This window comes from Oryzias latipes, chromosome 23, assembly GCF_002234675.1.
Source record: "Oryzias latipes chromosome 23, ASM223467v1".
NCBI lineage: Eukaryota > Metazoa > Chordata > Actinopteri > Beloniformes > Adrianichthyidae > Oryzias > Oryzias latipes.
In genome coordinates this window covers 7,308,530-7,379,098 of record NC_019881.2, presented here as the reverse complement: position 1 = coordinate 7,379,098, position 70,569 = coordinate 7,308,530, and the positions used below count along the sequence as shown (strand labels likewise).

Below are 70,569 nucleotides of genomic sequence, written 5' to 3'. Positions count from 1 at the left end.
CTTTGAACAAAAAAATTAACCTTTTCAGAGACACTTAGAATAATGATCAAATAATCAACCTGTAAAGTTTATTGAAATTTCATCTTAAATTCCACTTGCTTGTCAAAAAATAGGATCTTTTCCAAACAACTTTTTTGTCTGCTCCTGATTCACAACAGTTTGAATGTAGAAATATTCAGAAATGCAATTTTGAGCTTAATTTTATACTACATGTCCTCCGTTATGAGAAAAACGCCACAAGAGCATGGTAAAAACACCGAAAAGACCATTTTCATTCATGTGGGTCTTTAACTGAGAGTTTATATGTCAGTTTATAGAAACCCAAGGCCGACAGCAATCACCTCCTTCTCGGCTAAAGTCTGTTTTGGGCTGCGTTTGCTTCATCACAGATAGAGATAAGAGGGGGGAGGGGGGGGGGGGACACTGTTGCAGTAATGTCAGACTTGTGCCAAATGGATAAACCTTGATGACAGGCTTTTCAGCGGCGATAAGGATGTTAACCGCCACCGATCTATTGGAGACAAGGAGGCTAGATAGCAACCCTGCGATCATCCAAGAGGAAAACCGATACGGCGACAGATGGAGATTTGAACTGTTGAGACGGGCGCAGCAAATCTCTGGCTTCTGGATGGATATTTTGGTGACAAAAGTTCACTAAAGACGGAGTTTGACTTTGATTCTTTGGTGGGCAGATTAATTACTTGACAGAGGGAAACTTCTCATCTAGGAGTGACTGAACCAGCTTATCCCTTTTTTCAAAAAGCGTACGGTCATGTGACCCCATGGTTCCAAATAAACTGATCACTCGTCTATTGCGGGAGTAACATCCTAAATATGACCCACGACAAGTGAAATCAACAAAGTTCAATTACAGACGATTGAAGACTGTAAAACCCTTCACTAAACACTCCAGACACTTATCTCAGACAGACATGACCATTTTCACTTTTGTAAAGAAATAAGTCCACAATTATACAATCTTTGATCTTTTAGCGATTGAAGTTGTATGTAAATTTGGGCAGCTAGTCTGTACAGGAGGCACAGCTCAGAATGATTGACAAGGCCTACAGCCAATCAGGACGCAGAACACACTGCTCGGTTAAAAAAAATGTAAGAAAAAAGCTAAATTGCAATGAAAAAAAAACAAGGGGCCATTGTAATTCATCTTGTAACCAGGTATTAAGATCAACTGATGTTTCTACTTTGCCTGTTCTGATGTCCGGTGTTTCTAAAAAAAAAAAAAAAACAAATAGGAGGGGCAAACAAGCTTGACGTTCGTCAGAATTGATGGATTTCAACAATTCAAAGACCGCCCCCAAATGTCTGAAGTTTGATTTCCAAATTTTTAATAAATAAAAGGTTAAAACAAATCAACCTCCAGCAAAGGTGTCATTATCATACACCTGAGCGTAGAAGTGAAAAAAAATGATATTAAAAATATTTGATATAAAATTCCCCACTGGTAGAAACAGGGACAGACTTGATATTAAAACAAGCCACCTAGTGGGTATTTTTGAGAATTGCATCTGACCAATTTCTTCTTTAATGTGCTTCAATCTGGAAATTGTGGGATGTCCCCGTCTTTTCTTAGAAACTTGATGAATAAAAGTGGTGTTTTATTACATAAAGGCTTTAAGGGGTGCACAATATTCAACCAGACATAAAACTCAAAATATACATGAAACATTGCTTAAAAAATTATTACCAGTTTATAAAATAAAAGACACTTTTTTTTTTTACTTTCAGAAGCACAACCCCCCACACACACACCACCACCACTATTCTTGCACCAACAGGAAAAAACAAAAACAGAGCAAAACCAGCAGCTGAATCACTCTGTGACATTGATCCACACATGATCTCGCCTCAACACAAGCGATGGTGTAATTCTTTTTCTGTTTGTTTGACACAGACAAAGGGACGGGAAAATAGAAGCGCAGATGAGGAGGGGGTGAGTGTGAAACATAAGGGGCCCCGAAGCAGAGCCCCCAGGATCAAAGTCAATTCTGGTAAGATATACATTAAGCCCTGTCAATCACAAGGGTGTCCTTGGAATGTGGCCGAATGGTGACGAGAGGAGTCTCTCCTACCGTAAAACTGAACCAGTTACATCTGCACATGAGGAAACCTGCTTTATCCTGCTGGGAGGGGGTGACACCCCCATCAGGACATCCATATGTACCTGTAGCACATTGTCAAATAACGTCAGCCTCTTTTACATTCCACAGAAAGAGGTTATTCTTCCCCCGAGCTAAGAGAAAATTGATTTTCAGCATCATTTAACCACAAAGAAATAAAATAAAACACAAAAAATGATAAAATAATAATGTGAGGCTGTGACTCGGGTCGTTGAACTGCTTGTTTTCACTGCAGCTCCTCTAATAGCACTTTTAGTCTTTATATTGTATGTGAGACAATAAAAGAAAAATCAATTTGATTGTTTAGGATCATATGCAAAAAAAGCCTTTTTTCCAGTTAAATGGTGGAATATATCCTATAAAGTAGTGTCAGCCAGTGCTCAACTTCTCCACCAAACATTTTGTAGTCATGAACTTTAGTTATTTAATTTTATCTTTAAATTATCTATCTTGTTAGTTTGTCGAACCCTTGTAAAAAAAAAAAAAACACACATTCTGGATTAAACAGCAATTTCACAAATGCTCTGCACAGAAGAATCGTGTCTCTCTGGAAAAATTAGTTTCCGAGCAGAGGAGCGGCTTTGGGACAATGTGTGTGAGCAGGCGGAGGCGGCCTTTGAATGCAGACACGCCGCTCCGCACAGTCCTGAGAAACCATGTAAACAATCACGTGGATTTCTACTTCCAGCCGTGTCCAGACATGAGAAAGGCTGATGTTATTCCCACATATTTACATGTAGCCAAGATGCACAATGAGTTTTTAAGTTCATCCACGGCTAAATCTTGTATTAATCTAATCCTAACTCTCCTTTTTCCGGGTCCGTTCGTCCAAGAATAAAGCACATATTTAGAAAATGATGAGCGAACAGGCACTTAATAATAATCAAAACATCAATAAAAGCACATTTAGAAGATCATCTTGCTGTATGACACTGCTCTATTTGTTTACAACAGTTTACAACATTTCTTTTACGGACGTTTCCGGTATTTTAGAGAGTTCTGCGCATGTCCAAATGATTTGTTCCAATCAAAAAAGTGAGGCGTATGTAAACATTTGTTAGAATCGGATTAAGTTTTTCTGGGGCCATGTACACTGTTCGATTCTAATCCAATCTTTGATCCGCTCAAAGATATTTAACACATGTGACCGCAGATAGTGACCAGCGAATTAGCGAGGGACGACTGAAGTCGGTTAAAAAAAAAAGATAAAATCTGTTTATGTCAACGGCTTTAACCTCAGTGTTGACAGGCTTTCAACTGTCGTGTATGCAAACAATGTAATTCCACCAGGTTCTGAAGTGAAAAAAAGGCAGCCTTCCGCTGATATACAACACTTTACAGAGGTGAAGTGTTTACACAATCAATCTTACTCAGCTGGTTCTGACTCATTCTGATCATGAAAGCTGAGATGAAAAGCCGCTTCTATCCGCGACAGAATAAGCTGATTAATGTTAGTGTGTCAAAGAGCGTGTGTTCTTTAGGTGTCGCCTGTGTCATCTCCAATGGTAAAGGGAAGTAGATCACTACGGTGGTGGTACAATCATCATGTCACCAGTTTTGCTTCAGGACACGATTAACCTTTTTAACCCTTGTGCTATCGTATGGGGTCAAAATGACCCCACCCTTACATTGACATGTTATTCCTACCATGACAAAGGTGGATAAAGGTGGAAAGATTTCATGTAATCCATGGACACCAGTGAGGATCACAAATCATTGAAGAAAAAAAGGTTCAGAGCACTGTCTAGTGGGTCTAGATGACCCAACTCCCAACGTTAAAGTGCCTAGGACGGCACAAGGGTTAAACAAAAAATCTTGAAAAGCTTAATATGGTTCCACACATCCCAGTCCACCAAAATGACTCCAAAAAGCAGACTCTAAATCCAATTTCACTTTCAGCAGACAGGAAAATTGCATGCAGTTTGACTCCCAGCTTGAGTTCATTCAGCCAGCAGCGGAAGTGACAGTTAGCCTATTTACTTTTATTCTGGACTTGTGCTAATTATCTTAACTACACAAGTAATTATCTTTCACATCAAAGGGCCCTGCCACAAGCCCCGCCGGAACCCCCCCACAACCAAGCAGCCAGCCTCTGACACGCCACCCCCATCCCGTTTCCGGAGCCAGCGGAATCGTGACATTAGCGGATAATTAGGCGATCGGCTGAATGGATTTGATGGGGGCAACATTTGACGAGGAGGTGTCTGCTGGATGAGCTGCTGGAGGAGAATCCAGAGATATCAGAGCCAGATTAACAGTATCTATTCGATCTCGGATGTTAAGCTGCTGCCTGCGTAGCATTTCACAGATTAGCAGTAAATAAATGACATTCCCGCGGGATTATTGATTTTCCTTTCTTTCTCGCCTTGGGCTTTATCTTTCATCTCAGCCTTTCTCCCAACCGAGTCCACTTTGATCACTAGTGTCGCTCAAAAGGCCGTGACTTGATGGCCACTTTACGGTTTTTTGGGACAAAAGGCTTTTTGCTGGCTTCCTGCGCCGCGCCACCAAACCCCCACACCGCCGCAGCTTCTTTGCGAAAAATATATCAACCGGGTCGTCTTTTATCCGGCCTTCATTAACGCCGGAAAAAAGATCATCTCTGCAGAAAACATGTGACTGCAGAGGGGAAATTTACATCCGCTGCATTTAAATCCCTTTGAAGTTGTTTGTTTTGCTCACCTTGGAAACACTATTTCCACTTTCTCCTCTGTGTGTGCTAAGAAAGAAACGTGCCTTCATAAATATTTATGCGCCTTGAGCCCCGCGCCATCCCGGCCCGGTGTTTTCAACGCGGCCACTGGAGATCTGGCCTATCGGGGACCCGGCTGAGAGGAGGAACAGAGGGAGAATTAAAAAGGAGAAAGACGAGGAGGAGCAGCTCATATTCATGCGTGTGAGGTGCTTAATGCAGGAGGATGAGGTGCGGTTTACTTTGTTTAGTCGCCTTTAAAGTGGCATCTTTGTCTGCTAACAAATGGATCATCATTGGAGTATTTGAGGTCATTGGACTCCCAAAGGACTCTGGACCTTAACCCTGGTGCTATCCTATGACCCCACCCTTACATTGACGTGTTCTTCGGCTGTGTCATCTCCAATGGTAACCCTTGCCCTATCTTAGATGACCCCACCCTTACATTGACGTGTTCTCCCTACCATGATAAAGGTGGAAAAAGGTGGAAAGATTTCATGTAATCCATGGACACCAGTGAAGATCACAAATCATTGAAGAAAAAAGGTTCAGAGCACTGTCTAGTGGGTCTAAATGACCCAACTCCCAATGTTAAAGTGCCTCGGATAGCACAAGGGTTACGGACTTGATACCAGACGATTTATTATTTTTAATATTATGTTCAACCTGCATTGTTTCAAAGGGACATTATCACAACAAAGAAATTTTACAATTATTTGAAAATGTTTTAGGTAAATATTTATTAGCATGGTTGTGCAACTGTGTAACTTTATCAAATTAAGCCAGCAGCTTTTCAGTTTAATTTTGAGACATTTGTCCTTCTTTTTTCCAATTGAATGCTGTATTTTGGTTCCGTTGTGTCTACACTTTGCTTAAAAAAAACACTAAAATGTCTTTAAAACTGGCTGTTAGTGAAGGAAGATTAAATGGAACAATGACGGATTTTGTAATATTTAAAGTTACTTTTTTATTTAAATATCTTTTGAATGTATGGTAACACCATTGACTTCACAACAGAAAAATGACAAACGATTCCACTTTCTGTGTTATCGTCTCCTGTGACCCACTTAGCTGAGTGAGTGAGAGAGTTTTAGTTATGTATTTATTTATTTTTTTAACCTGTCTGTCTGTTTATTCATCTCTGTTCTTTCTTTCATTTTTCAACATCTTATTTATTCATTTATTACATACTTAGTCACTGTTATTGATTGGCTTTTAAGTTTAGTTTTGTGCATAAGTCCTGACAAATGAGTCCATATCCAGACTTTTTGTTCTGACCTAAAATAACTACATTTTGTTTTCTTTCATGTAGCACGGTGCAGCGGTGCAGTACTGGAGAAAAGTAGGGAAAGAGCTCTCATGTGATGCAGATGATCCACCAATCACAATGGAGGTCACAAACATACCATGGAGCTGAGTAAAAGCCTTCTTATACCTGCGTAGATATTTGCAAGCACTGGCGAGGTCTACAGACTCTCCATTGCCGTCAGCATCAGTCTTTTTGAACTCTTTTTTTTTCCAACATTATGTTTGCGAGAACAATCTCGTTGGACAGTTCGTTCTGTCACTTCCTGCCGTTTCCTGCTGAGGACTTAACATGGTAACATCCAGAAAAGAGGAAGACTGACGTTGAAGACAATGAACTGCTTTCATGAGGTCCAGATTGCGTTTGGAAAATCTTGTCTCCATCTCTGCAATGGCTATGTCCAAAATGTTAAGAAGAGGAGTCAAATGAGTCTTCCGCCCAGCCCACAGTGGACGTAACAGTGAGCACTGAGCTCATCGTTCTCCTTCTTTTAGCAGCTGGTGAAGGCGTGCTGGCTAATATAATAATAATAATAAAGCAGAACAAAGAGCGGCAGATAGACAAGAATGAGTTGAAATAACGAGTGATCAAATCATTTGATGAAAACTCCAAACAGCGGCTTTATCTGCTGGGCTGACCGAGTGAGACGAGCGGGGATGAAGCGAGAGGCCACGCCCTCCCTTCCATCTACCAATCAGCACAAGCAGCTAATTTGAATTGCAGGCAGAGAGTGCAGAGAAGCACTCAGTTTTTCTGTAGATATTTTTACAATTTGGAATGTTTGCATGGCGTCACGTTTGGAGTGGCAGTCCTGGCATTTGGGGGGGGGGGGCATTACCCCCCCCTTGCCCATGCCCAGATCCGGGTCCAATCGGAATCAGATCTTTGTGTAAAAAGGTTATTGTCCGTCTGAGAAAACTGTATAAAGTGTTTAGTGAGGAGTTTTACAGCCTTCAAGCATCTGTAATGCAACTTCACGAATGTCAGCTTTCACAGGTTATTTTTGGAACATAACCCCCTACAACAAACGAGGGAACCCTGTCTAGAATGTTCTGTCTTCAATTTTATTCATTTACTTTTTACTGGACGACATTTTGGAAGCAAAAGTAAAGCATAAATGTGCTTTTTGGTGTGTAACTAAACTTAAAAGTTACAAATTCTTAATAAAAAGTGCATATTTAACAATTTAAATCATTTCTCCATGAATAAAGCACAGTTGGGTAATGTAGGATTTGCTTAACTAGGTGGATTTTTAATATAATTTTAAACTTTTTTATGCCTTGAACAGGGCTCTGCAACCTTTAACGCAACAAGAGCAGATTTGGACCAATTTCTTAAAGACCAAAACCCAGTGAGAGCTGCAAAATCCCACATCACTGTTTAGGAGAATATACTTTATTTATGTTTTTGTGGCCATTAAACCCTTCCAAATATAATATGTAGATAGTTAAAAACTACAATAATTAAATTATAACAGTGTTACATTTTATTACCTTTTAGAGCAACATACAAGTTCCTTTCAAAATAAAATACATCCTGTGTAAGTTAATATGCTTCTGCTGTAGATGGACTTGCAAACGCATTCTATTAATAAATCACTCTGACATTAGATCAGATTTTTCACCATAATTTAGGCTCGTTATTTGACGTGTGCATTTCAGAGGAATGGTCAAACTCTCAATGGCTCTTGATTTAGTGAAATGATGGCAGTGGTAAAAAAAAAAAAAAGAAGACAGGCAATTTTTTACTCATGTAGGATCACCTCAGTTTAAAAACCTAAAATATATATGACCAAACTTTACTAACAACCCTATTATTTATTTAGATTATCACTTTTATGTAAAGCCTAGAAAGTGGAGGAATGTGTTTGTATTTTGATAATGATATTTGTGACGCTTATTTCAGCAACAGAACTTTAAATGTGAAGAAAAAAGGTTTAGCGCACTGTCTAGTGGGTCTAGATGATCCCACTCCCAAAGTTAAAGTGCCTTGGATGGCACAAAGGTTAAACATGTCCTCTGTCAAAAGGAAAATGCATCAAGAATATTTAAAACATCATCATCTTCAGAGTGGATCTTTAAATCTATGCCAGGTGGGGTTGGGGCTATAGGCTCCACCCAGCATCCTGTGGCTCCAACCTGTTCAGCTTCCCAAACCTCAGGGCCCTCCACCTCCAGGTTACCTCAACACCCAGCTCTTCCACCCTAATGAGCCCAACTCAACTCAGCCAAAGTCATCTGATGACACTGATGGGGGGAGATTGATATTCACGCTTGACTCACCGTCCTCTCCACTTGACTGCCGTGTTTACCTCCCCACACAATTAGTATCTGCCGGAGACAGGCAGACGAGCGGGCGGAGAGAGGGATGGAGTCTGATTTCTGCCGAGTGTTTGCGAGACTCCATTAGCAGCAATTGTTTATGAAGATGGGAGATGTCTTTCAAAGTGGCTTGAAGGTGGCGGTCTATATCACAACGCCATTACGAGCTCATTTAATCCCCATAAAATGTTTCTACCTCTCTGAATGTCAGGGGCTCGGGATAACCGAGCCTCTATTGGCTTAAGCAGGGCGCATATTTAAACAGATATGAGGCAAATTTACATCCCAGAATCGCTTCGCTTTAGACAGTTAGCTCATCAGCGGAGCAACAGATAGGCTGTTGGCTAAGTTTTGTATCGAAAGTTATGCATGGAAGCAAATCAAACGCCTTCACTTCCTGCCTGGACTCCGAATGAGAGGAAGTGGAAGCAGAGGCGGCAGCAGATTCTCAGAGGAGAAAGCCACCAAACCTGAAGACTTCCATCTGAGTTAGATTTAATTGACGTTCCCTCTAACTTGTGCAGCTGAACGCAGCAGTATAAAAAAAAAAAAAAAATCTGGTCAGTGCAGGTGTTAAGGTCCTAGCTGAAGCAGAAGGAAGGCTTTTCTTTGTTTTTTTGTGGTGCAACAGCGCCCCTCTGTGGGCACTGGGGAGAATGACACTTCTCACAATTTAAGGGCCTACAGTGTATGATGTGAGGCTTTTGACCCTTGTGCTATCCAAGGCACTTTAACATTGGGAGTTGGGTCATCTAGACCCACTAGACAGTGCGCTGAACCTTTTTTCTTCAATGATTTGTGATCTTCACTGGTGTCCATGGATAACATGAAATCCTCTCCACCTTTATCCTGGTAGGGATAACACGTCAAAGTAAGGATCGGGTCATCTGGACCCCATAGGATAGCACAAGGGTTAAGTGCATTTTTACATGCACTTACATTGTAATGTCACAAAGTGAGGACCTGCTCATTCCAGGAAGGAAGGAGCCCTGCTCCCCAGGCTAACACACACATCCACTTTCTCCACGGAGCTCTCAGCAAAACGCCTTTACCTCATCCAATGTGCCATTTTGTGGGGTCCAGATGACCCCACTCCCAACGTTAACAGACCCCACAAGATATCACAAAGGTTATATGCACCTCCATCTTTGGAAAAGTTTGGACGTTGTTTGTTGTGGGCGAAACGTTAACAGGGTTGCAGGGGACGGCTGTATGATGACATCATGACATGGGCGGCACCCACAAGGGGCGACAGGCGGAGCCTCAGTGTGCCAAAGAATATATACCTATGGATATAAGTTTACTCTTAACCCTTGTGCTATCCTAGGCACTTTAACATTGGGAGTTGGGTCATCTAGACCCACTAGACAGTGCTCTGAATCTTTTTTCTTCAATGATTTGTGATCTTCACTGGTGTCCATGGATTACATGAAATCTTTCCACCTTTATCCACCTTTGTCATGGTAGGGATAACACGTCAATGTAAGGGTGGAGTTATCTAAGATGGCACAAGGGTTAAATAATCAAAGTTAACAAAAAAATTTACCCAAAACAACCAAATCTAAATCAAGTTTCATTTTAAAACTATCCGTGCCTCTGAGCTGCATGGAAATGCTCTAATGTAAATAAAATGTACTAAAATTTCACTCCTAAAAACATTAATACAAGAAATAAGTCCTTAATATTTTCATATCTGTAATGTGGTAATGTAAAAAAGCAAAAAAAAAAACATTTTTGAAATATGTTTAATTCTGTCTTTAAAAGAAAAACACAAAAATATTTTATATTTGTATTTTTATTTAGATTTTGGTAGAAAAAAAACAGTCCTGGTGTTTTTTTTGTTTGTTTTTTTTGTAGTCCCATTTAAAAACCCTTCCCACTCACTAAAGTACAAAAGGAAATATACAAAAACCTACCCCATGCTACCCAGAGAATATGGACAACCGTATGGAAAAGAAAGAAGAACGAAATGTTTCAATGTCTAAATCTACAAGAGAAAAAAAATGTTATATTAAAAAAAAGGCAAGCATCCAGCACAAAATGTGACACTTTGTCACATGAATTTCTTTTGTGGTATATAAAGTACTGTGAATACTTTACAATAAGTTAACGCAGGCACATTTCTTTACCACGACAGAAAAATCAGGTAACAGTCAAATGTTTGACATAAAAACAAACTAATGCTTAGTTTTTTGTTTTTTTTTGTTTGTTCTTTTTTAGCTTTTCTTTCAATTTTTTTTAGATCAGCTTCACATTAAACAGACAGACAGAAAAAAAACAAAACACTTCTGGGTAGCACTATTTTTGGTTTTGTCAGAACAAGCTCCGCCTCCTCGTTGTTCGGCTGCATGCGTCCGAGATGCACACGTTGAATATTCAAATGATATAAATATATTTCGACAAAAATATACTAAGACTATTCTCAATACAAATGATTAATGCCAAAAAGGAAGGGTTATCATATAAACTTCAATAACTTAAACAGTATATATATATATTTATAAAAAAAAGAAAAAAGAAAAAAAGCAGCACTTTCTTACTCTGCAAAAACAAAGACAGCGAATTTCCTTTCCGCCAAGGAAGTCAAATGTTGTTTCCCTCTTTATTCTTGGTCACACGGCACACCTTTGTGCCAAGAGGTATAAATACTACCGAAGGACCTGTACAGTACCCATGAATGTCCACACTACAAAATAAGTTAGTGTCACATCGCTATACAGATTCATTACAGCTTAAATACAAAAAGAAAACAAAAGGAAATGAAGCCGCCTTGAAAGTACAATTCTTGTAATAATTGAAATGAATGAAAATACTTCATAGTTGGCTTCTTGAAACTTCTAACTGATTTCGTGAGAATAAAAAGTACTTTTTGTGTTGAAATGATGAAAAGTCACAGGAGTGAGGACTTTTCTCGACACAGTGACCACCCGGAGCTGTGGGGGGAGGGGGCTCAGACACATTCGTTCCATGTTGGAGGGGGTTGAGTTGTTTGTGTGTGGGACACCAGAGGGCGCCAGAGGACGGCTGTCAGTCCACGTCGCTGAGATCGCTGACGGGCTCGTCCTGGACGATGCTCAGGTGGTTCATGGCGCGGCTGAAGGCGATCTGCACGGCCTTTCGGATGCTGGACGTGCGTCCCTCCATCATTTTGATTTTGTCGATGGTTTTGTCCATCCCCAGAGGAACCATCTTGGATCTAGGAAGCCATTGCCTGAAGAGAAAGACCACCAACAAGCAGAATCTGGTCTGAATGAACTGTTGATGGAAAGAACAGCTGCAGGATTTGGCTTAGAGGAACAGAATTAGCCTTCTAAGCTGCCACAACTGCACCAACACTACAACGGAGTAATAACACGAGATTTAACGCAGCAAACTTACAAGATTAAAGTAAAAGTTAGCATGCAGTGCTGCAAGTGAACGCTGTGCAGCAGCAGAGCAGACCGCCTAGACTTACTTGAATGTTTGGAAGCTCATTTGTTTGATTTACGATTCATTAATATTTTATTTATTGACTTACAGGATCTCTGCAACCCGTTGATGAAGCCATCTGTGTCCCTGCAGCTCTCCACTTCAACGCTTTCTTCCTCCACTAAAGACAAGATCTCCAAGTCTGTGTGACGCTTCCGTCTGAGCAGCCGCACTTTTTGGCATTTTTAAAAATGTTTTTATGCTAATCTAACAGACAATTTTCATTCCTCTGTACTGTTTTATGTTGAAACGAGACGTTTCATCTGGAGGAGGGGGCGTATATTACGCTGTTTACTTGCGCTTTAGTGTTTAGTGTGCGCCTGACACTCATGATGTAACAAGACAAATGGACTTCTGGGTATGTGAATGAAAAGGGAGAATAAAGTAGCGGTCCTTTAAACCCAAGCGTGTCTCTGAGCTCCTTCATTTACATATGAAACTCCGCTTTACCGACACCGAACCCGGAAACCCGGTTATACTAACAATAACTTGATTTTGAGTCGCCAAAAGGTTAAGAATTTCTTTGTTTTTGAAACCTATTTGGAAATAAAGCTTCACAAAATGCTTCAGATCTTCGCCTTCAAGCTAGGCTCTGATAAACAGACGATTTTGTTGTTTTTTCTCGTCAATTTATTACGAGAATAAAGTCATAAATTAACAAGATTTCAAGTCGTGAAACTATGCCTTTTTTCTCGTTTATTAAACATAAATAAATAAAGTCGTAAATTTAGGACTTTATTTTCGTAATTTAACAGTTATGACTTTTTCCTCGTAAACTTACGACTTTAAAGTCATAGCTAAAGAAAATGTTTTGTTTGTAAACTGGCGCTGAAGCTCCCTCGTACCAACACGGTCCTTTCGGGGCGCCATGATATCCGGTGCAGGAAGTGACGACAAAATGAGGTAAATGAGGAGCCAATCCAAGCCTGTAAGGGGCGACGCTCATAAGACTACGTTCATGGCGAATGCATGGCTAATTTGTGGTCGCCGCCTCTGTTTTGACGCGCATCAAATCCGTGTTCATTAAACTGATGCTCCTGCCCCGGGTGGGAGGAGTTATTGTCAAAACCTCCTTTCCCATGTTTTTATTTTGGTGAGCTCTGCAAAGACGCCGTGTCAGCGGCACATGAGATCAGTGCGGTGCAGTGAGCTTCACCGTCTGCTGCAGAAGCGGCGTCTGGATTACGGAGCTTCCACCTCTCTGTGACCCGGTTTGATGACTTCCTGTCCCGCATTAGTCCGAGGAAGAAAAGTAGAAGAATGTATCTTTAGGACTGTTCAGGTGTCCTGTTGGTTATTGGGATGACTACAGCCCAAATTTGACTAGTGGATGAACTTTTTCTAAACTTAAACAGAAGAGTTTTCGTGCAGACGTGGGGGAGTAACGAGCATCCCAACTGTAGGGTCGTTTTCATCGAATATATTTTTGCAACAGTGATGTCAGCGAGCTCGGAGTAGAACGGCTTGTCCTCCACATCGAGAAGAGGCAGTTTAGTCCGGATGCCTTGGGGAGGGGTTCCGGGTGTGTCCCGGGGAAGAACCAGGACACGGCGGAGAGACTACGCCTCTTGGCTGGCCTGGGAACGCCTCGGGGTCCCCCCCAGAGGAGCTGAAGGGAAGTCTGGGCAACATTGCTTAGAATGCTGCCTCTGCGACCCGGTCCCGGATGAGCGGAGGAAGAGGAGGAAGAAGATGGATGGATGGATGGATGGATGGATGGATGATGTCAGAGCATTGACTGACGTCACCCAAAGAAAAAAATTTTTCTCCAACTCTCTTGCTCCAACCAAATAAAATGTATTTGCTTTATGGGCGCCAGACCTTTCTCACTAAGCGGGGATTCAAGTCAAGGTTTCTATGGGAGCCGCTTTCGCCAATCCGGTGTTAGCTTCTCGAACGGACACGCATCTTCTACTTGAAAGCGGTCGATCAGTTAATCAAACGTCGTAAACGTGAGACCGCATCCTTTTCTTGAACCACCGGTCATTTTATGACTTAAACAAAATATCCCAAAAGACAAGAACCTGTTAAAAATGTTTTAGATCAAGAATGGGTATTCTGACTGAGCTAAAGCTGTTTGTTTCTCTACAGAAATCTATTTCTGCTTTTTGGGACCAGCGGGCACTTCCTATTCGGAATCCAGGGGGGGTTGAGGTGGGGAGGCAGAACTCACCAGCTGCGCTTGTTGTCGAAGAACAGGACGAGGTGCAGCTTCTCTTCGGCCTTGTACTGCATCTGCTCTCCGATGCGCAGCACGTCCATGGGGGGGGTGGGGATGGAAACCCCGTTGTGCTGACAGCCGACACGAGGCATGTGGGGGTCGATAATCTACTCGCACCGGGGGAGGCCGGGAGAAACGGGTTAGACGCACACGACACAACAAGACGGCAGCTGGGAGGATTACAGTGAAATGCTGCCCCCTGGAGGAGAGTCTAGACTTCAGGAGTAAAGGCAAAAACACATCAACAGCTCGGCAGCACACACTCACCAGGGCGGGGTAGGAGGGGTATCCACTACATTTGGCCCAAACTAGCTTTAGGGGTTCCAATGCAACGGTTGCAGCACTAGCAGGCATCCAAATGTTGCTGTTGCCAACCTCTATGGAAGCGGGGAAACAACACCAAACAAGTCAGACGGGAGCAGAAAAACACCTGGCTTGGAATCGGGACAGTAAAAAAAAGGTGGACATGGCGCTTTCTCCGACAATTTTCGGGTTTTAAACAGGGAACGTGGAGGGCCTCTCCAGCTGCTGACTGGTTCTGAGAGCCAGAGCGCTCGTGGACCTCGCCTGCAGCTGCTGTCGTGTCCAGCGATGCCGCTCGTGTTTATGTGAGGAGCAGCGGCGTGAAAGCTGCTTAGCCCTTCAACAACGGGCAGAAAGGCATTGCCGAACCGCCATTAGCAGCATTAGAAATAAGGGGGGGGGGAATGGTTGTCTGAATATTTGGCTGTCCTCCCCAATTTTTGGTTGTCCTTCGATACCAATATTCAACAGCAACGAAACCTACTCAGATGTCAGTACTTACATCTTTATTTGTTCTATACATCTAATATCAACTGCCTCTTATGATGGACATTTAAAAAACTCTTTAAATATTAAAAACAAACATTTTACTAAATATTGAAGCATCTGGTTACACAAAGTATTGCCAAAAACTTGAAACTAATATCTTAATAACTAGTATCTTTACACAGATTTAAATATATTGGTTCTTTTTTTCCTTTGGTTTTGATAATTGTTGCTTAAAGAATATAAAATACAAAGACTGTTGTAAAAATGTAGAATTTCATATCAATCTCATGGAAAAAGGTTTTTTTCAGCTCATGTCAGTCTGTTCTGTTATGAGTGAAAATTAAAAGTGTTTTATGAATGTGTTTTAAATCTTCTCTTAAATCTTCTCTTTGAAATCATCTTTTAAATCTTATTAAATCTTTTGTTAATAGGCTGATTATTTTGAACGTGTTTTTGGAGACCTCTAGCGGTCGCGCCAGGTACTGTTGTTCAACACATTAATTTGAATAATCTTTATTGAAAAGTGCACATGTACAGTAGACACAGAAAGGATTCACTAGCATGCACGCACTTCGTTTGTCAGTGGAAAGAATTTGCTGCATACGTCTCAATTCAGAGGTTGCCAAAAACTAACCCTTGAAACTTGAAAAATAGTCGGAAAATACCAAAATGTTGAATAAAAGACCAGGTTGTCACACGGACAACCATCAGATTCATTTTTGGTTGTCCTCCGTGAAATCTGGTTGTCTCGGACAACAGGATAACCGCTTATTTTGAACGCTGATTAGAATACTTTTCATTCGCAATCTAACGGGAAGGCATAAAAAAGGTTTTACGCCTCAAGATTCTCGCTTTAAAATGAAAATAACCTTCAAATTTGAATGTCCAAAAATGTGCAACTTTCTACTTTCACCTTTCAAGCTACTAAACACGCCACTGTCCTCCTTTGTGGTGCTGAATGAGACGATAATGTGCCAATAGGAACACTTGTGAGGTCATCACTGCTTTGTAATATTAGCGAGCGAGAGCGATTTCATTTTTCAGAAGGTTTTTTTACATTTGTGTTCCCTGTGGGCGTGATGGGCGTACTGAAGTATTTTGACGAATTTGATTATTTAGAAAACATTCTTATCAGGCCTGCACAAAAAAATCGCAAATTTAGCGTTATCGCGATATCAGGCTGTGCAATACGCATATCGCAAAAAGCCACGGAAAATCACGATAAATGTAACCTTAAATGTGCTAAAACAATCTTATGACGACTTGAAGTATTTATTGAAACTAACCAATCCATTTATGTATTTGACCAATCAGATGGAGCCTTTTATGTTAGATGCTCGACTCTTATGTAGACGAGAGTCATTTGGACTGTAATTTAAGTTATGTTGTCTCTTATTTCAATAAAACCATTGCGGTGAAATGTTTTTGGTTGTTTTGCTATTTGTTCACATATCGCAAGTTATATCGTCATCGCAATATTGATCACTAATATCGTAAATTGCGACATTTCCACATTTTGTGCAGCCCTATTTCCTATTTGACATCTTGAAATGAACGATCGTTCTTACTAGATTAAAGAGGAAACACTGGTGGAGACGACAGAGGAGGAACGTCGGCCCTCAATACAGAACATTAGAGGTCGCGTAGAGATAGGTATCCACCGTATTTTCCACACTGTAGGTCGCACAGGACTATGAGGCACACGATGGGTTCTTTTTGAACCTATGCTAGACTCAGCAAACTATAAGGCGCATAAACGAGAAAAAGGATCCCAGAGGCAAGTCAGTGAGACTTTATGAACTGCGTTCACAGAAACTCGGTTAGGGTTAGGGTTAGGGTTAGGGTTAGCGTATTCACAATACCTGTAAACCTACGTTGAAATGGCCACTTCCAATAAAAGGTCTATGAAAACGCTTATTTCAACAAACGCAAATCGTTACTCCACAAATAAAATCAGCTACCATTAAAAACTGTGTTGAATGTTAAGTAAGGGTTAAGGGCCGATGAAGTGTGCATTATCAGAAATTAACACACGCCGTGAATGCCGGAACCATCCGACGCAAAGCGGGGGATGGTTGCTTCAACAAAGTGCGTTTAATTTTGATTATGCACACTTCAAAGGGCATATCATGGTCATTTACAAAAGAAATAAATATTCAATCAGTTTTTAGTACTATAGTCTTGTCATTTTTTCGGTTTGGATGACTTTTTTCACAAAAAGTGGACTCTGTTACGTGGTGCGGCGGGTTGTCACGTTACCGCTTAGCCAGCTGTGCCAGCACGGACCTCGACTGCAGCGGTAAAGGAAAGCAATATTCTTCGTGATCGTCACGATGGGTTAAATAAAGCATCAGATCAGAGAGAAAGTTCACCTCTTACTGCTTGTTTTTGTCCAGATGATAAAGCTAAAGCTTGTTTTAAAGAAGCCGGCGCAGTGATACAGAACATTTGAGCTATATGACCAGAACTTCTTTTTCAGGCGTGCATTATCACTTTTTAACGCACACCCAGCAGCCAATCAGAATCGAGTATTCACCCAGACCATGGTATTAACCACCTTAAACTTTGACCTGTCGGGGAATCGGATTTGGTAGTGGAAATTCAACGTTGTGGTAAAACTCTGTTGTGTTTCTGTAGCATATGAAATATTGATAAAGTAGGTTTCAGAATAAAGCAAAATAGTTGTGTATCTGTCCGTGTGGGTGCACACATTTGTTTTCAATTTGAGGGGGTTTTATGCAGTAAAGAGTGACTCAATTTACTACACGGATTTCATGCTTTTTGCACAGTTTTAGGTTAATTGAGAAATGATTGCATAACATATTGAAAAACTATCTGTAAAAAATTTAAGCTGGGGTTGAACTAGAAGCACTGCCACAAAAACTGCTTTCAAAGTCAATTTCTAATTGTAATGTAGTCAAATATGTTCAAAGACCCAAAGCCTTTTAAGGGTTAGACTGAAAGCAGAAGTGCACTTTATAAACCTTGAAAGGAAAATCCTTTCTTCCAAACAACAGTTTGTTAGTTCTTATTACGAACCCCAAACATCCCGTTTGTTTTGTTTTTTTACTGAGGAAATGTTACCTGCTGCAATCCGGGCGGCTTTCGCAAAGTTTCCCGTTTCGATGCAGGCGATGAGCTCGCTCTTATCGTCCACCGTGTGCCTTCGGACCAGAGCGGGTTTGCCCTTCCCGCATTTCGGGAGACTGGGAAGGGTGCTGGAAGCCAAAAAAGGAATGAACAAGTCAGAACATCTGCTGCCCTCTTGTGGAGCAGAAGGGGTTGGTTGGACGCATCACCTTCCCAGCAGGCTGTTGCATGAAGATATAGAGGACTCGGAGGCGCAGCGTCTGCGCGGCTCCACGGCCCGGCTGTTCTGCTCCAGCCTTTTCTCCTTCTCCACAAGCGGTCTGGACAGACCTGGAACGGAACAGGAACGAAGCATCTTTAACACTCTTGTTTGAAAAGAAAAGACTGAATGATGCCATCATTTCTTGAGGACATCCATTTGATGGATAGAGTGCAGTATCAAGTATCAAGGGGAATACTTGTTTTACTACTCATTCATACGTCTTTATTGTTAGCAAGGATTCTAAGTTAAACAGCTACAGGAAGTGAAAACCGAGAAGAAAATAAGTCTTGGTTTTATAAAGGAAAGTGGGGTCAAAAAAAAATCTATTATTAAACAATCAATATTAATATTCCCTTAAAAAAGTTAATACTGATACATCGAATCAAGAATTACATCTTCTATTAAAAAAATTCTAGTTTTTTTTTAGGGTTTTTTGATGCAATAATTCCTGATTTTTTTCCACTTCAGTCCACTTATCAATATTTATGTATAACTGTTTTCAAAAATAAAATAATAATTGTATATTAAATGGATTCAGTGTTAAAATAAATAATATAAGAAAAATGTATTGACTATTTTTAAATGTGGTTTTTTTTTGTTATGTTTATCGGCTAAGCAAACAGGTGAGAGCTTAGGGCCCTTATGGTGGAGGGATTTTTACTGTTATGTAAATGAAAACACACATGGTGTGTATTTTTATAAAACCCTTTTGGATTTATGTACGGGACAGAAGAGGGAAAAGAGGGATACAAAAGATGGGCAAAAAGGAAACAAAAAAGAAAAACAGCTAAGAAATAGGAGAATTAAAGAATAGAAGGGGATTCATTTTTTGATTTCAAGCCCAAAAACGTCTCAAACACAGAAAAATAAGGTAAAAAAAGACATTAGAATGAACAAAAGTTATGTTTTTTTAAGCAATATTCCTCCTTCTCTTTCAATTTGTAGTATTTTTGTTTTTAAGGAAAATTTGTTTATGAATGCTTTCGTAATAAAATAATTATTGTAAAATGAATTGAATCCGTGAAAAAGGACATCAGATGTTCCTCAGTCAAAATATATATTTAAAAAAAAGAACATTTTTGTCCCGACCATCAGCTGAGAAAACCTAAGAGCTGATGGTCTCTTGTGTTGGACAGATTTTGCAGTCACTATACGGGTTTTCATGTAAATTCAAACACATGAGGAGTATATTTGTATAAACTCCCTGTTATTTATTTGGGGCTCACCTTTGATTGGATGTAATTTTGGTGCATTTCTTATTGGATTGCAAAAAAGAGAAAAGAGAGAGGGATGTAGGAAGTAAAAAGGTTAAAGGATGATTAGGGAATGGGGGGGGGGGGTACTTTATTATTTTTTTAAAACACCCCAAACACAGAAAAATTTAGAAAAAAGAAGAAAAAAAGACATCCAAACAAACAAAAGTTGTTTGGTTTTTTTAAACCATGTTCCTCATTCGGAGAGAGTGAAACCACAGACTGTTCATTTGTGAAACACAGTCATGACATGAATGATCTCCAGCTTTACAAACCTGACGTTTAGCAGGAAATAAGCACAAACAAACTAAAAACAGCTTTGAGGGGTTTTGTGTTGATGCGCCTCATTAAGGTTGTACTCAGCCGCAGAACAACAGGAGAAAAGCCGGCTGGGTGGAGGATGTTGCGGCTTTTCACAGGTTTGCGTGACAGAGCAAAAAGCAGAAAATCGATGATAGTACCTCACTGCTCATCTATGACTGGTGAGGAGGAAGCTTGTAGACATGAAATCACCGTGTCTCTGATATAAAAGCACGTCCGTTTTCTTCCGCTTCCTCTCTGCTGATTTCAGCATGAGCTTTTAAGTTAAAACACTATTTTTATATAATCATTTTTAAAAATTCTTTTCACAGATGGAAGGCCATTATAAAGCGGGTCTGTGTGAAGATTGGACAACACATAAGAGCTTTTGCAAAGACAAAGCCTGACAAACTTCGTCAAATGGGCAGGAAATTGGGAAAATGCAACACCACGCTTGGTTTTCTTCTATGCTGCAGTGGAGGAAAGTGGACTGAACCACCTACAAAGGTTCCACTCTTGCAGGAGGTATTTGTTGGAGGTGGTATGGCCCAACGCAGCACCTTCACCTGCGTTTCTGCGGTTTCTTGACTCAAGCGTAACAAATGAACCTGTTAGGTCTGTTGCTCTCCTAACATCACTTCCAGCTCCATCATCTAATGAAGAGTTTTCCAAACTATAGGTTCAGTTTGATTCAGTGGTTCAGTTTGATTCAGTGGTTCAGTGGTTCAGTTTGATTCAGTGGTTCAGTTTGATTCAGTGGTTAAATTGATATCTGATTTACTTTTCCAATTTGAATCAGATTCACTGTTTTAGGTTTGATTCTTATTTACTAGTTGTTCAATTTGATTAAGACTCATCAGAAATTTTAAATCCTAAATTAGTTTAGATTTGTTACGAAAACCAGTTTTCACAAGTGAATTAAATTGAACAAAAGTGGAACTTTTACAAATTTATTTATGAATATCTTTTTGAACTCCTCCATCAAAACTAAGTTTAGAAAGTCAGAAATGTCTTTCAATGAATTATAGATTTAATTTAACAACTTTCTATTTAAAAAAAAAAAGTACTTTTCAATACATATTTTTAAAATTTAGTCTGGAAAGTCTCTGTGCTTTCAGACTGCAGTGAACCACATCAGGGCTCACTTGTTTGGTTCTCACATAGTCCAGTTAACAAACCTGTTTAAAAAGATTTTTCAAATTTTATTTAATTTTTTGGGGAGACTCACTGACTAAGAATAAACTGTCCGGGATCAAAACGTTCACTGACTGAGGTAAAAAAAAGGTTTAAAACCCTTGTGAAACTCTGAAAAGGGGTCTGGGTTCTTATGGAATAAAATGTATATAAAATCAAATTGAAGGTCATATTACTGAAAAGGTTCTTTCTAAAGTCAAGTAGAGGATTTTGTTACAGCAGTGGCCGTAATATTGCTTTTTTGTACTTTTGGGGTATTTTTCTTTCTCTGTTTCCGTTATTTCTTTATTTTTGCTGCAGAGAAAGGTTCTGTCTTTCTTTTTTTTTGTCCGGAGCACCTGATTGGTTGAGGACGTCCAGCTCAGGGTTCAAATACTGCCACATCACCCCACCCTACCCACAGCTGCCAGCAGCAGAGCTTTACTTTGTTTTGCTCTTGTTAGAGGCTTTGGTCCATGTATTTTGTTGTTTTTGTATAGTTTTGAATTTTTTTGTAAATTAATTCGCAGCTTAGTTTCAGTCAGGGTTTGTTTGTGAGAGTCGTTGGTGTATTTAATTTGTTCCTTTGACCTTTAAGTTACGTCCTTTTCCAAGCCTCTGTAGGTTTCCAGGTTTCCACGCATCCATGCAAGCACAGCTGCTGATGTGAGAAACACCAAATTGCTTCACTTATTCGACAACCCTGATGTTGTGACATTGACCACATAAAAAAAGAAAAAGCTGCTGCGACTTCAGGGGTGTGAAAAAAAACAGATCTTGTCTCACCACTGTCGAGCTTCTTCATGGGAGCCTTCGTCTCGTCTTCGTCGTCGGCCTGCCCTTCCTCGTCTTCTCTGCTGTCGCTGCGTTTCCTCTTCTTGCTGTGAAGCAGTGTCTCCAGCCGCGGTATGACCACAGACAGGATGGATTTGGAGCTCAGAGGCTCGCTGTCTCCCTCCTCTTCGCCGTCGTTGTCTTTCCCGGCCGCTCTGTCCGAATCCTCCCCTCCGCTATTGGAGGAAGCCTGGGGGCTGGCGGTTTTGGACTTTTGGAAGAGAACAGAAGTCCGACGGTTGACCGTGCCTGTGGGCTGGGCCAGTGTGGACGTGGCGATCACGCTCACATCTGCGTCCAGCACTGCCAGCCCGCCGTGGGAGTGGCCGTTGAGGCGCGGGGGAAAGGACAGCAGGTCCGGTAACTCTGCGTCCAGCTTTGCCCGCTTGCTGTGGGCCTTGTCCTCCCGGTTTGGGGCTGCGTCGACTGGTTTGAGGGTGGGGGGTCCGGGATCTGAGTCAGAGTGGATGGGGGGGGGCGTGGCATCTGACGGCTCTAGTTTAGGAGGAAGAGACTTGTCCGCTGTGGGGAAGAAACAAGCAGACCCTTTAAAGCCCCACTCAGATCATCTTTTGATCTATTCTAGTGGTCTTTCAATTATGATTATGCCTTTTTTTGGCCAAAATCTAGAACACTTCAGCCTGTAACACCGAAACTTTAGCTTCGGTGTGGACATCATTTTGACGACAGTAACTCGTCAAACTTTTACGCTATTGCACAGTACCAGCACTGTAAAAAGCAATCATCATAAAATATTTACAGGGTGAAAGTTCATATGGTGCCTCAATAAAGACAATTAAAATGAAAATACAACATTGTGCAAATAAAAAGTGTGTTTTTTATCTTAACTTTTTTAAAGACGCAGTCAGTAAACCCCCGACCCCTGACTGCTTGCAGAAAAGGCGGTTAGGCTGAAAAACTGTTGTGAATTTTCATTTCCACTGTTATTATTCGTTGAGGTGATTTAATATACTATGTTAATTGGAGCTTTGTTTATTTGCGTTGTTACCTTAAAATGTTAATTATGTTAGTATTTATAGATCATTTCAGTTTACTCTTGCAATGGACGTTAAATTCTTTTTTTGCATTCTAATTTGTTGTCAAATAAAAGCTTTTTCGTCTACATGGTGTGCTATTTGTCTTCTTCCTCCAGGTTTTCACACAGAAAAGTATCAATACGATACCAGATCCAAAAGCAGCGTCTATAAGAGGAGTAGTACGGATAAAATCTTTGATGATACCCGTTCCTAGTTCCAACTGCTATTTGAGGGTGTTTTCAGACAGGGAAAACCGTTTGTTCCGGACCAGGTCTGCTTAATTTGGTCCGGATCCAGCTCTGAACCTTGCGTTTGGTCTGTACTCAGACTGCCGTCAGATGGACTTTCCTTATTCGAACCAAAACTTGTAAACAAAACCATGTGGTGGGGGCAAAGCAACTACAGACAGAAATGATGGAAGTCCTGCACTTTGCAGTTGCTGTGTCTCACCGTTGTGGTGTTAGGGCATTGTTTTAAGAGAATTCTGTAAAGGAACTACAAGGTCGCTTTTAGGATGACGAGACACAAAAGCATGTAAAACGTGTTTTAAATTAAATGTAACAAGTAGGGAGTTGGACTCTTATTTTCCTTTTTGATAACACGACAATTGTTGCTCTACATTTGTCCGCGGCTCATCTGATGCTACATTCTGACTGTGTTTGGATCACGTGACCACCGCTATGGTGGCCGTTTTGGTCCGGTTGTTTCGCTCCGAAGACTGAGGAATCTTAGAGCGAACCCAAAAGCTCAGTTCGATTGGAGTCAGAAAAAAAAAACACCTTGAAAGATGAGTCAGAGGGTCCAGGACCAGGGTCCGCTTGGATGCATTCCATGTCGGAGAAAACAAACTTTGGTTCACTTTAATGTGTCCAGTCTGAATGCACCCTCAAACCCATTTCCTTTGTTTTTGAGGAAACCCAATACTTTATTCAAAATAAACCTGTAAATTCCAAACATTTGGTTAAAGTACTTTGGAATCTGGTCCAAAGATAGAAGAATTCTGGGGGGATAAACTGGAACCAAACAAAGCAGAACGATGGACAGAAGAGAGAGTAACCAGGAGGAGGTTCATGTACAGGAAGAGGGGTGCAGCTCTGGTTGGCTCCGGCAGAGCCTGTGAACCCCGTCAGATGACGCTAGCTTAAATTGGCACGCTGCGATCCAACAGGTCCACAGAGCTCCAAATGTTCTGCTGGATCTTTGTTCTCTTCTGAAGCTTTTGGAGGAAACCAAAGCTCAAAGATCCAATCTCAGCTAGACTTTGGTGTTTGCGTGTCACGTGACCAGAACAGAATCCCAGTTCAGCGTTTTTATAATATTATGTTATTATAAAAATGGGAGCTCTTGTCTGTTATGGACGTTACAATCCTAAAAAATGGAAACTTTCATACACACCTTCATCTTCTGGAAAATGGCCGTTGGACTTGACCTCCTGGTCTTTGGGTTTCTCCGGTTCTGGAAGCTTGGGAGCTGATGACGACGTCGGCGCCGAAGAGGAGCAGTGGTGACTCGACGGCACTACTTTCTTCAGGCTTATTTCGTTACGCACGTCGTTGATGGTCTTCTTGAGAAGCTTGAGGCGTTTGCTGCGCGACGGGCTGGACTTCATGGCGCAAGTGAGGTCGAACTTCTCCAGGAGCTGCTGCAGCTGCTCCTCAAGGGGCAGATGCTCCCGATTGGCTGGAACCAGCAAACGGTCCACTGCAGGGGGAAAGGAAGGAGGTAAAGAACAGACGCGAGGAACTCTTTCTAAATAAAAGCTGTTCCGGTTTCCGTCGCTTACCATCTTCCCAAGAAAACGAGGGCGAGGCTTTGACTTCGGGAGCTTCTGCCAGGTGAACACCACTCTCCGCGTCGAAGCCGATTTTCTCCACATCCCGTCTCGCCTTTCTGAGCAAGACCCCGCCCTGATCTCTGAGTCGGACAGCGGCTCGATAGAAGTACGTGTCTTTCGAGTTGTACTTCAGGCAGTTATTGACGATGAGGTTGAAGTCGGCCTCGAACTGGTCGAGGTTGTTGTAGCACTGGGCATCAACGCGCTGGCGCATGGTGGAGAAATCCATCGGGTTCTTGATGTGGTCCAGGTAATCCGGCACCTGTGAAGAGAAGCCGACTTCAGAAACGCTCCGAAACATGACAGGCAGGTACTGTAGGATCCGATCTAAAGACCCTCAAACATATTGGAACCTTTTGGAAAAAGATTTAAGTATCCACGCACAATTTGAGGTTTGAATTCTAGACGGAAAAATTCAGAATCTCATGCTCAACTGACTGAGCTAGCTGGACCTGAACGTTCAGTGTGTGACCTAAAACCTTGGGGATCTCGACTGAGACAAACATTGTAAGTGCCGACTCATGAGAGAGAAGTAGTAAAACCACCTTTGTCCTGTAGGGTCTACAACTGAACTGCAGGAAAGTTAGAAAATACAAAACTTTACGTCAAAATTCTTCCATCTGTCCATTTTCTTTTGCGTGTCTGGGCCCCGATCGCGGAGGGAGGAGTCTAAAAGATGCCTAGACTTCTGAGATTTCTTTCTCCAGCTCCTCTGAAGGGATTCTGAGGCATTCCCAGGCAAACCGAGACATCTCTCTAGCGTGTCCTGGGTCTTCCCTGGGGTTTCCACCCACTGGAACGTGCCCGGGCAAGGAATTGTCCAGAAGGCATCCGGACCAGATGCCCAACCCACCTCAGCTGGTTCCTCTCAATGCGGAGAAGCAGTGGCTCTAATGTGAACTCCTCAGCCTCTTTAAGGGAACGCCTAGCCACCCTACGCTCATTACCCCTGCTTGTATTCAGGAGCTTCGGTCATGATCCAGAGCTCATGACCACAGGAGAGTACTGGAACCGAAGCATTAAATTAAGAGCTTTTTTTTTTCTGGTTAAGCTCTCTTCACCACAACGAACCGGTGCGGGAACCGCACAGCAAAGGACACCACCCTAATCCGCCTCTCAATCTCACGCTCTGATTTTCCGTCACCCAGAGTTATTTAAACTCCTCCACCTGGGCCTGGAGCAGTCCATCCACCCAGAAAAGGACAAACTACAGGGATCCCTCGCTATATTGCGGTTCCCCTTTCGCGTTGTCTCAGATTTTTTTGTGCAATTTTTCCACCTTTTTTTGTTTCTTTTTTAACAGTGCATTTCATTCCATAATACTGGATTTTTGCTTTTACTTTGAGAATTTAAACAAAAGAGAGAAAATTATCATGTCTGTCTTTGGGGCAGTGGTTAGACTTTGGTTGGAGGCGGTCTAGAATGGGGAATTAAGATGCCTCCATCCCTCCGCTAGTCTGAGGGCAGACAGAGACCAATAGCTTTGGTTGGCATTCAGTCTAGGAAAAATATAGCACCGATTACAAACTTGGAGTTCATAAGCCTTGGTAGGCAATTCTTCTAGCCCTTGTACTATCCAAGGCACTTTACCATTGGGAGTTGGGTCATCTAGACCCACTCGACGGTGCGCTGAACCTTTTTTCTTCAATGATTTGTGATCTTCACTGATGTCCATGGATTACATGAAGTCTTTCCACCTTTATCCACCTTTTTCGTAGTAGGGAGAACACGTCAATGTAAGAGTGGGGTCATTTTGACCCCACAAGACAGCACAAGGGCTAGCAGAACTCTAATTTCAAAACCCCTCATGCCCTGGGGGAAGGGTCTTCAGTCAGTGGCTAGGACAAGGTTAAGGCCCGTACACACCGGGACGAAAATCGGCGCACGTTATTCGCCAGCGTTTTTCAACACGTTTTTTGTGTTCACACCCAGGCGATATTTGCTGACGATGAGCCGAGCGAACATGCAATTTCATTCCCTGACATTAGATGGCGCTTAATGTAAAACAGAAATACTCCTGTACACAAGGTGGCACTGCGCAACTTTACGCTTCTTAAACTCGCTTTTCACTCAGAAGAAGAGAGCAAGTATTTAAGAGCTGAAAATGTATCATGAACGTTTTCGGGGATATTTTAGAATGTCCGTCATTATTTCTTTGCGGCAATTTAGATGCTACTTGGCGTCTATCTTCTTCGCTGGTATGTGTGCTCAGCAAGACAGTTTTGTGTTTGAGCGCCCCCAAGTTGTGTTTTACTGTAACTTCAGAAGCTCCAGACACGTGTGCAAAAGCGCCATTCTTATTGGTCATATAGTTTTTGACGCGGCGCGTCAAACCAAAAAAACGAACCTGAAGCGTTTTTTAAAAAATTACGCTTTTACGCGTGGCGTTTTTCGCGTCGGTGTGCACACTCACATTGGTGCACTTTGTTTAGTCACGAAGTGTTAAACGTCGGCGAATATCGCGCGCGAAATTCGTCCCGGTGTGAACAGGCCTTTAGTCCAAAATAAAACGTACGTTAGGCCATGGCAGACGAACCAACGGTGTAACGGATGGAGCCAGTTCTACACAAACTGTACTCCACCACAAAGCCCCGTGGCGCAGGCCTATGGTTATCTCCGAGAACAGTTTAGAAAGTGTGTAGGGAGGAGTTTAACAGCAGTTGAAACACCTAGAATCGCAGAATGCAACTTATGTGATAAATGAGGGAACACTGTACCTTCCTCCAGTCAAGAACCATGTCCTCAAAATCAGTGCTGCTCACACAACATTTTTTTGTTCTTAAAGACAATTAAGTAAGAGTTGTGAGGTGAAGTCAACAGAAAATTGCAAGGGGAAAAAAACCCTCATCTGAAAATAATGAAGGGGGTCTTAGCTCGCATGATTTTAAAAACAAGAGTTAGATAATTCGCCGCTGGATTAGGACACTTAACTTCATGCACTAAATGAGATTAGTCTGTCCTAAACATCAGGGACTCATAAAAACAGTTTGTGTCTCTTTCAGCTTCATATTATGTCAGCTGGACCCTTCATGAGCAGACAAGTGAAGGTTTCCTCTGACAAGAGCGTCCTTCATCCTTACAGAAATGTCCAAAAAGTGGCGTAGACCATAAAACAACCCCAACAAGGTGAAGGTTTGACTTTTTTTTTTCTTATTGAGAATTTGAAAAGTTTATTAATTAGTAATTATACACATGCCACAGTTTCTATTCTGTTTTCTATTTCTGGGAGGGTTTATCAGTAAAAATCCAGATTTTATCCTGTAAATAAACATTTTCTCATTAGAAAAAAGGATACATTTCAACTTTATTGACAGTTTATTGCGATAACATTGACGCAATAATGACACTTTAGTGTGTTTTCTGCACATCACCTCACTAACGTCGACAGGCTGGGCAAAGATCCTGGCCTGGTCTTTGGCCTGGAGTTGGTCCAAGAGGACTCGGAGCAAAATGCTGAACGGCGTGAGCTGCATCTCCAGGAGGGTTTCTTGCAGTTTGATCTGAAACAAACACATTTTAAGGGGAAATGATGAGCAGAGCTGGTTCTGTGATTGGCCAAAAGCTTCGATGGGTCTTCCTCACCTCTTCCCTCTTTAGCTTCTCCCTCTTGCGGATCAGCTCCAGCAGCAGCCGGGCCCTTTCCAGGTCGTGTCGGAGGCGGTGCCACTCCTTCAGCTGCTCCTTCAACGACCTGCTTTCCTCCTCGTTCTGCCTCTGTGAACAAAAATGACATTTTTAAGCGTTTAGGCGAAAACCACCATAAGTTAACGACGGGAAAGTGTTTGGCAAACAAACCGGCTGTGCGTTCTTTTGGGACTGTAGGCTGGTCTGGAGGCGTCTGATGAGCGGCATCCCGTTTCTGGACTGTCTTTTCAGCGTCCAGTAGTTCAAAACCAGCTCCACGAAGGCCTTTTTCTTCTGTATGGACACTTGGTTTAGGATGGTTTGTAACCTAAAGGAAGCACATCATGAATGCAGATTTATGAGGACAAAGAGAAGGAATCAAACTGTATATGAGAACAATAGTGAGTGACCCCTCCCCCTTCGCACACAAAACAGGAAGTACCCACCAGCTTCAATCATTCTTACTCTGATACGTTTTCTGAACATGCTCTTGATAATCCAATTGTTTTTCAAGATATATTTGCTGTAGTGCAACTTTCTAAACCGACCAATCAGATCCCTCAATGTGGTCTCACATCAGACATTTGAAACGTTTATGTGGCTCACTTTCCAACAAGCTCACTCCTGATTGGCGAGAGTGGTTGCCATAGAAACAAGAACTCAGACCGACTCGGACCAATCGCCGCTCACCGACAACGTCTGGCTCCGACATGGTGGTGTCCAGATTGCGAAAACTGAATTGACTTCATTTTGTGTAAACCATTCTCTATAGATGACGTCACAGTCGCTTGCTCCAGTTCATAGTCGATGTTTAATAAACAAACGTGAAACGGAACCATAGAGCATTGCATTTCAACAATTTCTCATTAGAAAAACAAACTTATAGTTTAGCAATCATCCGAGTTTGCATTTTCAGAACAGGAGGAGTCACTGAGTCCGGTTCTCAAATATTATCTATGAACTGAATAGAGATTCCATAGAAATCATTTGGAATTGTATGGACTTCTGCATTAGAACTGGTTTGCTGTTTAGGTTGTTGCTGGTTGTGAGTTGATGATTCATAAACGAGTAGAAGAAAAAAGAAATCAAATGATTTACAAATTGATTAGTTTGAATATTCCAATTTCCTTTAAAGGTAATAAAAACATACTCCCTTTGGATCGGTAGGAATACCTGTGTGCTGGAAATGTAGGAACCACGGCAGGAATCGCGGCCTCGACTTCCTCTTTGGGCTCTGGCTTTTTGCCCTTGCTCTTCTTCTTCAGTTTTCCTTTCGGCTGTCCTTTCTCGTCTCCTCTCCCTTTGTCCAGTTTTTTACAAAGTCCGTTTTTGGGTTTTGCGTCGTGGTAGATGGACAATGGCCTCCTTACGCAGCCGTTGGGCGTGTGCGCTCCACAGTAGGCCGTCTTCTTGACGGAGAAGGTGGCCTCTCCCGTGTCCGTGACCTCCTGGATGGGCTCCATCTTCATGAAGAGGCCGGCTTTTTGGGCGCAGGTGACGTGGAAGGCGGTGTAACAGTTCGCTTTGTGGCACTGGATGCAGGCGCCGACGCCCTTCTCCTTGCAGATGTAGCACGTCAGCTTCCAGCGGGCTGGGGGGATTTGGCTGACGCCGTCAATGGGCTCGATGAAGGTGGTGTTGGAGAAGCCGACCTCGGGGACCCAAAGGGCGCACACCACGTGGCCCCAGCGCTCGTCGTCTGTCTTCTTCACCGCGCCGCCCTTGTTGGGACAGAGGATGCAGCCGGCGGGTTGGGTGGGTGACTGGAGGCAGTGCCTGCAGTGCCACTGGCCCTCGGGAATGTACGGCACACCGTAGCATTCCTGGTGCACTGCTACGTTGCACATGTCACAGAAGAGGATGGCGTTGCTGTTGTGACACTCTTCATCCATGCAGATGCTGCAGACGGCGTCCTCGTCGACGGGGGCTTGCTTTTCGCTGGCCTGATCCAGACTTTCCAGGTGCAGTTCTTTCTCAAAGCGGTCGATGAGGAACTCGAAAACATTGTGCGACACCTGGCTGATGCCTTCGCTTCTGCGCTTTTCGTTGACCAAATCCAGCCAGGCGTAGTCCTCCTCGTCCATGTCATACTCCGTCTCCTCGTCGAGTTCTTCGTCTGTCTTTTCAATTAATTTATAATAAGACGCCGGGCGTCTAGGAACTGCAGGGAGATTATATTCCACAGTGCGAAATTTAGGCTCAGGAAGCTTTGGGCCAGGATGCCCACCCGGCGGCTGGCCGCCTTCTTCGCCGTGCCCCAAAAGGCCGAGAGCGGCGATCTTTTTCTCCTTGTTGTTTTTTAGCCGCACCGACCGAAGGAGGACCGGCTGCTGGGGCTTGTCGGCGTTCTCCTTGTTGCTGAGACACTCCATCATCTCCCGGACGACCGGGTCGTCATCACAGACCACCTGCAGCTTGTCGTAGATGCTGAGGCGGTGGATGCAACCGTCCATCTCGAACTCCACCAAGCGCTGCGCCTGCTCGTATGTCAGGATCTGCTTGTTGGGCGAAGGCTTGATTGGGGACGGCGGTCTCTGAGGCACCGCCGCCCGGTGCTGCCGAGCCTTCTTCTTCATCCTGATGCTCCGTGTTGCTGTGGAGCCGCAAAGAAGTACAAACTGTTAACAAAAACCTCTTCAGAAATCTATAATCTTTATTTTTTTGTATGTTTTTGTTTTATTTTATTCTAAGGCAGTGAGGAGAACCATAGATGTTTCATTGCGATGAGAAAAGCTGACAACGTCTGATAGGAGTAAAGCAGAGTTCAACCTCCTCCATCAAAAATGATCCAAATCTCAAAACACTTTTTCTCGCAGCTGGACAATAACATGTGACCATGAGAGGCTTAAACTCATCCCAAAATCAACCAACAAGTCACAAATAAAATAATCTGGGAAATAAAATGACTTTTTTTCTTCTCTTCTCATCATCTTCAATAACAACCTGATAATTTTGGATCCTCGTCTAAAATTAAACAAAGTTTCAAAAATACCAGCCTTGCAAAGAAAGCTAAAGGTTTATGAACTGAAGCTACAATGTAACTTTGACAAAAATCTTTTTCATTTACATGATGCACTAGCAGATAAGGTTTTTTAACAAGTGATCGGCAATAAACTAGCGTACAGGAGGGAAATTATTCAATTGACTTTATTGATCTAAAAACATTGACGATTACCAGGATATCAGCTGTGTTTTCATCCAAACACATCCAGGTAGAAACATGAAAAATCACAAAATACTTTTTTTTTGTTTTTTATTCAAAGCACGGGTCTGTCAAAGCACTTTGACAAATATTGCTTTTTTTGTTGTTGGTGGTGGTTTGTCATGTGATTTTTATCAAAGAAAAAACAAAAACAAAACCACTGGATTTGAACCCACTTAAAACGGTTGAGATGACAATGGACTTCAGGAGGAACCCCCTTACCCCACCCCCCACTCACAATTCTTAACAGCACTGTTCCCTCACAGAGGTTCCTAGGGTCCACCATCTGACGGGACCTTAAGTGGACCGCTCACATTGACTCACTCCGGAAAAAGGCTCAGCAGAGATTGTACTTCCTGCGACAACTCAAGACGTTCAACCTGCCTCAGGAGCTGCTGACCATCTTCTACTGGGCAATAATCCAAGCTGTCCTGACCACATCCATCACGGTCTGGTTTGGATCAGCAACTACACACAACAGGAACAGACTACAGAGAATCATAAGATCTGCAGAGAGGATTATTGGTTCCACTCTTCCCTTCATTCAGGACCAGGGTCAGGAAGCGGGCTGGCAGAATAACCAATTGCCTTTTCGGCCAGGGCGGCGCTTAAGGACTATGCGCACCAAAACCACTTGCCACAAGGACAGCTTCTTCCCCCGAGCTGTCACTCTAATGAACTCCTGACTGCAGACCACTCAAGAACACAGAACAAAACCACAGATACTGTCGCACCAGAACTACTGTTGCATTTTTACTGTTGCATTTTTTATTTAGTTATGTTAGAATATTCCTATCTTTTTATTATTTATCCTCTCCTGTCTTACTCCTGTAAATTTTTTTCATATCTTTCTAGCTTGCACGAGAGCATAAATTCCTTGTACATGCGCTTTACTTGGCCAATATAGCAGATTCTGGTTCTGGTTGACATAAAAAATACAGAAACACACATACTAGCTATACTGGAAACCCAACTAAAAAACTGCTGACTTTATTTTTGTGTAAATAATCCTTTTCTTATTTACAACAATCACTTGAGATATAGAAGACAGAAAGTATATATTTTTATTTTAAAACTTACACATTTCTTAGCCTAATTAAAAAACGACATTTATTTACTATGCAATTTTTCAAAATAAAATAAATACATATATTATTAAATTCAATGCAATTGGGGGCGGGGACACAGGAAACTGGTCAAAACTAAACACTTATTCAGTTTTTAGCATCACAGCTGACTAACAGAGAACAGAAATTTTCATTCTTAACGGTCTTCCTGCTTCAAAACACAGAATAAAAGGTATTTAGTGAACTGGACCGTGGAAACTAGTTCGTTTCCTCAATGAGACAAGACATTTAAGGGGCGGGAGGCGGCCAGACGGGGCAACTTCAACACCTAGAAGTTGAAACTTCTCCATTTGTTCGAGGGCAGCTTTTCACTCATTAAAGTAGCCGAGATGCTAACAATAACATTAGCCTACGAGCTAGCTAACTAGCTAGTACAGCTAGCTAACCCCCCCTTTAACGAAGCAAATGGCGTCCAACAAAAACATTGCCTTTTTAAAACTATTTCACTAAACTCAACCCGGAAGGAATGCAAACTTTACAGCACGAATTCGACGTCCAAAAAGTGGTGGAAGACGATGGAAGGGGAAAGCAGAAAGACAGAACAGGACACCTACCTCCTAGCTTGAATAGTTTTTGCTAGCTGAATTAAAAGCCAGCTAGCCAAAAAAGCCTTGAAAAGAACGGCCTGCTAAACGGTTCTTTGAACGGAGCTAACCAATGAGCGACGCTTCGGCTAAAAAAAAGGACAAACCCGCCGCGTGCCTGTGGAGTTTGGGCTTTAAATCGTGCAAACACGCCGTTAATGTGTTTAACGGCCATTCAAAGGCTACAGTCGGTGACTAGCCACAAGCGGAACAGAAGCAAATAGCAGAAACAAGCAGCAGACAGGCAGGCAGGGCGACGGAGGATCATCCCCCAACACAACAATGCGTTGAAGCAGCAGACAACTCCCACCCGTACGCAACCGCTCGACGTGTGACGCTGGAGGTCATTTTGGTGAGTCGTGCGTCTTTTGCACAATGGAGTCCCATCTGTCACATCATAAATGCGATGCCTCGCTTCTTGGTGCAACACATTCGCGGACAAAAAACGCTGCTAACAAAGCGGCTGTGCGCGGCGAAGGCTGGGGCGGACATGGCATGCACGTGCGTGCAGAGGCAAGTGCCATCGAGAACCCCAAGTTTGCAAAAGAAATAAATAAACCATACCCCAGAGCATTTTTTTTAAAAGCCTCTTTTTTGTTATTTTATACATTTCCTAGATCAGAAATGTATAAAAGGATAAAATAATGCAAGTCATGTATTAAAAATAATAGTTTATGAGCCCCATTTGAAATTTACATAAGAAAAAGTAGTACATTTAACGTAACTTTACATTGACCAAAACCTTGGAACAGAAATCTTTTTACACAATTTAACACACAAACTAATAAAAACATTCTTTAATTAATTACTGTGTTTAAAATGTCAATCAAGCTAGTTGTGACATAATTACAGTGTAAGAAATATGTAATGTTTTTTTAATAAATTACACCAAAAATCGCACTAAGTTTGTGCTAACGCCTAAACCTCATGACAGAAAAATATCAAATATATAGCCAGCTATTCTTGAAAATTTGAACCACAATGAGATTTATTACTTTGTAAATAATGCCATTAATTGTGCTACATTTGAATAAACAATACATACAAATCAATTTACGTGAATAATAACAATAAAGTTAAGTTATTAAGTTTGTATACGACTGTTTAGCCCTTCTGCCTTCTTTTATTTGAATAAACTTTATTTATAAAAAGAAATTCACACAAAAGTGGGAATGCCACGAGGTAGAAAGTAAACAAATGCGAATGTTTACAGATTATATGGATGGCTATGAGCATCACAGTTTTTTAAATTAAATTAAATATGTTTATTTGCCATTTTCTTGTTTAATCTGATTAATAATTCAAAGGTTCCGATTTTGGTTTGGACTTTGACCATTTTGTTTTATGAAATTTTCCAAACAACAAAACTTATTTAAGCATGAAAATAAAATCCCGGTTCATGTAGTCATTATACTAGCTCAAAATTATGTCTAACAAGCAAACATTTGGAATTATTTGGCCTCGGTCAGGACCCGGTGACATCATTAACACGTTCCTTCCGTCCGACGCTGCGTGGAGCTGCTTCTTCGGCCGAACGTGAACTGCTAGCAACCAGGAGACAAAAGCAACAAAGTGAAGCCCCCTCCGGATCAATCAAATGTGTCATATTTAACCGTTTCGGAGCCGAAACCCTGTGATCCCACCGCTGGATTCGAACAGTAAGTATGCTGGACGCCTAAAACAGTGGCCGAACCGGGGCTGAATGCGGGCAGGACATCGTGGCGAGCGTTTCGCCCGATCCGGATCCTGGTTCGTGTTGCCACGGCCGGGTTCTGCCTCGCCAGGTTAGCTTGAATGTCCTGTGTGTTGTGTGTATGTGTGTGTGACCTAGCTTGGCAGCTAACCAGCTAGCAGTCGTAGTATGGTCCGAAATTTCCCGCGAGCCTTTTCTCAGCCCCACATTAACCGGCTCGTTTTTAGAAACCTACAAGCTGACAGGAAAGGCACTACAAGAGCACGTGACAGAAGGCTTTTTTCTGCGTGTTGTTTTATTGTGTTTATTAGCTTCGAGGCTAACCCAGTTAGCACCAGAGTAGCCCTCGACGTTATATTTTTGCATTTTACCCTAAAATTCCGGCCGGATTGCGTTATTAATCGGGTTTTATTATTGTTCTATGGGTTTCTTATCAGTAATATGTAAGAAAGTAACAGTTTTTTCACATTAAAGTGAAAAACTACGATGTTCGTGCTCATTGAAACTAGCTTACGAGGAATACTGAGGGCTAGTCAGCGCTGACTATTTTACGCTGTCCTGTAGCATCTTCCTGATTTAGCACGTAAGCCAAACCCGGAAAAGTGCCTTTTAGTGACTCAAAACTGAACCATATCTCACCAAAACATCATTATTTTTTCCATTTAACGTATTCCTTTAAAGTAAACAAAGAACTTTTTATAGTAGCTATTGCTACACTTACTACTAATTAGGTAGCAGTTAGCCTTATTTTTCTATGTAACACACTTGGTTTCTTTAGTCTAATCACCTCAATCAGCACGTGTTTTACACGCACACATCCTAAAATAATACTGTTCTTAAAGAAATACATGTAATTTCATAGGGCTTGACTGCACAACGCCACGTTTGCTAACCCTTTAGAAGAAAAAGAACCGTAAAAATACTAATCATTACAAAAATAAAGTGACACGACGTGAAAATGTGCACACAAATAATTTTTAGTTTCCTCTGTTTTGATTTAAATGGAATCACAACTTAAAAAAAAAAAGAAATATATATATATCCAGGTTTGAATATATAAGACTGGAGCAACGTACCCGGATTACAACAGATAAACCCTCTTATAATCTGATGTGGTAGTCTAGTTATGCTGTTATGACACGAGTGAACAGGCTGGTCAACTGACAGAAAGATACAGCAGTGGTGTCTGCAGACAAGGAACTAACCTCGCATTATTAGGTTTTAGTGTATGGTTTTATCATTTGGTTCTTGTTGCCGGGTAACAACAGTACTGTTTGTGGCCACTTGTTTTATATCTTTTTTTCTTTTATTCCTCTTTCTACCAGATGTTCTGGCAATTATGAGTTGTGTTTCAAAATAGGAGTTAAATCATTGATATTAATGGAATTAAAAATAACCCAAAAAGGTGTGGGATTCTGTATATATATCTAGCTGTTTTTAAAATTAATCTGTCAATTCATATGGGAGTGGTTCAAAACATTTACACTCATAAGGACCCAGACCCACCTTTAAGAAAAAAAAAAAAGAATTTTGTGTGTTTTGCCGCAAACCAAGTGAACCACAGAATCCATTTCTGATTTTTTTTTTCTGTTAAACTGATGTCACCATGGGTTCTTATGGGTTACGGTTCTGGCTGAAATTCAATCTGAGCCTTTAAAGACTTACGTAGATGAATATAGTGTTTTTAATATGCTATAATAGCACAATATGCTTCAAACAAATTTGGTGATGGACATGTATAAAGAAAATTAAGCTCAAAATTGCATATCTGAATTTTGCAAATTCTTGTGAATCAGGTGCAAATAAAAAGAACACTGTATTTGTAATTTAGAAAATACGCTGGGCGGGCCACAAACTCCCTACTCCCCTCCATTCTGATGCATCCTCTTGTAGACGACTAAATCCATTAACATCATTGTTTTCCTCGTCTGGGGTGGCATCAAAACTGTACGGCTTGATAGCTTTAAAAATTGCTCGCCATTTTTGTTGCACCGGTAATCTTAGGTCAAGAGTGTGAGGGGCTGTAAGCTAGCAGGAGAGCACGTAAACGGATGGATGACGGGGAGTAAGGGAGGGCTCACTCTGCGCCAACGGTCCCGTCCACAAATGAGGGGGCAAATTTCTAAACGAACTACTGCGTCTCTGCAGAAACTATGTCCCAGAAAACGACAGAATTATAATAATTAAAAATATAATAATTAAATCTCTTTTACAATGGATCAAAAGTTGATCAGAGAGGGACTTTAAATCAAGTGTTTCAATTGACTTTAACTCTTAGAAGTCTCCTGACTCCAGTCACATGGATTGTTTACTATGACAAAGGAATGACTGGCCATTAGTATAATTTTTATTCAAAATTCAACATGAACGTTTAGGGGGGAAAAGGGCAATTAGCTTTGAGTTTTTTTGGTTTAATCCAAACTTAAAAATAATTATGAAACATAATTGGGATAGTAATAAATCCTCTGAACATCGTAAATAGTTTAGGCGAGATTCATAGTTTCTTTAAATACATTTATTTTACATTATTTTGAACTTTTCTTTGTCTTGTTGTTGGATACTGTTTATCCTAGTTATAAAAAACAGTTTGTTCTCAATTTTTGTAGTTTTTGGTGTAAAAAGTGGCCAAATTTACCCCTCTGAATTGAGTTTTTTTGCAGTTTTTTGTGTGACTTTATTGTTTATTATAATGAAAAACTATCTGAAAAAAAACAACTAAGTTGGGGTTTTACTAAAAAGTTTGATTTCAAGCAATGTCACAAAAACCTACTTAAAAGGAAAGTTAAATACTTCTTATGTTTTGGTGCTACAATCTGTAGTTTCATGTGGTTTACTGCAAAATGTCAAATCAGAAATCATTTTTATTGCTTTTGTTTTTGCTTAATAAAATTTATCCCATTTTATCTTTTAATTTGGATATTTTGATTGAAAAAGGTAGAAGGACAAACCAATAGCATTTGCCCCCTATTGACAATTTCTGATCAAATTATAAAACCTGTGACAGACATGTTTCTATATCATTATGGACATAACAGAAGCTCTACACTGCTGTCTCATACATTTTTACCATACAAAATTTGACACTTAAAAAAGAAAACTATTACCAGTAATCAAATTTTCTTTAAACACACCTTTCCATTATCACTGCTCTAAGTATCTGTCAAATTATGAATACTTTTATTTTGAAGGTTGTTTGGTAGAGCTTCTGCGTCTCTTACACATACGTTTCAGAAGATTAAAATTTACCACTTGATTACATTTTAAAACGTTTAGTTAAATAAATGTGTAGGATCTTATTAATAATCGCTTGTAATTGTCTTCTGCCAGAGAAAAACTGGATTGATGTATGTTTTAAAAAGCATTTCCTTCAGAACTTAATGCAAAAAGTCAGATAAGAAAGAGTCAGTGAATTATATCGAATGTATTTATTAGCTTTGTAGATTCTTTTACTGTCCAGATTTGTCAATAGACTCCAATTTTGCTGCCGTCCAATTCTTTTTAGACAATGCTAACTGTCCTGTTTACTGTAGACGGTTGTGTCCTTTTCACGTGGACAGTTTTCTTCTAGGTTCAATCTGTCTATGAAGTGATGGTTTGGCTGGTTTTAACGATCCAACTAACCAGCTGATCACCTGGATTGGGTGCGTTCGGTCAATCAGAATGTGGATCAGCTGATCAGCAGGAAGAGCTGGAAATCCAGGGTCAGCCAGTGCTGGTCGAGTGAAGTTTAGTTGTAAACTGGTCACCGGGGGGTTTCATTATCTCCCTTTCTGGTTGTTGCCCTCTGACCTTTAGCGTTGACACAGCATTAAAGATGGTCCTTTTTTTCCCTAAATTTTCTTTGTAAACTTTAGTGATGTTTATGTGTGAAAGTCCTACTAAACGAAGAGATTCTGAAATGGGCTAGAGCCAGAGAGACACAAACCCAAATTCATCTGTTTTAAGACGAAATGAAAACAAATGCCATGTAAGGGAGGATGTGAGGAATAGGAACAGACAGGTGGTGGAAAACGCCCAGCAGACTCTAAAATGACCCTCAGCCGTCGAGTCCCGGCTGTAAACCTGACAGGTGCGTTGTCCCCACCCTGCTTGTTCCGTGTAAATAGCTCTAAAGCTGTTGGGTCACCAGAGATCACAGCAGAGCAGACAGAAAAATCCGGTCAGAGGTGCAGATGTTGATGCTGTTTGGAAAACATACTGTGGTTAGAAAAAAAGCTGGAAGCTTGGTTGGTCACTTGAGCTGGGGGATGGGTAAAATACAGTAGATAAAACGTCCATTTTAATTTCTTTGGATGGGTTTAAGTAACAAACTTTTCCAGTGGTCCCTCGCAATATCGCGGTTCACCCTTTGCGGTCTCACTGTATTGCAAATTTTTTAATAGCAATTTTGCAGGCATTTTTTTTTATTATTACAACATTTTGTGTTCTGTGTCCTAAATGGCTATAGACCATTGTAAACCGAGCTTCTCCCTGTTTTTTCTACTGTACTAATTGTGTTCAGTTCCCCTATTTACATAAATCTTCACGATCAGATCTTTGGTTTCACTCTATAGTACTGGACTTATTTTTCCATAAAGCTTTGAACTTTAAGAGTTTAAGATGTAGAAAATGTAGAAAAACGACATTTTTGACACCGCTCGTTGACAACGGGTGACTTGTGTGGTCCTTGCAGGCGACTTGATGCTCACAGGTCCCGAGTTTGTGACCCTTGCACTAACAGTTTAGTAGCAGAGCTTTAGCACCAGTGTTAACTCTTGAAGCATAGCTGTAATTAATGTAACTCGAGCTGATTCTGAAGCAGAGGAAAGCAGCCTTGTATTAATATGCAATTCTTTACGTTAGTAATGTGTCGCATATCGGTACAAAGTCACTTTCCTTTGCATCGGAATCAGCCGATTCAGGCGGATAGTATAAACAGCCAAAGATCTATGTAATATGTCAAAGAGCGTCTGTAACTCATGCCGGCAAAGGCTCAGATGTTAAAACGGTTGAAAGAGCTAAAAAAAACATTACTGCTTGGCATTAGCTTTTTAGCTAACGTGTGTACCTTGTAATGTTTGGTTTATTACCACACATCTGGTATCTAATCCCTGCTAACTCTAGATTAGTATCTAAAATAAAACTTGATTTTATTCTTTCTTTTCGATAAGCAAATTAACCAGAATATCATATATTTCAAAGTGCTTAAAATATTTATATCAGGCCATAAAGGGTTGTTTATTTTGGGACATGATCTAATATTTAGCAATACTTCTTTGGAAGAAGTTTGATGGGGCGCACGTCTGTTTTTCCTTAGACAGAAGTGAGGCAATCTGCAGGTCCGGATCATTGACAAGATCATCAGAGTGAATCCTTAGGATGTACTGGAAGTTCTGGTTGAACCTGCACCTGCAAACAAAACCGAAACTTCCCACTAAGCAAAGCTAACACTGCCTGGAGGTTATACGTGTCAGAACAGAGGAGTAAATGGGTTTTCATTTAAGTATATCATTTAAAAAAAAAAAAATGAATCAGTCAACAGTCATGGTGAAATGTTTCGTTCTATGTTTTACAGATGATGTCTGGCCTTAAGCACGTTGTTGTTGCTTTGGAAATGTATGCTGTAGAGATAATCAACTGAACGAGACATGGAAACATGTGTTGGGTCACCTGCAGTATCTTGCAGGAATCATTTTATCCATTTTGCATTCTCCACTGATCCTATCTGACTTGTTTTCTGTCTCTCTTTCCCCCTGCAGGTCGTGTGCAAAGTAGTTGAACTGATACAAGTCATAAATGGGACAGAACAAGCAAAATCTCTATGTCCTGGACAGCAAAAGTATCAGTACGACTCCTGCTTGAGAGCCGCTTTATTGATGAGTATACCTGAAAAGAAGTTGCTACATCTGACAAAGCAGACCTGACTGACGGAAATCCTTGGGTTGCTGCCATGGATGGAGAAGAAGAGGTTCCCCACATGAGTGAGGATCTAATTATTGAGTCCAATGGCCTCATCGAGAGTAAGAAAAGGGAGGCAAAAGCCACCTGCCTGAAAATCGAGGGGCAGGACGGCTACGTCTTCAAGTCCTACAGCATTCACCCTCATGACGATGAAGACCCAAAGTCACTTGCTTGCTCCTCAACACTGGATAAAGACATACTCCCTTGTTTCCATTTTACTTCTCAAATGGACAAACGCTTGGAGATAGACCTGGCATGCAACACGGGTCCATCTTCTCCCAACACTGATACCGAAGGAAATGCAGAGACTGAGAAGTACGAGAATGGAAATGAATCGAGTGAACTTGCCAGAGAGGACATTGAGGATGCTAACGAAATGGAGGACGAACCGCAGGACGATGAACGGCTAGCCTTTGGCAGCTCGATTGGCCCCTTTGCAACAAAAGATGTTGATGATTATAGTAATTTACTCAGCGGATACACCAGCACTCTTTACGATGTTGCCATGGATGCCGTTACTCAGAGTCTTTTGTCATCTATAAGAGGTCACGCCAACCCGAGGAAAAAGTCTCCAGCGTGGAATCACTTCTGCATATCGCCGCGAGACTGTACCAAAGCAATCTGTTTATACTGTATGAAAGAGTTTAGCCGCGGTAAGAACGAAAAAGACCTCAGCACAAGTTGCTTAATGAGGCACGTGCGAAGGGCTCATCCCACTGTGCTTTTACAAGACGGAGCGGATGTATCGCTCAGTAACCTCTCCAGCTCTCTTCCCTCTCCTTTCCTACCTTTCCCCCCGAGCTCACCAAAAAACGGAGACTTGACCAATAGCCTTTTTACTCCTGCCTCAAAGAATTCGTCGCCGTCCACGTCCTCAGCAGAAAATTCAGACCCGTCATCCAAAGAAACTTTACCCAAAGTTGAACCAAAACTAGAATCATGCGCCAATGCTGACACTGTCTACGGCTCCCTCCTGCCCTCGCATTCCATTGAAAACAATGTCGAAGAACTGTCAGACGGGGGGTCTGAGCGCCTTCCGGGAACCCCGAAAGGCTCCAACTCCCGCCGCAGGTCAGCTGTATGGAAACACTTCTACCTGTCGCCCGCGGACAATTCCAAAGCCGTTTGTATTCATTGCATGAATGAGTTCAGCAGGGGGAAAAACGGAAAGGACCTCGGGACAAGCTGTCTTATCCGTCACATGTGGAGGGCCCACAAAGAGGTTGTGATTGAGGAAAACGGGCAGGGCAATCATATTCCCCCGCCCTATACAAACCCACCCTCTCTGTTGTCCCGCACACAATTGCTGGATTCGTTTGAAGTGAAAAAAGAATCGCCACTTCTTCCATCCTCGCCAGAAACCATAGCCGATGAGTTACCCCAAAGCATTGAGGAAAGCATGGATATTAAGGAGGAGTGTGAGGAGGTGATGCAATTCTCAGGGCAGGAGTCCTCCCTCAACTTCTTTAAAGCTCAAGAGGAAGACACGCCCCTGACTTCCTCTCCATGCGAGCTCTTTGACGGGCCTGGCTTAAGTCAGGATCATTCAGTTTTTCAGCAAAATAAAAAGATCATGAAACGGGTGAAATCCGAAGTGTGGCACCATTTCATAGTGTCGCCGGTTGACCAGTTAAAAGCACTGTGCCGTTACTGTCCATGCGTTATCAGCCGGGGAAAGCGGGGCGACTTTGGGACAAGCTGCTTGATGAGGCACCTCACGCGCCGCCACCCAGACGTTCTCAAAAACCAAAAAAGCACAGATGAAAAGGAATCACCCCCGCACCCCTACAACAATTTAGCCACGACGGATACAGTTTCTGCCAAAGAAACTGAGGTCCCGGTCACAGAGGCAAAGGCGCAACCCGTGCCAGCTTTCAGCAAGAAGACATCAAAGTTGTGGAACCATTTCTCTATATCACCTGCCGACCCTACAAAGGTGGTCTGTTTGCACTGTAACCGCACAATAAGCAGAGGCAAAAAGACTACAAACCTTGGCACCAGCTGCCTCTTCAGGCACATGCAGAGGTTTCACGGACACGTTCTTGAAAGTAACAATGCGATCTCAGGTGACGCACAGGATGCAGAAATCCATGTCAAACAAGAAGTCATGGAGACCTCCGTTTATGAAACTGAGCAAAACTGTGAGAGGTTCGACGAGGAACACCCGGTTGCCAAAAAAATCACCAAACTTGTAGCGGAAATGCTCGCACTGGATCTCCAGCCATCAGCTGTGGTAGAGAATGCTGGACTGAACAGACTGCTAGAGTACCTCAAGCCTCAGTATTCTCTACCACCATCATCTTATTTTACCAGCACTGCCATACCAGATATGTACGAAAAGGTGAAGGACGTCGTGCTTACCCATTTGAAAGAGGCTGAAGGAGGTGTTGTCCACTTTACAACAAGTATTTGGGTCAGTAGCCAGACTAGGGAGTACTTGACCCTTACCGCCCACTGGGCGACATATGAATCCAGTGTCAGACCCCAAGGGCAAGACTTTCACTGTTCTGCTCTTCTAAGTGTCTCACAAATAGACTGCGACCAAGATATGCACGACATCCCGAAGCAGCTGGAGTACCTGTGGGATTCTTGGATCACCTCTTCAGGGCTGAAAAGAGGGTTCACTCTGACGGATAACATCACCATCCAGCACACTTTGGAGGAGCACGGCCATCCCATCATGGAGTGTTTCGGACACACCATCGACCTCATTGTAAGCGAAGCCATAAAAAGCCAGAGAATGGTTCAGAACCTCCTAAGTATTGCACGAAAGATCTGCGAACGTGTGCACCGCTCGGCGAAAGCTAAAGAGAAGCTGGTGGAGCTGCAGAGGGCCCACCAGCTGCCAGAGAACCAGCTCGTCCAGGACGTGCCCTCCAAGTGGCGAACGTCCTTTTTCATGCTGGAGCGGCTGGTGGAGCAGAAGAACGCTATAGACGAGATGTCGATCGAGTGCAATTTCAGGGAAATAATCAGCTGTGACCAGTGGGAAGTGATGCTGTCGGTCTGCAATGCACTGAAACCTTTTGAAGTTGCCTGCAGGGAGATGAGCAATCACACTGCCACACTAGGACAAGTGATACCACTCATCCACATCCTTAGCAGAAAAATAGACTTGCTCTTTGACGAGACCGTGGGCATAGACAACATGCTTAGGTCTCTAAAAGAGGCCTTGGTGAGCAGAATGTCTGCCACGCTACACGACCAGCGATACACCTGGGCGACCATGCTCGACCCGAGATACAAAACGTCACTGTTCACAGAAGAAGAAGCCGAGCAGTGCAAACAAGATCTGATCCGGGAGCTGGACTCGTCCTCTTCTACCTCAGCTGAAGCCAAGTCGCTGCCGCCCAATGGCTGCAGTGACGACCCGGCTTCGCACAGCTCCTCCCACTCAAACGTAGACGACCTCTGGTCCCTGATGCCCGACATCAGGCAAAGAACGAAAAACGAGGAAAAGCCAAAGTCCTCAGAAGAGGCGGTGCTGGAATACCTCGAGGAGGACATTCTGGATCAAAGCTGCGACCCTCTCGACTATTGGAACCTGAAGAAGTTCCTGTGGCCTGATCTCGCCAAAGTCGCCGCCCGCTACGTGGGTTGCCCCCCCAGTATTGTCCCAGCAGAGACACTGTTCAGCACGGCCAGCGTCAACTGCGCTCTAAACCAGCCCAGGCCGATGCTGGACAACATCGAGGGTCTGCTGTTCCTGAAGGTCAACCTCCCTTTGATTTATTTCCAGTACTGATTGAGCATTAAAACAGACCAAGTCGCAAACCTGTGAAATGGGAATTTATTCTGCTGAGCAAATGTAAATAATTGATTTTTTTTAATACACTGATTCTCAATCCAAAGGCCAGATTGAGCTTTTGTTTTACTACTGTTGAAAACACTTTGGAGCTGTTGTGAGGAAAAAGTCCCAGAAGTGTATCAGGGAGGGGCGGGGTTTTTCTAGCTGTAGGAGTCGGGGATTGTGTGTTTGCTTTTTAAAACCGGTGTCTCGTTTTGGGTCTGCTCTCTCCTCGTGCCTTATCCAGTACTACTTCAGGTCAAAATGCTGTAAATACTAAAATCGAGCAGATCATGTCAGGATTTTTTATTTTTTTTTAAGATACATGCAGGGTTGAATGAAAACTAGGCCCCAAAAATAAATGCTGTGACTGAAATGTTTTAAGTTAAATGTTATTTAATTTCCATTGTGACTTTGTGGCTCATGGTACCGTCACTTAGAATTAGAATTTTTTTTTTTATTATTTGCTGAAATGTTTTAATGAAATTGTGTATGATATTGCTGTATTTTCAGATTTAGGGGTTTGTTTGGAATATCCTTTTTTCATTTTCCCTTAAGCACAATTTTAAGTTTGTCAAGGGGGATTAAATTAATGGGTTTAATAATGATTAAAGCAACGTACTGTACATTTTTTTTTATATTAAATTGCTTCTCAGCCCTGATTTGATAATTGTTTTAGCATTAAAAACTGGAGACAATTTTGTGGTCATTTGTAAATAAAGGTTTTCCTTACACAAGAATGCCGACACTTTTTGCAAAATATGGGAGACGAATGAGATTTTATTTACAAATTTGAGGTTTTCTAATAGAAAAAATTAGACTTTATTTCTGTCATCGCTGGGGGGTCGTCGTTCTCTCCATCAGAACAGTCTTCCTCTCCAGTTGTACACTGGCAGGGGGGAAGCGGGCCGTGTCGACGACGATGTTGTGGTAACCTCGGATGAAGGCTATCGGCCGATGAGTGTTGCGGAGCAGCTGGATCCTGCTGTCGTTGGCCTCCATCAGGAGGTGCGACAAAGTTTGGATTTCAGGGCTTGTGGGACCCACGTCTTCTCTTTTGTCATATCTGTCCAATAAGTAAGAAGTGCAATCATTACAAACTTGATCAATAACGGCTGTGGCGACTAGAAATCCAACAAACCTCCAGTTTGTGTTTTGCTGTAAGAAGCGCGACACTCCAGTTTCAGCCGCATAAGTGTCGATATGGAGAGAAACATCTGCAAACGCGCAAAAATGTTGTGTTTTCTGGGTTACAAGCAACAAATCCATGTCCATTTATCATGACTCTATAGCCTGAACATAAAGACTAAATATCAGACTACAATGAAGAAATTCTTTACCTGCTGTAGGGGGCAGCATTCTGTGCAGCTCCAGCATCCCTTGGCCTCCTGGGTAGTTGTGGTGAGAAATGTAGAGGCAAACGCTTGAGTAGAGAGCGTTGACCAGCAGCTGACCAACCACAACTACTGAACCCACTTTGTACATCCAAGACTTCCGATAGTTATTCAAACTGGAATCAAAATGAAAGGTTTATTTCCTCTTTACTGCTTAGATTCTTACATTTAGGTTGTGTCTTAATTCCCCTCACTACTTTGGTGCTCTATATAGAGAAGTCTTTGCAAAACAACTAGTGTGCATCAATGCCATTGACCGTATATGAGAATTGGACTGAGTGACCCCCCCTCCTTACATTCCAAACAGGAAGTATCCACTGCTTTCAAAAAACTCAAATCTTGTATTGGGGGAAAAAAAACAGCTATTGGTCATGTTTGTCCAGAAAAAAAAAAATAAATCATACTTTCTCCACTACCTTTAACATGTTCTTGATAATATTTTTTCTTTAGTGCAAGTTATTCATGTTACTAAATCAGATGCCTCAATCTCACATTGAATGCATTAAGCGTTGTGTTCCCCGCTTTCAGGGGTAGGGGTGTGGCTTTCCAACAAGCTCACCCTTGATTGGCGAGGGCAGTCGCCAATGAAAAAATGCTGACCCAGACCGACTTGGACCAATCGCTGTGTGGATGTGACTGAGGGAATTCAGACGACTTTGTATTGCTAGCAACGCTCAACTCCTGAGAAGTTGTACTCACATGAAAGAGCATCCGCGTGCCGCCACCAAACTGAACACCGGGAAGGTGTAAATGATGAAGCGCAGCTCCTTGTGCGGCAGCAGCGAGTAGACGAGGACGAAGCCGACGGTTGGAAGCAGCAGCGGCCTCATCCGCGCGTCAAGGAGGCCGAGGGGCACGAAGAGCAGCGTGCAGCCGAGGCCGCGCGGCACGGCGGAGTAGAAGTACCACAGAAGAGGGGAGGTTTACGAAAGCAAGGAGTCAAAGAAAAGTCTGCTGAAATTGAATGGCAGTTTAGAAACGTGAATTGGAGTTTTTGAACGCCAAACAGGAGTTCTTGTTGGCGGGAAGGATATTCCCCAGTTGGAGCTTTTGTTCAGGATGGTGTTGTACCACAACACCTGCCCCTCGGGCCACAGCATCTTCCTCCAGAAGAAGGTGTCGACAGCAACCGTTAGAGCTGCAGAGCATAAAAAAAGTGTTTTTTTTTAAGCATAGCATATTTTTAGCGTGTAGAGATGTTAAACTGTTTGTTTTTTTAACTTGTCCAGTCCAACAGCTGAGCAGACAGAGAAGTGCTGAAGGCCTCTTGTTGAAGCTGAAGGCCAAAGTTGAGTTACAGGTATTGTTCCAACGCTTAACGTGACTAAAATGTACAATCAAGTTCTAGAATTACTGTGAACCCAAGTAATAAAGTCTGATTGACTTGACTGATAAGGCGCCTTATTCTGGGATCACAATGCAGCCAGTCCAGCTTCGGTGCAGCCACCGTGGCGGTCTAGCTACAGCAGATGACTCACATCGTCTTCGGACGGCTGCAGTCCTTTTGCAGCCACAGGCTCTGCTGCCGACCTCCCAGGACTGTAACTCACAAAGGTTCACGTGATAACCCGCCATTTATATAGGAAGTACTAGTAAACAAACCCTTATCACGCAGTGATTTGGTATTTTATGACACTTCTTTTCCTGCGTGACCCGTCTGCATACGTAAATGACTTCACGGTAAAACACTCGCTCGCATGATTTCCGGTTTAGGGTGTTTCATTTGCCGCAACGTCACAAAAATAAAAGTGCTCCAGCTCGCTCCGGTGTCCGGCCAAAATTTGAAGCCAACAAAACGGATTCGAAGCGCCGGAGAGGCCGGACCAAACTGGATGCCGCGTGAGAGCTTCTCGCACTTTTTAAGTTACGTAAAGACTGGCAGCCGCACCAAAGCTGGACTGGATGCAGTGTGAGGTCAGGGGTCTAGTTCAATTCACCTTTTACAGTACACACCAAAAGTTTGGACACACTTTGAAAAAAAAAAGTAAAATTGACATATTTCTGCTAATTTTACAAACCTAATGAGAGGATTCCAGCAGGAGCAGCGTACCAAAGCAGCCGCAGCAGCCCCAGTCTCCTGCTCAGCAGGGACAACAGTAACATGAGGCCCAGGAAGATGCAGAGCTCCGACCGAAACACCACGATGACGAAGGCGGAGAGGCCAACGAACTGGCCGTGTTTCTGCGCCATCCACGCTGTGAACGCCAAGAGAACTGCAGGCAGGAATTTTTGCAAAGTCAGCTTCAACAAAACAAGGGGAAATGAAACTTCGGAGCACAATGAAAACTCACCTATCGGCAGTGCAAAAACGTTCGGGAGAGTCCTGGTGCTGTAGAACATCAGGTGAAACTGAGAAGCACAGATCAGGCAGAAAAGGCTAGAAACCGTGGAACCGAACTGCTTCCTCGCCTCCTTCTGCATGTGCCACAAAGCAGCGGTTACACACAGCCCTAAAGAAGCTCTGACTACACAAGAAAGACACACAAAAAAAAGCCGCACCTGGATGTTAGGAAACAAACTGTGGCTTAAAGTCCCACTCCGCTCTTCTTTGAAGCTATTGTCAAAGTGTGGTCTTTTAATGACGATTATGCCGTTTGGAGGCAGAAGTTTAAAAGAACCTGTCGTTTTCTAGATCATAGTTTCTGCAGAGCGACAGTAGTTCATTAGAAATTCACTTCTGATTTGTGGGCGGGACTGTTGGCATTGAGCAATCCCACCCCCTCTTCCCCTCTGAGCTTTATTGCTGGAATGGAGCAGGGAGCTTGTTGCTCGCCCAGCGTATTTTCTACAAAACAAATAAGCTTTTTTCAAATAGAATTTTTTTTTGATTCGTAACGGTTAGAATAAAGTTAATATCCAGAACTACAACTTTAAGAGTAATTTTCTTTATACACATCCTCCATCGTCAGGTAATCAGATCAAAGGCAACAAGAACATTTTCATCGGAGTGGGACTTTCAAATAAATAAAAATAATCTGCTTGCGATTCGATCTACCTATGAGCTGAGAGTAGAATTTCGGCGCATCCAACAGAGAAGAGACAAAAACAAAAGGGCTGCTGATGACGGAGAGGAAGAGTGGGCCGAGGAAAGTGCGAGGTACCACACCTGGAAATTCATGATGGTCATACTGGAGGAGAGGAGAACATCAACAATAATTACAGAAAAATCACTCATTTTGGGTCAATGAAATAGGTTTTAGAGACAAATTACAGCCATGTCTGAATCCTAATGCCTAAACAGAGGCAATTCAGACACAATGAGCACTACTTTTTTAATTGCACTTTACAAAGACAAGTAATGAATCTGCTTTCATCTGAGAATGAAAACTTGGATGATTTATTAAATAAATGAAAACACATTTTTTTCCACTTGAAAAATCATTCAAACGCAATGCATTGTGGTCTATATCCACTAATCCAGCAAGGAGTGATGCACGCCGGTTTTTCCCAGAGGCCTCTGGGAAATTTGTAGGACACTAGCTTTAAGAATGGAAGATTCAGAAAGCTCTACAAAATGGCGAACGCACTATACAGTTGTATCCCAACTTGAGAATTATAAGTCATTGTTTGTACATCTATTGTTTTGTTTTTCTCACAAATATGTAAAAAATGTGATCACACTGTTAACAAATAATAAATCAGTTTGTTTACCTGTCAACTAAATATAATAATGCAAAAATAAACCTTAAAATACTTTCCCTTAGCTTTCACAGTAAGGTTTTTGACATTCATTTATATTAATTGGCCTATCTTTACGTTTGTTTGTTTTTTCATCATATTTTGCATTTTCTATAAGCACCAGCAGCAGGCATTACCTTCCTGTGCTGACTGCTGTTATGCTAGCTTACTTACTTTATCAAAGTCGAGTCTGTGATATAAAATATCATGTGTCGCCTGCAGATTAAAGCTCTCTTCAACTTTGGTAAACGGACAGATAAATAAATGAAGAAAAGCCACACAAACTAATAAAAGGAGCAAATGTCCACCCCAAACAATCCTCTTTTCGGCCATGACGGCTATTTTGCCCCTTTTTCTACTTCCGTTTAACACCGGAAACTAATATCCCTTGATATGTTTATTTCTAATTATAAAAATACATTTAGGGCTAACAGAAATTACACTATATATTTTTTTTAAATGTTACACTGTTTAAAAAAATAAAACAATTATTTAGGCGTGTCTTTTTTCGTTTCAGGATCTCTTCACATTCCTCGTTGTCCCGCGCGTGGCGGCTCCTGATTGGCTATTTATTTAAACGACGGACATTCCAGCCAATCGATGCAAGCCACAATCTGTTTAATGAGCTGACGCGGAAAACTAGAACCGCATCAGGTTATCCTTTTTTTTTTTTTTTTTTTTTTTTACCCCTAGTACAGCCAGCATGTAAATATTACTCTCCTGTGCTTTGCAAAGGGAGTTTGTATTGATGATTTAATGCCAGGAGCAGCTCGTTTAGATGTGTCCCAGCGCTAATACGCTTTAGTAGCAGCGGGCAGTTTGCTTCATTCTTTCTACGTTCATGTGTGAGAGTGTTGACTGAGATGCTGTCCACCGGTCCACTGCAGCTCCGACTGTTGTCCTGCGTCACCATCCTTTTAGTTTTCCACGCCGTCGTCGCCAAAAAGGACCTAAAAAGCGCGTGCAGCACCTGTCGGCAAATTACTGATAACTTCAACAAGGTCAGACATTGAAATTAACCATTTGTTTTTTTTAAGAATGATTTACCAGATTAAACACTGGTCCATGGATGATGACACGTGTCTGCAGTGATTATTGACCTTAAAGCATCACATCTTCTTATTTTTTTGACTTTGTTGTTGTTGTATAGTAATTGATTGCATTGTTTTGTGTTCAGGGTTTTGATAGAACGGCAAAGCAGAACTTTGGAGGAGGCAACACAGCCTGGGAGGAGAGAAAGCTTTCCAAATATGAGACCAGGTGGGACAAACACAGCGGGTCAGCTCGACCCAGAGCTAATAGTTCAGACCCCGTGTCAATATTGATCACCCATCCATCAGAGTCGGCGTTTTGCTGGATGAGGGCCTGTCCCGTGTCTTTGCAGTGAGATTCGCCTGGTGGAGATTCTGGAGGAGCTGTGCGAGAGCAGCAGCTTCGAATGCAATCAGATGGTAGAAGAAAACGAAGAGCTTTTTGAGACCTGGTGGTTCAAGCGGTGAGTGTGTTTGTGCGTGTGTGTGTGTGTGTGTGTACGCTTTCTCTGAATCTGCTGCAGGCTAAGCAAAGTGCTGTAAGTTTCCATGAAAACGACAAACAGGATAATCCAAAAAGTTTCGAGAGGAAACGATGAAAGACGCACATCTACAAGTGGATGCATCAGAACGGGTCATGGAGCTTGTGTCCCACCCGTTGTAGTTTCTACATAAGTAGTACGATATTTTTTGAAACTGCATTTTTTTTCCCCCGACTGCTCCTGATTCAAATGATTTGACTAAAGAGATACACAGAAATACTATTTTAATGTTAATTATCTTTAGATGCAGTGCTCAGCAAAAATGAGTACACTCCCTTTAATCCTTGTGCTATCTTGTGGGGTCAAAACGACCCCACCCTTACATTGACGTGTTCTCCCTACCATGATAAAGGTGGAAAGATTTCATGTAATCCATGGACACCAGTGAAGATCACAAATCATTGAAGAAAAAAGGTGCAGCGCACTGTCTAGTGGGGTTAACCCTTATGTCACAAGATGGCATAAGGGTTAAAAAGTACGAATTTAATCAGTAGCTCAATGAACAAAAGAAACATTTCTAAACTTTCCACAAGGTTGAGTTTTATTGAACGCTTCTTGACGTTCATAACATGAACTTAAGGTTAATGATCTAACTTGGATCAAATAATCTTCAGTTTTACTTCATTTGGTTGAAGCAAAAATGAAAACACCCTGCAACAAAAACGACCACAGCTAGGATTTTGTATGAGCAGCGTGATTTTGAAGGACAGGACCAAAGTCGTCGAGGCGTGGAATGAACATGTTGCAACACCTATCTTTTTCCATTCTTCAAGAATGACCTCTTTTAGAGCCTGGATGCTGGATGGAGAGTGATGCTCATCTTCAGAATTCGATTGGGTTCAGATCTGGAGACACACTTGGCCGTTCAATCACCTTCACCCTGTATTTCTTCAGAAATGCCACAGTAGCTTTAGAAGTGTGTTTTGGATCATTGTCGTTTTGGAAAATTGCTCCACCATGATGGGAACATCTTCTCGTTCAGTACAGAGCAGTACATTGTTGAGTTCCTGATCCCAGCAATGAAATGCAGCCCCACATTAGGACACCGCCGCCACCATGTTTCCCTGTAGGCACCATATACTTTTCTTTGACATCCTCACCTTTGTGATGCCATACAGTTTTAAAACCAGATAGGGTGATCTTTGTCTCATCACTCCAGAGTATTGAGTCCCAGTAGTCTTCATCGTTTTTAGTAGCAAATTCTAGGCATGCTTTTTTTTTTTTGTGCATGGGTTTTAGGAGAAGCTTCCTTCGTGGACGATACCCAATGCGTGCCGTTCCGCTCCAGTTTGGCTTTCCACTGCTTTAGCTAACTGCAGTGAACTTGCATGGCGGTTCTCTTCAACCCTTCTCATCGGAAGACGCTATTCGCTTCCGTAGACAGCTTGGTCGTCTCTGTAAAATAGTTGTACTTCCACCTTTCTTAAATTTTCGGATCACTTTTGCCATAGTATTTAGACTGATATGTAAACCTTTGCTGATCTTCTTTTAGCCCTCACCTTTTTTGTGCAAAGAAAGGATTTCCTTTCTCAGTTTTGGTGACATTTCTTTAGCGATTGCTGACAGCATGAAATGGGACGGACTCTTCTTTGTCAAGAAATGCCCTTTTCTAGTCACACGTGTGCTGGACACCTATTAAATGAATCACGAGACTCACTTGTGGTTAAGGCTGCACGAAATGAGGAAAACTTGCAATATTAGAGATTAATATTGCGATACCGATATAATGTGCGGTATATAAACAAACGGCAAAATAACCAAAAACATAATTCTTAATATCATTGCAACAGTTTAAAATTATACTCCAAATGACCCTCGTCAATATAGGAGGTGAATCTCTAACATAATAGGCCTCCATCTGATTGGTCAACAACATGAAGGATTCCATCCGATTGGTCAAATGCATAAAGGGATTTATTTGATTCGTTAAACGCTTCAAGCTGCCATAAGATTGTTTTAACACATTTAAGGTTTACGATTTTTTGCGACATGCATATTGCAGGGCTGGATATTGCGATAACGATAAATCTGCGGTATATTGTGCAGGCCTACCTGTGGTTGAATGCCTGTTAATTACAATTTTGCAGTCCTAAGTTTGGCTTTTGTCCTAAGAAAACGACGGGGTTTTACTCATTTTTGCCACATGGACCTTTTCTTAGGAAAATCACTTTTTTGTGTGATTTTATTTTTATTTTTTATTTTTATTATTTTTTATTTTTTGTCATATCTTGTTTGCAACCTTTTGTAAGTGTTTTCATAGAAAATGTTGATTCTGGAAGGACACTAGAGGTTTTCTGACAAATGTAGTGGGGTGTACTCATTTATACTGAGCACTTTATATCCTCCATCATGAAGAAAATGCTACAAGAAAAAAAAAACAAAGAAAAAAAACGTGAGTCTTAAAAAGTATGCAAGATCAACTCAGGTCAACATGATTGACCCACTTCATTTTGTCTCTTCATAACCCTTTTTAGTGAAATCTGTCCAATGCTGTGTGTGAATCTCATCATTTCCTCTTCCTGTTGGAATGCAGGAAAACCAAAAACCCTGATCTGCACAAGTGGTTCTGCGTTGAAACTCTTAAAGTGTGCTGTCCTAAAGGAACCTTTGGGCCTGATTGTACCGGTAAGGAGAACTCATTCAGGAGAGCGTCTGCCTCCTCAGCCTGCTGCGTGTTTGATGGGAGTCGCTGTTGGTGTGTCTGTGCCGTCAAGCCTGTGTCGGGGGATCTGAGAAGCCCTGCCATGGAAGGGGAGCGTGCGACGGCGACGGGACTCGCGGAGGGAACGGGAAGTGCAGCTGCGACCACGGTTACAAGGGAGACCACTGCTTAGACTGCACGGACGGGTTCTTCAACGCAGAGCGGAACGACACCTTCTCTTTGTGCGCAGGTGAGGAAACTTTCAGAATCTGAGGTTTCGCCAAACCTGCAATGGTTTTGAAATGTGCTACTCATCGTCCTGCGTCAGAATGCCACGCTGCCTGCAAGACCTGTGACGGAGCGAGCAGTCAGGATTGTGATGAGTGCAAGGAGGGCTGGGAGGAAGATGATCAAGAGGCTTGTGTTGGTAAGAGGAAGAGGAGGAGGCCCCTTCTTCACTTTTTCTGATCATTAAATTGGATTACTTGTGTATATAATCTTTTATTTTGAAAGTCCTTGAACTAATTGAATGTTGTTCTTACAGAGTATCAACTTATGCTAAATTAAATTGAGTTTTATCATAAATGTGGTCAAAAGGACTCAAGATAAGTGGGATTTAGTCTGCCAAACTGCTTTAAAAAAAATTTCTTAAAATTAAGAGTTTATATTATAAAGGCTTGAAAGGGATTACATTTCAAATAACATCATTAGTGGAGTCCATCAGGGCTCCGTATTAGGGCTTCTACTGTTCCCAAATGACAAATGTTCGTTATCAAACAATAATGTAATGCAGATTATCCATTCATATACAAAATATTTTGTACAGGAAATATGTCATCTAGTTGTTTAAAGCTCCTCTCAAATGGAATAAAAAAAGTTTTAAACACTTGTTTCACAAACGTCATTCGAAAAGTAAATTTATGAAACCTGGAAACAAAATTCACTCTGGTTAAAAAAACAAGTGACAATGTGGATTATGAAAATACATTTGTTATACCAGATTTTGATTGACACGACCAAAAGTTGACCTGTTCTGAGGAGAACTTCCCACCACCTATAGATGGTAAAAACCCTTTTCTATATTCTTCACTGACATCACAGTGTCTGATTTATGGAAGAGAAGTTTACCAAAGAAAGAATTTTGAGCCACCTTTTGAAATTGTAAAACAAAATCAATGGAATAATTTTTATTATGGCTAATCTCAAAACTACTTTGATATAAAGAAAATGACAAATTCCTCCAAAGATTTTCCGAAACAACTCAGATAAAATAATAAAAACTGTTCAAAACTAACATTGATTTATCAGGCTAAATTCTAAGATGGTTTAACCAGTTAACTATTTTTATACCACGGTCTGGGTGAATACTCGATTCTGATTGGCTGCTGGGTGTGCGTTAAGTAAGGGTTAATGGCCGACGAAGTGTGCGGTTACTACTTTTTAACGCACGCCGTGGAAGCCTGAACCGTCCGACGCGAAGCGGAGGACGGTTGCTTCCGCGAAGTGCGTTAAAAAGTAGTAACCGCACACTTCGAAGGCCATTAACCCGCTTATACCATGGTCACTTACAAAAGCAATACATATTGACCAGGTTTTAGTCCTTAATTCTTGTTTTTTTTTTTCGATTTGTATCACTTTTCTCATAAACAGCGTACTATATGTTACGTGATGCGGCGCATCGCGCCGCATCACGTAACATATAGTCCGCGTCGCGCAGCACCACCGCTGCAGTTAAGATTCGGCGATATATATATGCTGATCGTCCCGATGGGTTGAATAAAGCATCAATTCAGAGGGAAAGTTAATCGCTTACCGCTTGTTTTTGCCCCGATGATGAAGCAAAAGGTTGTTTTACAGAAGCCGGCGCAGTGATACAAATCATTTAAGCTAGCCGACCGGAACTTCTTTTTTCACCGTGCGGTTATCAGGTTTTAACGCATACCCAGCAGCCAATCAGAATCGAGTATTCAACCGGACCATGGTATAAAAAGTGATGTACCACAGGATAACCACACAGTGAAAAAAGAAGTTCCGATCACCGATCTTAAATCTTCTGTATCACTGCGCCGGCTTCTTTAAAACAACCTTTTGCTTCATCATCTGGACAAAAACAAGCGGTAGGAGGTGAACTTTCTCTCTGAACTGATGCTTTATTCAACCCATCGGAAAGATCAGCATAGATATATCGCCAAATCTTGACTGCAGCAGTGGAGCGGCGTGACACGGACTATTTCTTATGTAGTTCGCTTTTTGTGAGATTAGCGATCCAAATTGGAAAAAAACAAGAATTAAGGACTAAAAACTGGTAACTATTTATTTCTTTTGTAAGTGACCATGGTATAAGCGGGTCAATGGCCTTCAAAGTGTGCATTATCACTTTTTAACGCACTTCGCCGAAGCAACCAGCCTCCGCTTCGCGTCGGACATCCACGGCGTGCGTTAAAAAATGATAATGCATACTTTGTCGGCCATTAACCCTTACACGGTTTTGTTAAAGTAAATGATATACAACAATATCCGATTTTTCTTAAAATTGAGAGATTCCCTCCAATCTGTCATGCGTGAGAAGTCTTAAAACATTTCACCTTTTAGGTGTTTTTTTAATTTTGAATTAAACTCTAATAAAACATCTATTGTGCTGCAGATGTGAACGAGTGTGCAAGAGACCCTTCTCCGTGCAAAGAGGAGGAATACTGCCTCAACTCCGAAGGCTCTTATTCCTGCAAAGGTGAGGAGACGCTCTTTAAAGCGGCGCCGGCACACGGCGGTTTAAATAGAACGAAGGGAGAATTCCTCCGATTGCTTTGGGGATCAGATGTTCGTTTAAAGCCTTTCTACATCTTCTTTCTGTCTGCTTCTCTCTCAGCCTGTGACGAGGCGTGCTCTGGCTGCTCTGGAGCCGGCTCCGATGAATGCCAGGCTTGTGCCAACGGGTACCGACATGTGGAGGGGTCCTGCAAAGGTACAAAGGAAAAGTCCGTTTTTTGTTTTTTTTATTAATTAAAATGACAGGTCAGTCGGGGACAAGCCTGCTGACCTCTGATCTGTAAAACCAAAGAGGCAGATGGAGGTACTCGAGGTAATGTAGTGTTTGTACTGATTAAGTAGTAATCAGTAGTTATCCAAATATTACTCGACTACGACTTAAAATATAACTGGTGACCAAAGTGCTTATTTGGAGGTTCTGAAGTAAAAATTTTAATGAACTGTTTAAATAGCTTTCTTTTCCAATACTTGAAGTGCATAAAATGCTTGTAGTCTTATTGCTGATGAGCAAAACATATATATATATATATTTTTTCTTTATTGGAGAAAATTCTCATCACTGCTGTTTTACTGATGACTCTCTGAGATTCCAACAAATTTTCTGCAGCACCGCATGCAGTGTTGCTTTGAAGTCAAAGCTGAATTACACTCACTAGAACCGGGTTGGACGCCCTTTTGCCTTCAGCACTGCCTTTATCCCTGGTGGCATAGGTGCAACAAGGTTCTAGAAAGATTCCTCAGAGACTTTGGTCCATGTTGACATGACAGCATCACGCAGTTGCTCCAGATGTGCCGATCTCCCGTTCCACCACATCCCAAAGGTAATCTGTTGGGTTGAGATCTGGTGACTGTGGAGGCCGTTTGAGGACAGTAAACTCATTGTTCTGTTCAAGAAACCCAGACATGGTGCCTTACGCTGCTGGAAGTAGCTATTGGAAGATGCTTCACTGTATTGTAGAAAAATGATTGGAACGGACTGAGTTGGGCTGGGCGGCTGCTTGGGTTTTCTAATGTTCGGAGGTCAGTGAACGCACCAGGAAGAGAAGTCGTTTGGAGGGGGGGGACGCTACAGTATATTTGTTGTGATCATGATAAAACGATATTTGTTTTCTCTTGATAACAAGATAGAAAAATGATTTTAAAAAATCAAAAAGCAGAGTAGGTTATTTTTAAATTCCAGATTTTGTGGCTTTAAGTCAGTTTTTTTTTTTAAACCTCATTTCTACTCTGCATGCTAGGCATGTCAAGTATGCAGTGCCCAGCAGAGGGCGCTCACACCCCAGAACTCCCCTCACAGGAAAGCAGTTGTTCATTACACGACTGTATCAAATCCAATGAATTCCATTTTATTTCATTTCTAAATCTGCTTTCATGAAAAAAGGGCAGCTCAAGGCGCTGTACATAAAAACAAACAAGGACGCCAAAACCCCAATCCCCACACATGCAATAAAATATTAAAATACCCCCCCCCCCCCCCCCATAATAAAATGCACAAATAAGAGAAATGACAATAAAAAGCTAAAGAAGAGAGAACCCAGAAGGCCAGCAGGAAGCAGGGAATCTGATCAGAGGAAGTTTGTGACTGAATCAGAATAAGATCACCATTTCCAGAAATGACCGGAGTCTGCGTTTCTTGCAGACATTGACGAGTGTTCGGAGCCTGAGGCGGTGTGCACCCAAGAGCATCAGGAGTGTCTGAACACCCACGGCAGCTACAGGTGCCTCTGCTCGGCAGGCTTCCAGGACCAAGATGGAGAATGTGTTCAAACGCAAGATCAAGGTGGGAAACGCCACTCAGGTTAGACGTATTATGAGCCGCAGTGAAGCCCTATGAAAGATTCTATCTCATGCTTTTATTCTTCTGTTAGATCAGACAGAAGAACCAGGAAGTCCTGACGCAGCAGAGAATTCACACGGGGAACTTTAATCGCACAACTGAGGAACATCAGGAGCATTTAAACCCACTTTTTTATTTAAAAAGACCAGCTGCTCCCAAACTCCATCGAACTCCAGTTTTGGATTAAAGGACAAACAACAAATGGGGACATTATCTGCTTTAAGACCACCCATCTTCATTTGTTCATTTTCTTGAATGCTTTTACATTTGTTTCAATAAAGACAAAACTTCTTTAATTTAAATTAGACTGTGTCTGAATTGATCTAAATGTTTTGCCCCATTCTGTGGGGTCACCGTGTCTGCAAGTTAAAAAGATGAGAGATTTGTGATGCTCCTCATAGAAAAACGTGACAAAATATAATCCAGGAGATTATATTGAGTGAATTAAGACATCTGTCCACACCTTTAACCAGCCAGACTTCAAGATCTCCATCAAGACCCAAGAGCTGTCGAAGGACACACTCTTAAAAAGACACTAGACAGTGAGCTGAACCTTTTTTCTTTAATGATTTGTGATCTGGTGTCCATGGATTACATGAAATCTTCCACCTTTATCCACCTTTGTCATGGAAGGGAAAACACGTCAATGTAAGGGTGGGGTCATCTGGACCCCATAAGATGGCACAAGGGTTAAAGAGCCTAGCGTGTCTAGATGTAAAAAAAACTGATGGAGACACATCCTAAGAGACAGCAAAAGTTGGCGCCACAAAGTATTAATTTAAGGGGGCTGAATAATTTTTGCGCGCCCAATTTGTCAGTTTTTTATTTGTTAAAAATTTTTTAAATAACAGATAAATTTCGTTCTACTTCATGACTATGTCCCACTTGTTGTTGATTCTTTTCAAAAAATACAGTTTTATGTTTTTATTTGCGGTCTGAAATGTGGCCAAAGGTAAAAAGTTCAAGGGGGCTGATTAATTTCCCAAGGCACTGTAACTGTGAAGCATGGGGGTGGAAACGTCATGGTGTCGGTCTGAATTTCTAGAGTGGATTGGACAATTAATCCGGATTAAGGAAAGGATGAATGAGGCCATGTATGGTTAGATGTGGGTCAAACACCTCCTTCCATCAGCGAGAGCACTGAGGACGAAACATGGCTGGATCTTCCAACAGAATAGAAAAGAATAGAGTAGAATGACTTTATTAGCTCACCTAGGACAATTTATGACAATTTTCAATGACAATTTCCACTGTCATCTGCAGAAGTTCTCAGATGCCATTGTGGGCTGTGTATCAGGGGGGGATGAGCAGGAGTACAGGGGGGTCGTCTCTGACTTTGTTGGCTGGTGTGAAGTTAACCACCTGCTGCTTAACACCAGCAAGACAAAGGAGCTGGTCCTGGACTTCAGGAGGTCCTCACCACCACAGTCACTGGTGAACATCCAGGGTTCAGACATTGAGGTCGTGGACATATTTAAATATCTGGGTGTTCACCTGAACAACAGACTGGACTGGTCCAACAACACGGATGCTCTGTACAGGAGGGGTCAGAGTCGCCTTCACCTGCTGAGGAGACTGAGGTCGTTCGGCGTGTGCAGACAGCTGCTGAGGACCTTTTACGACACTGTGGTGGCCTCAGTGGTCCTTTATGGAGTTGTGTGCTGGGCGGGGGGCAGTACAGGCAGAGATATGAGGAGGCTTAACAAACTGGTTAGGAAGGCCGGCTCTGTCCTGGGCTGCACACTTGAGTCCATCGAGGAGGTGGCGGACAGGAGGATGTTGTCTAGGCTAACATCCATCATGGATAACCCCTCCCACCCCCTGCACCAAACTGTAGAGGCGCTGACCAGCTCCTTCAGCACCAGACTGTTGCACCCTCAGTGTAAGAAGGAGCGTTACCTCAGGTCATTCCTCCCCACAGCCATCAGACTGTACAACACTGTGTTAAAGTGACACTCCACGGTCCCAGGATTTTTTTTTCATTCACTCATTTATTTATTTTTCTTTTGTTGTAGTTTTTTTTTCAATTTTCAGTTGTTTTTGTTCCTGAACAGTTGTTTGTTTATGGTGTGAACTTCATTACTTATTTCTGTATTTTGAAAAAAAAAAAAAGTTTTTACATGTTTTTTACAGTTGAACACATGTTTTGCTGACCACATGTTTTTTACAGTTTTGCAGCTGTATTTATTTAATAATTAATATTTATTTTTTTATTTAATAAGAATCTCATTTTTGATAATAATTTATTTCTGAATGTCGTTTTTGCTGCCACAGATAAATGAAATTTTCCCCATTGTGGTATTAATAAAGTCATCTATCTATCTATCTCTCTCTCTCTCTCTCTCTCTCTCTCTCTCTCTCTCTCTCTCTCTCTCTCTATCTATCTATCTATCTATCTATCTATCTATCTATTTAGACAATAATCCCAAACACATCACCTGGACAACAAAATCGTTCCCACGTTAAAAGGTTCTGGAGTGGTCTGGTAAGTCTCTGGACCTCAATCAAATTGTGAATCTGTGAATTGAAAGTCTGTGTTGCCTAGCAACAGCCCCAAAACTTCACACTTCTTGAGAAGTTCTGTATGGAAGAATGGACCAAAATAGCAGCATCAGAGAAAACCTGGTGAAGACCTACAGGAAACCTTTGACCTCCATCGTGAGAAACTAGGATTACAACACTGAGGTGTACTGTTGTTGTTGACTAAATGCCTATTTTCTGCCACTTTTTGCAAAGAAATGGAGTGTATCGAAGATGGACATTACAAACAGAACCCATCTTTTGTCAAATACTCTTTTTGTTGTGGGTTGGGTCGGCTGCAGTGATAAGAAACGACCACAAGGTGTCAGTGTGGTCCTTAAAAACCTGGATCTGGAACTTGATCACTCAAAGAGTACACAGTGTCTCTCAGTGGATTCAGTCGCATCTCTGATGGTTTTTGATGTTCCCTTCAGTCAGCTCAGCGTTTTACTCGATTTTCCGAATGATGCGAAGGCCTCGGAGACCTTCCTCTTCCTCCGTGCGGATCAAAGCACGACCCTGCCACCCAGCGAGGCTTCCTGCGGCGTGATGTCAGTTGTTTTGACACGCTGGGCTTGCTGAAGGTGGAAGGAAGGAGCCGGTTCCGACCTGTCTGATCTGGAGGCAGTGGAGATGCAGCAGACCCCCACCCTGATCTCCTCTATTGGACACGTGTGTCCCTGTCAAAGCTGCACGGCCATCACAGTAAAATATGATCCTTCTTATATCAAATTAATAAAATAGTCTGAATATAGTAGTGAAGCGGAGAAACCCATCAAATGTTTTTATTACTCAATGATTTGTATGATTCAGCTTTTTTTTTTTTTTTTGGAGAAATGAGTCAGATGACAGAACATGAATCAGCATTCTAACTAATGCATGAATCACTGTTACTAATATAGATGCTGCAAAAGCCATCTAGGCTCATTTATTTCATACTGAATCAATGTTTGATTGAATCTGCGTTTCTGATCAAATACAATCTTCTTCTCAAAACAAAAATGTATGAAGGAATATATTTAAAACTGTTGAATACAAGATGCTCTTTTCTTGTTATGAAGAAATCTGTTAGTAGAACTAGTAGTCTTGGTAAGATTTCTTTTAGTTAATTGTGCTGCTCATATTTAGGTCTCTGATAATTGCAAATATATCTTAATACGTGTATCCCTCAAAAAAGGGTTTCACGTCTGCAAAATGGTTCGATTTATACGCTTTCTCCCAAACTTATCCTATTTTAAGAGCTAAAACAGTCTAACTACCCTTATTTCTAGACCATAATCATCTTAAAGTATCACTTGAATGACTTTTTAAAGACCCACTTCGATGAAAAATGTTCTTTTTTAGTAGTTTAAACATATTCTTGTGGCATTTTTCTGATGATGGAGGACATATGTAAAGAAAACCTAGCTCAAATTTGCATTTCTGAGTGTTTATTCAAATCATTGGGAATCAGGAGCAGACGAAAAATGACGTTTGAAAAACCTACAACAGCAACTCACGAGCTCCCTGCTCCGCTCCATTCTGATAATTCCACTTGTAGACAAGTATGTATGTCATGTACGTCTTTGTTTTCCTCGTCTGTGCTGGAATATGGCTCAAAACTGTACAGCGGGATAGCTTTATGTTGCTCCCTAACAATGATGCCATTGTTTGGTTGGGGTTGTGAGAGGCTGTAAGCTAGTGGGAGAGTGTATAAACAAAGGGGTGTTGGGAAGTTGCTCCAATGGTCACAACTCAAAAAGTACATTTCTAATCTTTAAAAAAATGTTGTTAAAAAATGTGGCTGTTAACCCTTGTGCTTTTCTTAGATGACCCCACCCTTACATTGACGTGTTCTCCCTACCATGGCAAAGGTGGATAAAGGTGGAAAGATTTCATGGAATCCATGGACACCAGTGAAGATCACAAATCATTGAAGAAAGAAGGTTCAGCGCACTGTCCAGTGGGTCTAGATGACCCAACTCCCAACGTTAAAGTGCCTAGGATAGCACAAGGGTTACGACATATTCAAGACATTATATTTCCAACTAGTAGTTGTCACGAGATCAGGCGATGGCTGATTCCAATTGCAGCAGGTTTATTAGCTCAGCTTAGGGATGGCCTGTTCGTGGTTCGACACAATGTTTCGGGGCGTGTGTCAACTAGCGCAGATGGCGTATACTTATATAGCGCCTTTCTTCCTACAAGGACAAAGCGCTTTACAGTCACAGACCCATTCACCCAGTCACACACACATTCACACACACAGTCACACACTGGTGGTCGCTCCGCTGCCAAACACAGGCGCCCGCCTACCACCAGAGGCAAGGTGGGGTTCAGTGTCTTGCCCAAGGACACTTCGACTCATGGGCGTGCAAGGCGGGAATCGAACCTGCAACCTTACGATCATGGGACGACCGCCCTACCGCTGCACCACGGCCGCCCACAAAGATCATGTGGTTGATGACCACACGATGCATTTGGCGCTTCATACGTCATACTTCCTACGTTCAGATGTCACTTGTGTTTGTACAGTTGGGCGCGCTGTTCTCTGTAAATACAAATGAATCCCGAACGTTTCCCGACCAGTTTTATTGTTTCCACTGTATTGGAATCAGCGTCAGTTCGTTGCACTTTACCATAGTTCCTGGTCAAAAATGCACAGTGGCCCAGGATCGTTTCAACTAGGTTTCTCCTAATAAGAGAGTACACTATGAACGTTATTCATAAAGAAAATACTTCTACAAATATATAATGGCATGGTATGTCATTTGTAGCAGAGATAGCTTATTGGAAAAGTCATGTCTGCATCCAGAGATCCTGGGTTCAAGACCAGTGCCTTGTGTTCGTTTTCTTCATGTATGTGTGTTTTGCTGTGTCAAGCACTCCTCACAGAAAACATAACTCGTTGTGTTGTTTTACTTTTTTTTTTTATCATCGTTAACCACTTAATTTTGTTTTAAATGTTTTCATTATTTTCACAATGAAGTCTTACAAGGAGCTTAGTTGAAGCATATGATACACGTCCAGTGTACCAGATGCCGCTGTTCTGTGTGGTTTCAAAGCCCTGAATGGTTTGTTCATTTTTCTGCCACAATTACATGAACCCCAAGGAAAGCTTGATGGGGCTTCTATTCCCATCCATACGTAACAGGGATAGTCAGCATCCAGGTGATAGTCGCAGCAGGCTAACAGAGTCAGAAACCAGGTCAGGAACCAGAAGCTCATGTCCAAATATACCGCTTGGTAATGAAGGCAGAGAGGCCCAAACAATACTTCACACTGAGTGAAGCTCAGTGCAGTGCTTAAGTAGACTGTGAGTGTTTAGTAAATGAGAGTCAGGCGTGCAGCATCCAGGAGCAGTGCACTGGGGTTGCTGGGAAATGTTGTGTCGAGAGCTCTGGAGACATTTCCCGCTGGTGACCACGGGGGGGTGACAGATCTCGGACTTCTGAAGACATAAAATGGCCGAACTTCACAACTTATTTTAGGAAATCTCTGTTGGCACTTGAGAGGAAAAACACGTTTCGGATTTTAAATTTTTTAACTTGTTTTGAGGACATTTTTCAGTACAATATAGTTTTTCTTTTTATTAATCAGTAACTATAACTATTACTTTATGTTTTTATGTTTTAGTAATGTTTCAAAAACTGTCTATCATCCTTAAATGAATGAATGAATGATTGCTTGCTTGCTTGCTTGCTTGCTTGCTTGATTGATTGATCGATTGATCGATAGATAGATTTCAAGCAATTAAAAAAATAAAGGAATAAGACAAAAAATGACGTGTCTCTTTCAAATCTTTTTGAGATATTTGATCAGAAATTGGTAAGAAAACTATCAAAAAGTACCCTTATCTGTCACACACCTAGGTGTGTGCGTGAAATTTATGCTCCGCATTTGACCCACCTCCTGGGGGAGCGGTGAGCTGCAGACACAGCCACACTCAGGAACCATTTGGTGGATTAACCCCCCAATCCAACCCCTTAATGCTGAGTGTCAAGCAGGGAAGCATTGGGTCCCATTTTCAGAGTCTTTGGTATGACTCGGCCGGCTTGGATTTAAAGTCATGATCTTCCAGTCACAGGGCGGACACTCAAAATCATCAACATTCACTACACATTAAATCTATTGAATTTCATGGTTTTCTGAATTCATTGCTTAAAAGGGAGAAAAAAGAAGCAAAGTTAATTTTTTTTTTTTTTCGTAGTTGCCATAATCCAGTTTTTTATCAAACAACCAAGATTAGGTTCTTAACGGTATCATTTATCACACATCACATAACTATAACAGAACCTTTATTCATTATTATCAAAAGATATGATCATTTTGCAGAACTGTATTTATTATTTATAATTCTCGTCGATTGCCCTCATTAAAGATTATTCCAGTATTGAAGAAATTTGTATTAATCGTAATGTAACAAAACGATAATATCATTGAATGTCAGACAAAAAAAACTATTACATTATTCCAGAAATCATTATTACACAACAAACACGTCATGTAACAAAAAGGAATTACTGATTTATATCAAAATGGGTTCTTTTACTGGATTTTTGGGAAGGCTGCACGGGGGTGTAGTGGTTAGCACTCTCACAGCGAGAATACCCTGGTTTGAATCCCAGCTGGGTTCTTCATGTGTGGAGTTTGCATGTTCCTCTTGTGCATGTGTGGGTCTTCTTCTGACGTTCCGGTTTCCTCCCACAGTCCAAAATCATCCTTTACAAGTTAATTGGTGTCTCTAAATGGTCCCCAAGTGTGAATGTAAAGCTATGTTCACCCCGGCATGTGACACGCATTCTTCAGCGCGCTAAACGCAGGTTTTTGATCGTCCGTTTAGCTCATGGTGTTCACACCTGCAAGCAGGGAGGGGCTTCTTCTCTTCCTTATCTACTGTTTATACGCCACCTACAGTTGGAGGTTTGGTGTGAAATGTCCATGCGGTGCAAATCTGGTGAATCTTGCTCCAGGATTTTTTGTTCACAGCTCTATTCTGATATAAGAAAGACTTGGTGTCATAGAATTCTGGTTGGGTTCAAACAGCAGTTATGAATTTTTCTTCAATGATCAATTTTAGAAAGGTCGGCACTTCCATGAATTAAAAGGGGGCGCCATCCATACATCACAACCAAATCCGAGTCTCTAATTGGTCAACATTTATCCTGGTTTAACTTTCAATGTGAGTTCAATGCTTCATTTTTTGAAGAAAATTATGTCGCTTTACAATGTGGAAGCCCGAAATGTGCGTTTATGCACTTTTCATTAAAAGTGGTCACTTGAAGGTGCGTTTATAACTTAAGTTTGAGTGTGTGGCCCTGCAACACCCTGTCCAGGATGTTCCTCACCTCACCCAATAGTAGCTGGGATAGGCTCCAGCAACCCAGTGACCCCCAAAAGGGATTCAGCGGGTTCAGAGGATGGACGGAAGAATTTTTTAACCTTGTAATAATCACTTTGCTGGCCCCCTATTTTATTTTACGTTTGTTTACATTTTACTTTGTTTATTCGCTTCCACAAAGTGAATCTCCACAAAACCTTAACCAGGATGCATTTGTGCGCACAGACTCTGTGGCTTGAGGGGTACCCCTCTTTTTTTTCTTCTCCTCCCTCTATTTGTGGTAGTTTTCTTCTGCCAGTAAACCCTTAGCCTTTTCACATGTGGTGCAGCTGCAGCGGGGTGAGCATGAGGACACCGACCGGCCAAAGCTTTGCAATCGCATGGATTGCAGTTCACTGTCACTGAGCCGATCGCATTTGAATCTATCATCTTCTATTGACCGTCCTGATTTTTTATCCCCCTCTCATTCATTAGCGGTCGAAGCTTTGTTTTTTTTGTTTTTTCCCTGAAGCTGTCCTTAGCAGACAAGCCTTATTATTGCACCGAAAGGCGGTGGGACGGGGATAATCATAGCGCTGGGGAGGGAAACTGCATGTTAAACTAAAAGCCAGATGTGGCACCATGTGCTTTTGTTGTCTGTCAGCGGTCTGCGCCGGCTCTGATGTCAGGCACTCCTTAAACTCTGCTGCTCCCTCTGATGCGGTGGCGCTCGCCTTCCTTTCACCCAGCTGGACCCTCAACCGCCAACAATTAGGGTGAGCGCATATGGGAAGCTCTGCAGCTTTGGGCCCAACCGGTCCTTCTCAGAGCACCACACGGGAATCTTTGACTCCAAGGGGGGGGGAAGGTGCAGGAAGCACCCGAACCGAAACTCGTTCTTAGATGCTCCTGCAGTAGACAGTGAACCTCTCATGGAGACGTGCTCGCTGGCGCCTTTGTAGAGGTCTTTAACCCTTTAACACCAGAGTTTGAGCTCCAGTGTTGATATTCTTTTGACTACCTTAACTCTTCAACCGTTTGCGCAATACCTGAAATTCCAGGGGATTTTAAGGCGGAGAAAAGCAAGAGGAATGGAATCTGTTTCTGATCTTTTTTTTTAAATAGGAAGACCTCTTTTCATTTGAAATGATTCATTTAGTCTGTTTATTTTTTATGTGTCCTTGGGCTCACAGCATTAAAAGCATAATAAAGCAGCAAAGCGTTCAATGAGGAGACATGTAATAATCATATTCTAGCCGGGACCATTGTTTTCAGTAACAGGGAACAATCCAAACATTTTCAATTATTTAGTGTCACATGGCCCCAAAGATGAATCACGGAAGACTGATATCTTCCAGTTGTAAGAGGTTCATGAAGAACTTATTCCTTTCCAAAAAGAATTCAGGCTTTTATACTTTAAAGCTTCTAGTCCGATTCCCAGGCTCCGTTTTTCTTTTTTTAATCAGCACTATAGACAAATATGTGTATTGGAGGATGACGCGTGGCCTGGTCTGAGCTGCCATGCTTTTTCCTTCCTGCTCTGTGATTTTGCAGGCATGCATGCAGGATACCCACCTCTGTTTGATGTTAAAGCCAGCGCCCATGCCTGTCTGCACAGGCAGGTGTGTGTGTGTGTGTGTGTGTCTGCATAACATTTTGTAGCACTACACTGTGAGTGGCCTCTGATCTCTCGCAGCATCGAGAATAAAAGGAGACACCGAAGTGACTTTGATGTCTAAAAAGATTTTTTTTCCACATAAAAAACACCAAAAAGCAACCCAGATTAATTAGTGACTATTGTCTTGAACACACGAAACCCCCTTTCCCCATTTGACAACATTGCAGAACAACAACAAACAATGAACAGTATGTTTTGTATTCATCAAATACCTGCATAGTGTTTCCCAAATTTAAAACTAACCCATTAAACACAAAACGTTGCAGTTCCTTAAACGACCACTTGAGGCTGGTTTCAGAAGGCATCATTTTCCAGTGTATAACTTATTGTAAAACCTATATTGATGTTCATATCTTTGTTTTCTCTGCATTTCAGCTCTATTGGTTCTATTTTTATTTTAGGGATGCTTGGTGTCAGAAGTCAGAGCTCTGTCTCCCCCAGTGGTCACCAGCGGGAATCAGTCTCCAAAGTTGGTGGCCTTCAACCAATCGCTATGAGGTTTGTCGCCGTACTGTCACGAGTTTACAGAATAAGATGTAGGCCAGGGGTGCTCATTACGTTGATTGCAGTCGACCGGTCAAACTTTAAGGTCATGAGGGTAGATCGCAGGCCAGCAAAGATAAATAACCAAAAAAATAAAATTACATTTCTAAAAAATCAGTCAGCGAATCAAAATCCCCAATCCATCCCAAATCCAGCACCCTGAGACTGTATGCTAGCCGCAAGGAAGGAGGCCGACGACTAGTGAGCATGGAAGCCACTATCCTGGATGAAACATCCAAGATGCATGAGTACATCAAACTCAAGGCCCCAACTGACAGTGTGCTCAGTGAATGTCTCAGGCAATGGAGAGCAGAGGATACAGTGCTGGAGGACAGATCCTCATGGGAGGACAAACCCCTGCATGGGATGTACCACCGGACCATAACTGAAGTGGCGGATATCAAGAAGTCCTACCAATGGCTAGAAAGGGCTGGCCTACAGGACAGCACTGAAGCGCTCATCCTGGCAGCCCAGGAACAAGCCCTGAGCACCAGAGCGATAGAAGCTCAGATCTACCACACCAGACAAGACCCAAGGTGTAGGCTGTGCAAAGAGGCCCCCCTGAAACAATCCAGCACATAACTGCAGGGTGTAAGATGCTGGCAGGGAAAGCATACATGGAGCGCCACAATCAAGTGACTGGAATAATATACAGGAACATGTGTGCAGAATATGGACCGGAAACCCCAAGGTCAAAATGGGAAACACCTCAGAAGGTGGCAGAGAATGAGAGGGCAAAGATCCTGTGGGACTTCCAGATCCAGACTGATAGGATGGTAATGGCGAACCAACCAGACATTGTAGTGGTGGATAAAGAACAGAGGAAAGCCGTTGTGGTGGATGTGGCAGTGCCAAGCGATGGGAACATCAGGAAGAAGGAACATGAGAAACTGGAGAAATTCCAGGGACTCAGAGAAGAACTGGAGAAAGCATGGAAAACAAAGGGTACAGTGGTGCCCGTGGTAATTGGAGCCCTCGGGGCAGTAACCCCCAAGCTGGAGGAATGGCTACAACAGATACCTGGAAAGACCTCAGACCTCTCAGTCCAAAAAAGGGTTGGGAGCCCTGATGTAGTTACCTGCTCAGGTAAGCATCGCACTCCAGTTAAATGTGATGCGACGCTGGATGGCTCTGTTTGTCTTTATGTAACCCAACAAACAGGCGGCGGAAGTCCCGAGGACCTCAGAGGAGACACAGCGAACACGCAGCTGTGCGCGGGAACTGGACGTTTTTTTTTTTGCATTGTAAACACGTTTAACACCTGCAGAAAGGCACAACACTCGCCGGCTCTCCACATCAAAGACATATTTGTCTCCCCCCGCTGGACCCCACTTCAAAGAGGTTTTTTTCTTTCTTGAATCTTTTCTTCAAAACCAGCTGTAAAACCCCTGTGGAGGCAGGGACCGCCGGGCCTTTTCTCTTTAAGCTGGGCGCGTTGTTGCCATGGCACTCAGGCCTTGTTGACGCTGGAGGGTGTAAACAGGAGGGGAAGAAACAAGTCTGTGCCTTGTAGGTCACATCCACATACGGGCAAAGGCAGACAGATTTGGGTGGTGACTCGGATAAGAGACACTGAACTTTGGCAGTCCAACCAAAAGTTGGACAGAGACAACAATTCCTAAAAGCATTGACATTATTATTCAGAGATAAGGTTTATTTGATGATCTGTTTGATTTTACAAAACGGACGCTGTAGTATGATGTGCCAAACATTTCTACAGGATGTAAGAATCTTCATTTGAAATATTAAGACTACAAGGGGAATTCAAATGCTTTACATTTTTGTAAAATCAACAGTGTGACTTAGAATCCTGTTCTTCTTTTGTATGGATTCTGGTTTTGTTTACTGACCTGGAACCAATATTCTGTGGTCAAAAATGTCTCCAAATGTTTCAGCATTATGGGTACTGTAGTAAGGAGTTTGGCGGAGTGATACAAACTGTACTGTGCAGTGTTGGGTTGT

General features: G+C 42.1%; 4 protein-coding genes across 7 annotated transcripts; 2 read left to right on the top strand and 2 right to left on the bottom strand.

Annotated features, from left to right (window-relative positions):
- Positions 1-10,261: 10,261 nt before the first annotated feature.
- brd1 (bromodomain containing 1) lies at positions 10,262-33,761 on the bottom strand. Of its 2 annotated transcripts, none has more exons than XM_023952492.1 (13): positions 33,569-33,761; positions 29,519-30,938; positions 28,517-28,673; positions 28,304-28,435; positions 28,093-28,221; positions 24,671-24,983; positions 24,283-24,588; positions 21,803-22,372; positions 18,238-18,358; positions 18,023-18,156; positions 14,414-14,523; positions 14,099-14,253; positions 10,262-11,668 (listed from the first exon to the last, which is right to left on the bottom strand). In XM_023952492.1, exons 2-13 carry the CDS (start codon positions 30,919-30,921, stop codon positions 11,485-11,487), a joined length of 3,714 nt encoding a protein of 1,237 aa, XP_023808260.1. In that variant the 5' UTR covers positions 30,922-30,938; positions 33,569-33,761; the 3' UTR covers positions 10,262-11,484. The 2 variants fall into 2 exon arrangements, with proteins under 2 accessions (XP_023808260.1, XP_004083000.1); XM_004082952.4 differs by lacking the exon at positions 33,569-33,761 and adding an exon at positions 33,229-33,390.
- Positions 33,529-45,415, top strand: zbed4 (zinc finger BED-type containing 4). Of its 3 annotated transcripts, none has more exons than XM_011490950.2 (2): positions 33,529-33,610; positions 40,690-45,415. In XM_011490950.2, the coding sequence occupies exon 2, from the start codon at positions 40,881-40,883 to the stop codon at positions 44,634-44,636; it is 3,756 nt and encodes a 1,251-aa protein (XP_011489252.1). In that variant the 5' UTR covers positions 33,529-33,610; positions 40,690-40,880; the 3' UTR covers positions 44,637-45,415. The 3 variants fall into 3 exon arrangements, with proteins under 3 accessions (XP_011489252.1, XP_004082958.1, XP_020569791.1); XM_004082910.4 differs by lacking the exon at positions 33,529-33,610 and adding an exon at positions 34,536-34,916; XM_020714132.2 differs by lacking the exon at positions 33,529-33,610 and adding an exon at positions 34,924-35,042.
- Positions 45,416-45,438: 23 nt separating this feature from the next.
- alg12 (ALG12, alpha-1,6-mannosyltransferase) lies at positions 45,439-50,125 on the bottom strand. The gene is made up of 9 exons (XM_011490949.3): positions 49,925-50,125; positions 49,068-49,200; positions 48,364-48,537; positions 48,091-48,285; positions 47,107-47,210; positions 46,772-46,995; positions 46,019-46,188; positions 45,820-45,895; positions 45,439-45,744 (listed from the first exon to the last, which is right to left on the bottom strand). Exons 1-9 carry the CDS (start codon positions 50,081-50,083, stop codon positions 45,510-45,512), a joined length of 1,470 nt encoding a protein of 489 aa, XP_011489251.1. The 5' UTR covers positions 50,084-50,125; the 3' UTR covers positions 45,439-45,509.
- Positions 50,126-50,422: 297 nt separating this feature from the next.
- creld2 (cysteine rich with EGF like domains 2) lies at positions 50,423-58,869 on the top strand. The gene is made up of 10 exons (XM_004082908.3): positions 50,423-50,751; positions 50,928-51,010; positions 51,135-51,245; positions 53,857-53,948; positions 54,038-54,214; positions 54,293-54,391; positions 56,609-56,692; positions 56,831-56,926; positions 58,370-58,510; positions 58,599-58,869. Exons 1-10 carry the CDS (start codon positions 50,614-50,616, stop codon positions 58,655-58,657), a joined length of 1,080 nt encoding a protein of 359 aa, XP_004082956.1. The 5' UTR covers positions 50,423-50,613; the 3' UTR covers positions 58,658-58,869.
- Positions 58,870-70,569: the final 11,700 nt, after the last annotated feature.

Bases quoted from the DNA above. Each gene is read 5' to 3' on its own strand.
- brd1 (XM_023952492.1), bottom strand. From the start codon at position 30,921: ATGAAGAAGAAGGCTCGGCAGCACCGGGCGGCGGTGCCTCAGAGACCG. The intron at 24,589-24,670 runs GTAAGCGACGGA...TTCCCCCTGCAG, and splicing joins CTCGTTTTCTTGGGAAGATG to TGGACCGTTTGCTGGTTCCA. The intron at 14,524-18,022 runs GTAACATTTCCT...CCGCTTCCATAG, and splicing joins AGCCGCCCGGATTGCAGCAG to AGGTTGGCAACAGCAACATT.
- zbed4 (XM_011490950.2), top strand. From the start codon at position 40,881: ATGGATGGAGAAGAAGAGGTTCCCCACATGAGTGAGGATCTAATTATT.
- alg12 (XM_011490949.3), bottom strand. From the start codon at position 50,083: ATGGCCGAAAAGAGGATTGTTTGGGGTGGACATTTGCTCCTTTTATTA. The intron at 48,538-49,067 runs GTAGATCGAATC...TTTCTTGTGTAG, and splicing joins ATTCTACTCTCAGCTCATAG to TCAGAGCTTCTTTAGGGCTG. The intron at 46,189-46,771 runs GTGAGTACAACT...TTTTGATTCCAG, and splicing joins GCACGCGGATGCTCTTTCAT to TTTGAATAACTATCGGAAGT.
- creld2 (XM_004082908.3), top strand. From the start codon at position 50,614: ATGCTGTCCACCGGTCCACTGCAGCTCCGACTGTTGTCCTGCGTCACC. The intron at 54,215-54,292 runs GTGAGGAAACTT...GTCCTGCGTCAG, and splicing joins CACCTTCTCTTTGTGCGCAG to AATGCCACGCTGCCTGCAAG. The intron at 56,693-56,830 runs GTGAGGAGACGC...CTTCTCTCTCAG, and splicing joins AGGCTCTTATTCCTGCAAAG to CCTGTGACGAGGCGTGCTCT.